General features: G+C 40.0%; 7 protein-coding genes across 10 annotated transcripts in view; 4 read left to right on the top strand and 3 right to left on the bottom strand.

Moving 5' to 3' along the window:
* Positions 1-12,113, bottom strand: part of frmd4a (FERM domain containing 4A) — a 105,654-nt gene extending 93,541 nt beyond the window's left edge. Inside the window, exon 1 of the mRNA XM_065957335.1 lies at positions 11,467-12,113. Coding sequence (XP_065813407.1) covers positions 11,467-11,511 — 45 coding nt within the window. The 5' untranslated portion in view covers positions 11,512-12,113. The remainder of the gene's footprint in view (positions 1-11,466) is intronic.
* Positions 12,114-15,922: 3,809 nt separating this feature from the next.
* On the top strand, positions 15,923-22,288 carry LOC109998157 (receptor-interacting serine/threonine-protein kinase 3). 2 transcript variants are annotated; one of them, XM_020652915.3, is made up of 12 exons: positions 15,923-16,028; positions 16,704-16,886; positions 17,007-17,337; positions 17,428-17,576; positions 17,685-17,734; positions 19,059-19,214; positions 19,376-19,458; positions 19,564-19,630; positions 19,727-19,785; positions 20,668-20,713; positions 20,832-21,074; positions 22,113-22,288. In XM_020652915.3, exons 2-12 carry the CDS (start codon positions 16,729-16,731, stop codon positions 22,118-22,120), a joined length of 1,350 nt encoding a protein of 449 aa, XP_020508571.2. In that variant the 5' UTR covers positions 15,923-16,028; positions 16,704-16,728; the 3' UTR covers positions 22,121-22,288. The 2 variants fall into 2 exon arrangements, with proteins under 2 accessions (XP_020508571.2, XP_020508572.2); XM_020652916.3 differs by lacking the exon at positions 15,923-16,028 and having other exon boundaries at positions 16,740-16,879.
* Positions 22,289-23,335: 1,047 nt separating this feature from the next.
* On the top strand, positions 23,336-32,288 carry impdh1a (IMP (inosine 5'-monophosphate) dehydrogenase 1a). Of its 2 annotated transcripts, XM_065957327.1 has the most exons (16): positions 23,337-24,291; positions 25,208-25,306; positions 25,857-25,905; positions 26,619-26,720; positions 26,922-26,996; positions 27,097-27,303; positions 27,397-27,484; positions 27,589-27,788; positions 28,733-28,823; positions 28,914-29,009; positions 29,201-29,344; positions 29,517-29,658; positions 29,789-29,932; positions 30,411-30,494; positions 30,655-30,671; positions 30,812-32,288. In XM_065957327.1, the coding sequence occupies exons 1-16, from the start codon at positions 24,056-24,058 to the stop codon at positions 30,913-30,915; spliced, it is 1,878 nt and encodes a 625-aa protein (XP_065813399.1). In that variant the 5' UTR covers positions 23,337-24,055; the 3' UTR covers positions 30,916-32,288. The 2 variants fall into 2 exon arrangements, with proteins under 2 accessions (XP_020508580.2, XP_065813399.1); XM_020652924.3 differs by lacking the exon at positions 30,655-30,671 and having other exon boundaries at positions 23,336-24,291.
* Positions 32,289-32,432: 144 nt separating this feature from the next.
* On the bottom strand, positions 32,433-39,024 carry prrt4a (proline rich transmembrane protein 4a). Its single transcript, XM_020652923.3, has 3 exons — positions 38,024-39,024; positions 36,850-37,732; positions 32,433-35,382 (listed from the first exon to the last, which is right to left on the bottom strand). The coding sequence occupies exons 2-3, from the start codon at positions 37,604-37,606 to the stop codon at positions 33,299-33,301; spliced, it is 2,841 nt and encodes a 946-aa protein (XP_020508579.2). The 5' UTR covers positions 37,607-37,732; positions 38,024-39,024; the 3' UTR covers positions 32,433-33,298.
* A 3,437-nt stretch (positions 39,025-42,461) lies between these two features.
* On the top strand, positions 42,462-46,399 carry si:dkey-5i3.5 (uncharacterized protein LOC565091 homolog). The gene is made up of 4 exons (XM_020652914.3): positions 42,462-42,650; positions 42,772-43,055; positions 44,668-44,914; positions 45,027-46,399. Exons 2-4 carry the CDS (start codon positions 42,819-42,821, stop codon positions 45,386-45,388), a joined length of 846 nt encoding a protein of 281 aa, XP_020508570.2. The 5' UTR covers positions 42,462-42,650; positions 42,772-42,818; the 3' UTR covers positions 45,389-46,399.
* A 2,787-nt stretch (positions 46,400-49,186) lies between these two features.
* Positions 49,187-59,720, top strand: rbm28 (RNA binding motif protein 28). 2 transcript variants are annotated; one of them, XM_020652897.3, is made up of 20 exons: positions 49,187-49,522; positions 49,731-49,883; positions 49,962-50,083; positions 50,579-50,654; positions 51,101-51,193; positions 51,334-51,405; positions 51,533-51,635; positions 51,749-51,996; positions 52,105-52,171; positions 52,291-52,400; positions 52,494-52,567; positions 52,685-52,820; positions 52,937-53,001; positions 53,136-53,294; positions 54,086-54,235; positions 54,446-54,520; positions 54,634-54,742; positions 54,936-55,074; positions 56,105-56,219; positions 59,209-59,720. In XM_020652897.3, the coding sequence occupies exons 1-20, from the start codon at positions 49,405-49,407 to the stop codon at positions 59,344-59,346; spliced, it is 2,322 nt and encodes a 773-aa protein (XP_020508553.2). In that variant the 5' UTR covers positions 49,187-49,404; the 3' UTR covers positions 59,347-59,720. The 2 variants fall into 2 exon arrangements, with proteins under 2 accessions (XP_020508553.2, XP_020508551.2); XM_020652895.3 differs by having other exon boundaries at positions 49,959-50,083.
* Positions 59,721-59,894: 174 nt separating this feature from the next.
* lepa (leptin a) lies at positions 59,895-61,647 on the bottom strand. Its single transcript, XM_020652894.3, has 2 exons — positions 60,840-61,647; positions 59,895-60,744 (listed from the first exon to the last, which is right to left on the bottom strand). Exons 1-2 carry the CDS (start codon positions 60,987-60,989, stop codon positions 60,409-60,411), a joined length of 486 nt encoding a protein of 161 aa, XP_020508550.2. The 5' UTR covers positions 60,990-61,647; the 3' UTR covers positions 59,895-60,408.
* Positions 61,648-70,034: the final 8,387 nt, after the last annotated feature.

Raw genomic sequence — 70,034 nt, 5'->3', positions numbered from 1 at the left:
TAGCCTTTGCATATTTGTGTGTTGGAAGGGAAAAAAGTGAATTGGATTTATTCATCATGAGGCATGGTGTAAGCATGCCTGATGCTATGAAGTCACTCTAGAGTGGTTTCCTAGCAACTGTTGTCAGGGGCAACCAGCATTCTCTGCAGGCAGCACAACGATCCATAGAGAGGGGGGGGGGGGGGGGGGGGGGGTTACAGCGTGATTACAAGTTTACTGTGGTTAAATTACCATTTGCTGTTTTCTTTGCAGCATAAACAACAACTTCTAATCTTTGCACCCCTAATCCAGATCAATCATCCTCCTCCAATAAGTGGTATTACTCCTTCAATCGTTTATATAGTGCCTTTGTTTTTTGTATTCAAAGGATGCAGGATATTTCCCATTATCCTATTTTCAATGTCTGGCACACTCATTTTGTAAGCGGGCACATGCATCCACAGAAATCTGACCTACTTCTATATTTCACACGAACACTGACTTCACACACACATGCATGCCCACAGCATGACTTTTGCATGGATTACTCCTGACACATCGCCTACAACATTCACATACTGCCCTCTACTGCTTAAATTGACAAAAAGCATGCAGCTTTTTCTTCTTATCCAAACACAATATGACCTTTTAGCACGAGGTGTAGTGACATCACAAATGCAATGCGACAAGATAAGAAATCAATTAGAATTTAAAAAAATGGGATTCAGGTGCTTTTCAATTATGTAAACAAGCATGTGTGAAAGATGCAGCATTTGGAGTTCAATATGCTTCTGTCTCCGTGTTGATAAAATCTGGGCTCTCATCACTTACTGGGATATTAATACAGGAACACACTTTTCTTATTTATCACATTCATCTCTTTGTTGTTTGTATCTCTGCTCCGACTATGATTAAATTCTTGTCCAAGAGTCTGTAGCACAAAAATAAATCCATTAGCACATCACTCAGGTAGAGATTCTTTGAGAGGGAAATTGCTCTGCTGTCTCAGGATGAGATTAAGAAGCAGGAGATCTGGTTCCACTGATAAACAAACAGCAGTGTAGTATGGCGAGGAATGGGACATATCTCACTGTAGTGACTAGTTACATAGGTGTACAGAAATATTCTTGACACATATTAGGAGTAAAACAAATGTCCAGATGGAAAAAACTGTTGGTGATATTATTGTTTATTATAGAATGAAGAAACTTACAGAATATCATGTTGAAGAGATGGGAGTGGTTTTGGTGAGTACTTGAAATATTTCTCTGTTGAAAAGGAAAGAACAAGTGAACAAGTTTCTCCAGCATCAGTTGCCTCGAGGCCCGCTGAAGCAGTCTTGGTTCATAGCTGCTCAAAGGTCAGCTGACAGTGGATGCATTGTACCGATTCTCCCTGAAATACTGACTGCACTGAGCGTGCATTAATGATGTGTTAATAATATGTGCTAATCTTTTAGTGATAATATAAAGATGATGACGATGATGCAATTGACAAAACTAACTTTCACATGGTTTTAATGAAACAATATCATGAAAAAGTGGTGCATGTGCCTCGAGAAGAAGTAGCTATATGAAGCAATTATTGCAGTATATGGGCTGCTGTGCCTGATGGGTAATATATAATGTATTAGATGCGGGGATTAGTGTGGCTATAGAAGGTTGTGTAATGCTTCAAATCAGCAGCTCTGATATCAGCATCAGTCAAGCATACATCAGCCTGTTAGCAACAATTAGCTGCATTACAACACAGCCTTTGTTTAGTAATTACAGCATGTACTGCTCTTACTCTGCGGGTGTGTGTGTGTCAGTGTGTGTGTGTGTGTGTGTGTGTGTGTGTGTGTGTGTGTGTGTGTGTGTGTGTGTGTGTGTGTGTGTGTGTGTGTGTGTGTGTGTGTGTGTGTGTACATAGACTCATGGGGGGATGCCATTTGCAGTTAGATGTTGTGAAGAAGCTACTGACCTTCCTCCTCCCCGACCTGCTCATTCATTCATGGGTCACGCATTTGATCTATTATGCAGAATACAAGCAGAATACAAATACCATTCAAATGACAAAATCAGACACACTACACTCCCTGCAACCGCACAGGATTAAAAAAGTCTTGAAAAAAAAAAAGCATAATTAAAAGCACAATATGCAAAAATGTCACAGTCTGCTTGTGGAAGCTGAGATGTGGTTTGGATGTTATTGTAATAAGATCTCTGGCTCCCTCTAGAGGCAGAAACTGTGAAAGACTGTTTTTCTGCAGGTGTCTCTCTTCCTCTCTTCCTCTCTTTCACACTGGGTGCTGTTCTTTCATCATCTTTCTCCTTTCATGGCTTCAGGGGGGGGGGGACTCGTCTAGAACATGTGTGTGGTGGTGTTTACTATCATCCATTTCTTAATCCTGTCACAGCTCTGATACTGTGTTGAGAAAAGAGAACCACTTCCATCCTTAAATATCACTTAAAAAAACACACGTTTCTTTTTACGTCTATGGAGTATCTTAGGTCTTTGACACTTTGGAATATTGGACATTTTTCACTATTGTCTGTCGACTCCTAAACAACTGACAGGAGTGTAACAATCACAAACTACCTCATGCTCAGTTTGCACATATGACACTCATTTTTTGGCACAGTTTAAATTTTCTATTTGCACTCTACTGCCTTCAAATTGCTTTATTTTTTGTATATTTTGTATAAGGCCTTTGCAGTTGTTGCAGTTGTTGCTAGGGCAACCAAGGTCACAGTTCTTTTGTGTGGAAGTGAGAAACCTGACAATGTAGAAGGATGAACACACCGCTGATACAGGCTGTAAGTGACTGACAAGATCTTTACAGACACTGTAAAAGAACGTCTGTCGAAATTGTGTGTCACTGTGATTTTGATTGTAAAGAAATATTTCTAACCAATGGAACAAGTTTCTTTTGTGTCACGACTATTTCTTTAAATGTTCTAATTTCTGAAAACCCAAGTTACTTCCTGTTAAAAGCAGGATGTTGGTTTATGCCCTCCCTCCTTCTAGTTTCACTGTCTGTGCTTTATTGCACTAGACAAAGAAAAACAGTAGAGCAAGTTTCTACAAGCCGTCAGGAAATCTGTGTAACACAAACAGACTGTGAACGATCCCCTCCTACTTTATTTTAATCATAACGACATCATAAGGATATAAATAGTTAATATATATTTTTGGAAATGTACTTGTTTTCACTGAGAAGTTTACTACGTTTACTCTCTGTAACTTCCAAGTATTAGATCCCACTGGCTGCTGTGAGAAAATATTCACACACACTTTCATCTCACATGTTTATGTAGGTTATTTTGCACGTGCGTGCCTTTGCCAAATTAAAGCTAACAAGCAATCTTTGGAGTCTCAGCTAATCCTAATTGACAGTGTAACCCTCCCCCCCAGTTCAAGAGGCAGTGAAGTGAAACAAAAAAAAACACTTCTCCCTAGTTCTTGATTTTTTAAAATAAATTTGTGTCATGAGTAAATCTTGAAATGTGCATTATGTGCAAAGTGACGAGTGCATGTTGACAAGTCATCTCTTCATTAAGACAAGGACCTGTTAACTCACTCCATCTGGAAGACAGTCCGTCCCACATGGGGGCCTGTGTGTCAACCAGAGTGTGAAACGTCAAACGCATGCACACAGAATTATACACACTGAATGCATAAACACAAAGAGGGAGAGAGAGAGAGAGAGAGAGAGAGCGAGAGAGAGAGAGAGGGGGAGAGAGAGAGAGAGAGAGAGAGAGAGAGAGAGAGAGAGAGAGAGAGAGAGAGAGAGCGAGAGCGAGAGAGAGAGAACTTGGAAGCAGATAGAGATTGGTCTCACTGCTCAGACATCTGCTTCGTCCCAGAGACAGATGGTGAGCCAATCAGACCTCCTGGTGCCACCCTGCCGCCCCGCCCCTTAACCTGCAACCCTGGCACACATGACAGGTGGCACTTTGCTGTTGCCCCCTGAAAATAATTTATGAATTCATTACATGTGGTGAATAAGCAGAAAAACATCAACAACATGTTTTCTCACGAGCTTAATAGAATATGTTTTATTATTTAGAGGCAAAATGAGATACACAACCAATAAGAAAAAGCCCCAGACTGAGCACACACACTGACCTCTTCTCCTGCTAGTAGCAGAGCACCTAAACCCCGAGGCTCAGATACGGATATGATTGATTAAACTGGAATACGCCCGGCCTATTGTGCCACATCGAGCAGAAAACGCCTCATTTATCTAGCCCAGAAAGGTTTATTTCCACGGCAGCTTGACCTTCCAAAAGGGGACAGCCGACAGATAAATGTCATATGTTGGCTTTTGCCGAGAGCAATATCCTGCAAGAAAGACTGAAATAACACTCTCTTAAAGACGGAGAAGGAATTTCATCTGCACGTTTTGTTTGCTCTCGAAGCAATTGATTGACTCTGCACCATATAGTAGGTCATGTGCGCGTATAGTAGACGGGTTGTGTGTGTAAACGTAGGAGTGTGCGTGTGTGTGTGTGGGCGAGGAGGAAAAGAAAAGATGCTGCTCTTTCTCGTGCCGGTGCTGGATCAATGAGATGGCCTTTCTCTTACATTGAATGCAAATGCAAAAAAAATTTGATTCTTGGACTGATGCAGCTCGTATTTGCATTTGCAAATACGAGCTGCAGCTCCAAGAATCACATTTTTTTTTATTTTTTAATAATGCACCTGCAGAGATTTAGAACCCTGATAAACATCAGGATGAAGGCAGAGACAGAGCACAGGGGAAGCACTGGCAGACTTTGATGAGCATACGCTATAAGGCGCTCATGTCCTGCTCGGTAACATCATTAAAATCTTTCTTTTACTATCAGCTGCGCAAGCTAAGCAAGTCCACTGTCACACTCCACTGAGAGCCTATCCCAAGTATTTACATGCAGGAGAGGATTTACTGTGCAAACATACACACACTCACCACACAATCACACAAACACACACAGCAGGCAAACATACATTGCAAACAGATTCACTTATTCACACCTGGGACCCTCCCCTGGCTACACACACACACACACACACACACACACACACACACACACACACACAGACAAACACACAGATGACCACAACTGAGTGAGCAGATACTCGAGTGAAGTCAATTAGAATGGAGGCTCCTTCACCTCTGCAGCTCATCAATAGTCCTTAAACAGGCTGCAGGGTAAACAGCTCAGGAGAATTAATGGTATGCTGTGGGTTCACACACACACACACACACACGCATAAACACACACACATACACAGACCCTTATACATTTATGCATGCGGTGAGAAGTGAGAACCGTTTCTCTCATTTGAGCCTCGACTTGGTTATCAGCCATTTCTCTCATGTACATGTTTTCAACCCTGGAACTCTTAGTATCTATTTAAATAGAAACACACCTAAATAAAAGATGTTTAACATTTATAATGTCACACATATTACACCCGAAATAACATGCGTCCAAATGCCCCTTTGATCTCAGACAGTGGGATCAATACTGTGATCACTTGACACATTTCAAAGCTGGACAGCAGTGAATCTAATCTCCGATCGATATCAAAACCTGAGCTGAAGCCATGACTCTGTGGACTCAGCAAATGGGTTTGCATTTAACCTTGGAACAATTAATTATTTTCTGTGATAATGTCCAGATAACGTGCATCCTTTATGGGCCATTATTTTTATAGGACACTTACAATAAACAAGAGGACGTCGTTTAACCGGTGGTTCATAACAAGGACGCAAGGAAGGCTTTGCAGTTGTTGTTTTCTAGTTTAAGAATTTAAGAAAAACCGCCTGAAATTAATACTGATATCTCTTTATATATGACCTCATTATATCTATACTGTTATAATTAAAGCCTGAAACCTCTGCTGGGGGAGGTAGAAGTCAGATGTGGTGATTAACAGCATGCTTCAGAAACAGCCTTTGTTTACATTTGACAGATTTGTGAAGACTGTTAAGTTTGTCTGCTTTCTTTTTTTAATACAACTTACCAGTGGGGGCTGCTCAATAGAGATAAGATAAGATATACTTCATTGTTCCCACAATTTCTCTTGGACTCTGTCGTGCCGTTACAAGAGAATAAAATAAAGTACATAAATAGAGATCATACAACAGAAATAGCATTTCATGAAACAATTCCACATACAGAAACACATTACAGCAGTGACATGTTGACATATTGTACGACCCCTTTGGCCCCTCCTACATTAACTGTCATTCAGAATATTAATAGACATCGGCACAAATTAATGATTATAGTGGTTCAGCCGATTCTGAATCTTCACCCAGAGGGAGGATAACGTCCAACCACTCCTACACGGAGAATGAAAAACCTTCACTTAACAAGATATTTCAAAATGAGTTCTAAATGTAGGCTAAACGTACATGTACAATTGTACAAGGGAAAGGTCATATTATGTAGTCATTAAGTAAAATGTATAATCTGAAATAAAAATGTTGATTTATATCGTTCTACATGTTTAAAGTTTCTGAGTGGTGACATGTTTTTTTCGGTCTTGGGCGCTCTGGGCCTCCATTGCAATCCAAAATGTGATCTTGGTTGCTGTGGTATCTCATGTGCTGTTCTTTCAGGATCACACCGTCTTTTTTATTCTAATTTTTTTTTTTTTTTTTTATAATTTTTTTTTTACTTTTACTCACCAAAACGTGCATACACACACACTCACACAATAAAAAAAAGACAAGAGGGGAACTGTGGTACAATACAGTTTTGCAAGCAGATTTAGACAAAAACAAACAAACAGACAAACAAAACAAAAGGAAAAGGGTCAGTAAATAAAAATGAATGAATTAGAAAGAGGGACAAAAAAAGTACATGAGCAAACAAGACAAAGAAAAACATGGGGACAGTATAGTAACAAAATGATGTAAAATCAAACTGGTGGGATATACTATACTCATTGAGATTCAAACAAAAGGAGAAACATCAAAGTGTATGAAACAACACGGTTTATTTCATAGTCATTAGACAAACAACAGGACGAGCACGACTTGAGTGATGAGGAATGTTTCCTCGCTGTTGTAAAGTTAAAGTGTTTCATTCCCTCCTGCAGCAACTAAACGCCTGCAGAGCGTTAGTTAGCTGACATCAGCACAACCAGCTCCTAACATCACTCAGGCAGGACTGTTCTGCAGTCTGACTGCAGCCTTAGAGAAATAATGAACTGGGGAAAAAAATATTGATATCATGTACAAAACTGAGGAGAGAATTCTGTAGATTAGAAGATAAAGTGTCAAATAGGGAGACACTCAATAAAGAAAAACAATCTGTGCATGTGCTTCTCATTCATACTTATCACCTATAAGATGCAAGAATCTTTGCAGAGTACACATTGGCTCAGCAGGATTTCAGTTTCAGTTCCTGCAGTCATACTTAAGTGTTTTTATCCGTTGTGTTGTGTTTGTTTCTGTAGAAAAAGACTTTACGTTGATTATGTGTGACATGCTGACTCATATGAACTCTGACAGTGAGCAAATTACTGTGTGCATAAACGGATACAACATAAGAAACACAGATACAGTATGTACAGATACACACCCTTGAACCAAATGTCTCTCCTGTGCCATTGTAACTGGGCAGTAATCAATTATCGCAGTATGATGTCATTCTGCTCTAACCCTCCCCCCCATACTGTTCAGCAGCCCTCCTCTGTTTGGACAGTGGCTGCTGTATCGCAGAAAGCATCTGGGCAGGAATTTAAAAAAAACGAAAAGCAATCCCCCTATTGGGATGAATAATCTCTAAACACTGACAATAACTTGTGTTTTATGGTCTGGACTACATTATCGATATTAAAAAGTTTTTCAGGATAAGTACACATCAGCTCATACATTTTAAAATTAGGTCACAACAGACACACAAACACACACAAACACACACACACACACACAAGGTACATGACATCATAGAGCAGTGATTTGATTACAGCTGAATGAATTCTCTGGCTTGATCACACTGAGTCATCTGGTCTCCATCCTCAATGGCAGAATAATTGAATGAAGAACAGTAATGAAGAGACATGGACGCCAACATGAAGGGCAGTGTAAGGTCTTTGTTTTGCTTTTTCTGTTGCCTCTCATTTCTGCATAGTTTGTATCCCTGGATGCTTGCCAGAGTATAAATCACACATCCATTATCAGGTTATCAGTATGACTTCACACCAGGCAAAGAGCGAGCAACACACTGGCACCTTTATAGACGTGGTGGTAATTTTTGTTGGCAGGTGTGCCATGATGTCATCGAGCACATGCAGGAGCTATTTCAAAAAGGGGGTTTAAAAAAGATGTCTTACATGCATGCTGCAGTTTCTCTGAGGAACAGTGAGGCTGTGAGCTCCGGTTTCTCTCTCTCCCTGCATGCAGAGCAGAACCCTGCAGCATTAGGAAGATAATCCACTTAGCTTCTGTGTGTGTCAAAGATACCAACTTGCCCTGCTTTCTCTCAGATGGGCACAATGTAACAGATAGTAAAATGCATATTGATCAAGTATACGGAAACAGAAAACCACTCGGATAGATCTGCATTTAGGAAACGCGGCATCCTTGTTTTTCTCTGCAAAACTATGATTCATCTTAATGAGCGCATAATAAATTTATGATAAATCTGGGATTAGCATTCTGTTATTTACCTTACCTTATTTTTTTTTTATCTTTAAAGAAGCTCTTCATAAAGCCGATATTTAATTTGACATTTTTTTGACATTTTGTTTTTGCCGTTCAGGCTGTAACGCTGGTTTTAAAGAGCCCTCAAGAGCGCAGCTAATCAGCTCACTGATGAACATGGTGGCAAACACTAAAAGCTGCTCCAGTTCTTATTTTTAAGTTAAGGGGGAAACTGCAATCAAGAGCACACATGTTAGAACCACAAAAGGAACGACTTGTATGTAATCACACAATCACAAGTGCAGGATCTAAAATAGACCAATAGAGAGTCTTGTGCAGTTCAGACGGATAAAAAGAAGAATGCTGGGAGATGTTGTCAAATCCCCGTGATAGATATCTAAATCAGTGAAGCAGCTTATTCCAAAGCAGGTCAAATGAAACCATTTAGTTTGCGAGCTGTTCCGATATCAGATGTCAGGATTTCTCTGTCTTAACTGCAGACTGACTTGTTATTGATCTCTTCACTAACACAGAAACCCATCAGACAGAGAGGGAGAGAGAGAGAGAGAGAGAGAGAGAGAGAGAGAGAGACATTCTGTCTGTCCATTTATTTACAATGGGCATAAAATCCCTCCTATGTATATATTATGAAAATATATAATTAATCTATAGCGATGTATTGCATGTTTAATATTTCCCACAAGAGCCATTCATCAATTTATTATAGTATTTTATTGATATATTCATTTCATTACTATAGGTCATAATTCTCTTACTGTAGTCTCCCCCTCTTGGCCTGCTCTATATGACAGACATGAGACCAATCTGTTTTATAGCTGAATTAATGTAAGTCTGGGCCAATCACATTAGTTCAAGACAATAAAGCCTGGAGAGGGACTAACATGTAACTTTACTGCATTATTGCCACAATAAAGAATGCATGGAACATAGGAAGAAAAACATAATTTTTTATAATGTAACTGAGTAATCCAGTGGTCCATCCTGGTATTTCTTTTTTTTGTTCTGTCAGAGTGAATCATGTTTATTAAAGCAGCTCCAGCAGAAGATAATCACTTATTCAACTGAAATATTAATACACACAGAAGGCAGAAGGCATAATCAATACACACACACACACACACACACACACACACACACACACACACACAAATTCCCATAAATAATTAAGATGGGTTCAAGCCCCTGAACATGGATTTTTGTGGACAAACCGCTGAGCTCGGAAATGAGTTGTCTGATGTCAATCTTTTCCATTATGTGTTTGAAGAGAAATACAACAAGAAGCTAGAAGTTAAGTCGAGGTATTTCTTAGTCATGGCGAGTTTTGCAGCCCCCCCCCCCCACCCCCCCAAAAAAAAAAAACCTCCACCAAAGAAAACACCACAGGAGCCAGTGTTGTCCATATTAAAGTATGTGTTCTGATAACCAACCATGGGAGAGTGGCTCATTACAAGAAAATTGGCTGTAATCATAAATGGAACTGAGGCAGTGAAAGGTTGTGACAGTAAGCTACTTACCCCGTGCAACCTGCATGGCGTGACAGGAAAAAGTCCTTGGCTGATAGCTATGACAGTAAGAGCAGTCGTAAGGGGAACACTCTCTTTGCTAATGCCCTTTGATAAGGAAGAGTTAGATGGTGTCAAGGGAAACCAACTGTCTGCCAACATGAGACATTACAAGGCCAAATATTTCCATAAAGATGACAGGATTCAGTTGGATAGTCTGCCCTTCTATTTGTCTTCCTGACCTCATCACTCACACTTTCTTTTTTTTCCACCTGTCCATCATCTCGCCCTCTCTCTCTCTCTCCTCTCACCCTCTCTGCTTGTTTAACTACATCCTTGCCCCTTGAGTGGGGTGCATGGCCTATTGCCATAGTAACAGACAGCCATGACAGGTGGAGATAGCAGGTAGTGCGGCGATGCATGACTCCCCGTGGGACTGCAGAATGCCAACACTATAGAATGAGAATGAGCAGAACATGCTGTCGTATAGAGAGTCAAACCTGCATTACAGAGTCTCAACTGAGGCTTGATCACAAGAGGGGGGTCCCAGCCTTCATCTGTATTCTACACGTGCAGCAAAGCCATGCTGCCATTGTTTCAGTGTGCGGCGTGGACAGAGCAATGGATTTTGAACGTTCTTGTGTTGCGTTTCTATGTCATTGCTCTCTATGGCTGAATCTGAACCACGTCCAAGCCAAGCCAATCTGTTTCATGTCAGCGAGGGACTTTTTTTCTACACTAACAAGAGCCTGTAAATCCTCTGCGAAGGGTCTGCAGATAAACTGTTTTTCTCTATAATGTGTTATTGAATTAAAGCAGTCTTAAGATTGGATCAATCTCATGCTGATCTCTCTTATACACAACCACAACCACACACACACACACACACACACATGCACAATCAGGAGCAGATCCTTTATGCAACTTTTTGCCAGACTTTCCAGATTTACACGTCTACCATGTAATAACGTTTTATTAAACGACATCTGTTCCCAAATTGCAAAGAGACCTCAAATCAGCGCAACAATAGTCAGAGTGTTTCCCCTCCCACACCTGACCACTGCAGTAGTCAAACACGTGGACGACTAACATGAAGGCTCAGGGTTTTTTTTAGAGTTATAGCTGCAAAAAGACATTTCTTTACGCAAAAAAACCACTCTCTAAGAAAGTTTATTGAAGGATGCCAGGTTTGGAGGTGATAGTAGAGGGGAGGAGCAAACAAGAGAGGATGATGATGATAATGAGATGTCAGCTCAAGTCCTGCCAAGAGGACGAAGTGATGAAAAAAGAAAGCCAAAAGAAAAGACACAAAGAGAGAGCAGCAATACTTTTACTCACCATGAGCAAACACACGGCCGATTCGGGCATGAGTTGGACAGCCATGATTGGATCCTCCTTTGGATTTTCGTAAAAAAAAAGGGAAGGTTGACAATTTCCTCCAGCGATCCCTTCCTTATCCTCTGACTTGTTCTTATTCAGGAGGCAAGCTCACCTCTGTCCAGATGAAGCCCCCCCCCTCCTTCCCTCACGCTCTGTGTCCTCAGCCCCCTCCTTCAGTCAGAGCTGCAGACAGCCCCTGGTCTCAGATTATAAAGCCACAGTCTCTGGAGAGCCTGTGACTCCCCCAGTCTCTCTCTGCTTGCTCTTCAGACTGAGCAAAAAAAAAAACACACAATCCTTTTTCTTCTTCTTCTTCTTCTTCTTCTTTGATCTGAGAGCTGAGCAGACCCCCCCTTTCTTCTTTCACTTTTAAAACACTCCCCAAAGACCAAACGCCAACCACCCCCCAAACCCACTATGACAGGGGGCGCCTCTTGCTAAATTGCTCCCCTCCTTCTGTTGCTGCCTCCTGCCTCCCTTCTTTTTTTTTTTTTTTTACGTCCACACTCCTCACAACACAAAGCACATCCAGGCTCGCACGTGGGTTGTCGTTTTCTTTTTCCCTGAGGTGTCCTGTCGCTGCTCCAGAGGATGCAACCTGCATCAGTGATGATGATCCCCCGGACTCAAGCACTCTTCTTCTTCTACGGTGGGAAAGACAGACTCTCAACCTCTCCACACTGCAGAGAGATCCTCGTTAAACTAACCCCCCAGTCTCATAGATCATAAGCATGAGACAAGGGCAGAAAAGTGAAGCAAAATAAAGAAGAGAATAAGAGATACCGATCAATGGTTTCAGAGTTTGCTGTTTGCCAGGAGGAGAGATGTAGTGGAGGCAGCAGCCACCGGTGAAAGAGATCCACACTGTGCTGAGCGTAAATGAGGGGTGGGTGGGGAAGAGGGAGGGGTAGCGAGTGATGGAAATGTAGTGAGCAAGTGCAGACCGCGCCTATCGATGCCGGATGAAGCAGCAAAAGGCAGCATGGGATGCGAGTAAAGACGCCTTAGCGTGCTGTGATGAACAGAATGTGCATGTGTGATTATGCACATATGATTTACATCCACAGTAGCCGTCATGTTCACAGACACATGTGCTCCAGACTTGGATTGTTTTTTTGTTTTTTTTTACAGCAGATATGCATTAATAATTAAACCACAACACAGTCTCAGCATGGCTTTGTAGTGAGTGTGCACAAGAGAGCACATTTGGACGGGGAGAAAAGCAAAAGGGAAATAGTCGAGATGCTGAACAGAAGGATGCTAAAGCTGTCAGAAAAGCAACGGCTCTTTTGTTAAGTGGCAGAAGCTTCATCTGGAGTATTAGGAAAACTTTCTTTTGTCCAATATCAAAAATATATACTTACATATTTTAAAATGATCTTAAGGAAGAGGATTAGGGCCACTGAAAAAAAAATCTTTTGGTTCTGATATTTTTTTTTAAATTCTGAATTTATTCTCAGAATTCTGAGATTTAAGTCAGAATTCTATTTCAGTGTCATGACTCGGCTCAGAAGATTACAACACAAGTCAGCAAAACCAGATTATCTGATGTTCCAAAGATTATTGTCAGGTGATGATATTCACCTGAAGATGACCTCTGTTTAATTGACGACGTTGTGATCAATTCAAACTTTTTGTGGCATTTGAGCGAGTGTGCGGCCCTGTCTTCTTCCTCAGTGTGCTGATTTTGCGTTCCCCTGCACATGTGTGATGATGTGCGTAATATCTACCTCCTTTGCCAAAGATTATCTTGCCAGATTCTCCCGTGGTGTAAGGTTTGATTCTAGAGTGATTCTAACCTCCCTGAGCTGCTCGGAAGAAGATCCAGGCTGCCTTCAATTTGAAATCGTAAATATTAATTGTGTTCAATATTTATAATCAGAAATAATGATGTTTGAGAAGAATACCGAGCACGGACTCTGTGATTCCTCCAGAGGAACAGAACAATAGCCAATAAGGAAGGAAGTAAGATGATTGAAGCAGGAAGCAAAAACAAAAAACATAACCATGGAGGCGACTGCAAACATGAAGCATAAAGAGATGGACGTCATAAATGCACGACCAATTTGTTGATTTCAAGGCAACCATAAGTGTTTTTACAATATGTGCTTTAAAAGATGCCACAATCCAACTAACACAGTTTGTACTGTAATAGATGTACCAGCTAACAGCTAGCCACATTTAGCTTGCCAATTATGTTTTTTTTTAACTCTTAAGTCGCTTCTGACCGCTCCAGATTACATGTTTTGACAGTCTAGACTTGTTGGTGGATGAATCGGTTAGTGTGAGGTGTGCTGAGTTGGTCGTCTCGTTGCTCTCCACACGCTATAAGATCTGAACTTATACTGTCGTCATGTGTGGCCTCTCTCACATTTTAAATTGGTTAAGATTTTTAAAAAATCTTTTAGTGTGTGCCAGGCCTTACCAAACAAAATGCAGCAGTGTGAGAGAAAGTCAGATGAGAGAGAGAGAAGAATTTATCAGGAGCTTAAGGTCTAGTCCACATGTAGGCGGGTATTTTTTGAAAACTTAGGTTTTTTCTGGTTTGGCCTTTTGTACGTGTGTTTTAGTTAACTTTTTTTTTTTTTTTTAATCCCACAGCTTTATTCTAGAGTCTTATTGTGACAATGTCATGTCAATGTAAATAGTACTTTTTTTTTTTATTGAAGGGTTTTTAAAATTAAAACAGAAACAGGCAATGGGAAAAAAAAATACAAGGAAAAACTCTAAATGTATTCAGAAGCTACGTGTTCCCAAGCCTGCCTGCAAATCCCCCCACGCATGTTCCCAGTTTCGTACATAAATATATCCACACAAACCTAAACACATTTACATACATGTCAATCAATAACAGTGTTTCAGTTCACTGAAAACGCACTTTTTGGAAAACGGGTAAAGAAACTGAAACTCAATTTAAGGTGTTTAGACGGGAGAAAAGAGATTTGGTCTTGTCACACACTATGCTCAGGTTTCTCCTCTGTTTGGTATCTTTTTTTTTTTTTTTTTTTACATGAGATCAGTGCAATGGCAGACTTAACCAATCGCGTGCTGGTGTTAACATTGCTAACTGGACTTTTTGAAATACATGAACAGTTGCTCTCCCACTGTGTTGTCGAGCAGAGGAGCCTGAATGACAACTTTGTGAATGGAATTGTCGCTGCAGAGGAATGGCGAGAGCAGTTTTTGCAGATCGAGGACATTACCATGCTCACGACAGCTGTAACAGAACGTTTTGTGTTTTCATGTGGACAAAGACGTTTTTCAGAACCTAGCATGAGTGGTCAGGTTTTTTTTATTTTTATTTTGAAATACCTGCCTACGTGTAGACTAGGCCTAAGTATCTTCACCACATGGGGCACAGGTGTGCTGAGTTATGCTAATTAGGTAATAGATATAGATATACACCTCCAAGATGACAACACTAAGACACCAACAGGGCATCATACAAGACAAATGTCACAGGGGGCTTTTTAAACTCTGTGATTTGTGAATATAATAAAAAATTGTTTCATTCTTCATATTGTAGCAGCCTGTAATGTTATGTTTGGGGATGTTTTATTTTTCAGTTGTTGTTTTTGTCATTTATTGTCATCCCCTGTTTGCCTTTTAAATACTTATTGTCCCTGTGTTCTAGATCCTGCTCCTTGTTTTGTTTTTAACCGTGTGTGATTGAACTCACCTTCTCCTCTGATTGCCTGTGTATTTAAACAGTCCTGTGTGTCCTTCCCTCATGTTGACGTTTCCTTGTGTGTTCCCTAGTTTCATCGTTTCAGAATTCACTCTCTGTCAAAATTCTAGTGTATTGCCACATAGCCTGTTTTCTGACTGCTGCCTTTTTGATTTCTCTTGCCTGGCATGTGTTTTGATGACCTGTTTACTGATCTGACTGTTAATTAAAATCTGCCTTTCATTACCTCCTGTTATGTGTGAGCTGTGTCTTTTTGGGTCCTTCATTCTGCTGGTTCTTTTACACAAGGCTGATTAAACAGTAAATAATAATAAACAATGATTTATAAGACTCAGCAAAGCTTTCTTCATAGAGATCAATTCAAAGGAATGACAAATGGTCTTATTCTTCTGCATGGGATTTTTTCTTTCTTACGCAACAAGCATTGAAAAACAACCTCTTACTTATTCTGACTTCCTCTCACCGCTCCGCTCTTGTCTTTTCAGGAAGTTGAAGAATGGCACACAGCATATTATTTATTGCCACTCTAAAAATAGAAAAACAACATGGAATGGAAATCTGTATGTGTACTGAAGGACACGACAGAAAAAAAGCTGTTGTTCTGAAAGGATTCATACTTTTGTGAGTAATCTGAAGCATGTGTTCTCTATTCAAAACCAACAAACAGGAAACACCTTTTTTTTTCACCAGTCTCTGCTTCGCCCAACCCAAGTTTAAACTCCTCCCTCTACAGCTTCAGCACACACCACACACACAGAGCGACTTGTAGCGTCTTGATTTCTTTAGAGCTGCAACCTTAACGTTACGAGAACAACACACGAGGGGATATATGGTGAGTAGAAACCAACTCTGATTAAAGACCCAGCACAACAACATGTCAGGGAAATGCTACTGCAAAAGTTGTATCAGTACCAAAAACTGGCTCTTACTTTAATGTCAGTATAACAGCAGGGACAAAGGGTTAACAGTAATCACAGTGTAATGTGTCATGAACAGTTTGGAAAACAAGGAAGGGGGACCCAAGTGCAGAATAACCAAAAATATTTAATTAAACAAAAAGGCCAAAGGGCGAACAAAACTTACTTCAAAAATCCAAAAAGGGAAAACAAGGAGCGACAAGGAAACACTAGAAACTCTGACAGTGACGTACATACTCTGAACTCTGAACAACTAACAAACATCTGACAATCCAGCAAACTACATCCAAGAACTAACACTTCTGACTTACAACATACGATGAACTGACACAAGAAGCTACAAAATAAAAACAGGAAACACTAAAGACCAAACTATGAAGCATTAGGACAGAAACACACGAGGGAAACAAGCAACACTTGGATAAAACAGGAGAAATTAAAACGCTGAAATACAAAACTAAATAAGACCAAATCATGACAGTAATGTATAAAACAAATACCTAATAAAACATTTAACTCCTTTTTGTTTACGCTTTAAGCACTAATGCTCTTTAACCCTTTTTTTTTTTTTGTTATCTTGGTGATTGCAGTTGTTCTGCCTGAGTTCAGCATAAGATGGCGCTGCTGAGCTATAACACTAAGCCTGTTGGAAATGAAAGCTTGGACAAGAAGTGGGTGTCAGTTGGCTCGGGGGGATTTGGCCACGTCTACAAGGCCAGGCACAAGGAGTGGGAGTTTGATGTTGCCATTAAGATACTCCGTGATGGTATTTGGTAAATTATTATTATTTTTACTGGTAATTTATCTGTTCTTATAGTCTTGAATTTTCTATACGTCTGGAAGGATAATTGAAGCAGCACTTTCTCTTCAAAACATCCCCTCCTTTATTGCAGCCCCTTCCTTCCTAAAGAACGAGCCCTGACCGAAGAGGCTAATCATATGAAAGACGCTTCCTGTGAGTTTGTGCTGAGGGTTTATGGAATGTATCAGGGATGTCCCCCGGTTGGAGGATCCTCCCAGCAGAGTGGAATAGTGATGGAGTTCATGGAAAGAGGATCCGTCATGTCCCTGTTGGAGGACCTGTGCAGCCCTCCTCCGTGGCCCCTGGTCTTCCGCTTGGCTCATCAGGTGGCTTTAGGGATGAACTTCCTCCATTCGAGGAACCTCATGCACCACGACCTAAAGCCGAGTAATGTCATGCTGAATGATGATCTTCATGCCAAGGTACGGTGCCACAGACTTTTACTGTCATACTACATACAAAAAGCTGTTTTAATGTTGGTTTAGTTATACTAATTGTCTCACTCTATATAGCTTGCAGACTTTGGTTTGTGCAGGGTTTCAGCAAGCGCTGCAAACCAAAAGAGAGAAGCCACAGGAAGGCCAGGAGGCTCGTTTAAATACATGCCTCCTGAAGCTTTTGATACATCATATCAACCAGTCCGAGCTTTCGACAGTTACAGGTTAACATAGAAAATTATTATTCACTTATTGGAATACTATCCCATTAAATAGAAAGAAACACTTGTATTTCATACCTTCACATGTTTGTTTCTCTTTAAATGAATCAGCTATGGTATCCTGCTCTGGTCCATTCTCACTGGAAAGGAGCCCTATCCAGGTACATATAGTTTATAGAATAACTTAGTTCAAACATCTTCTCCATTTGTTTTTCCAATTAATTCTGTTAATATATACCAATGTTGTAGAATCTATACAACAATAGAAATACAGAAACACACTTACATACACAATAACATGCTATATACAATAAAATGCACTACAGCACTAATATTGAATACCATTGACTATAGCCTATATGAATATGGACAAAATGTCTACATCTCCTTTTTGAACAAAAATGAAGCCAAATACTGCAGCGACAGACGCTGAGCCGTTGACTTGACTTGAATGTATTTGACGAGTGGAGCCATGGGATTGATGCCACTGCTTCTTCCTCTAACCAAAATACAAAATGTAACTTTTACAATTAATCATAAAAGATCCCTCAGGTCGGTGCAGTCCACAGAAGAACAGATTCATGTGTCAGTTTTGAAGCAGACACTCACTGCTATGGAAAGTTCAATGACTCTTGTGTCAGTGTTTGTTACGTCACCTCTTGTCCTTACTCCTGTACTCGGCTAATCTGGGAAAGAATGCTGCAGGAACCTTAACTGTCAACAGAGCTGTCAATCACAACATGACATATTCAAAATGTAAACCCTGAAACAGGATTTAATCATAAATCAGCATGAAAAGTAGCAACTATCGTGATCATTTTGTTTAAAAGACTTACTATGTATTTTTATTTTATGGTTTGACCCATGTCCTATCTGTTAACATGGAGGAGGTGAATCTTATGTCTGCTCAGTGGTAGTAGTAGTAATCATTTATTTCGGTCACAAGAAAAGACAAAAACATTTTGACCGAAAAGGTGTGAGGCTGAAGCTTTATCTTATTATACCTACCCTTGTTACAAATCTTATTATTTAAGACACGACTAGTTTGGTTACAAAAAACAAAACATATCAGTTCCAAGAATTTCTTTCAAAACAAATGAAACAAAACAGAAGTCACACTCACAAAAAATAATCAAACCGACCTTTTATATTTGTTAAACACCATTTTTTTAAACAAAAATTTAAATCTGGAAAGTGAAGTATCGCTCTAGAGTTTTTGGCTTCGCTTTTGGGCAGCGGCTGTGTCGTCCATCTTTTCAAACAGTCTATGTGAGATAGTCTTTCACAAACACAAACAGAAAAATAAGTAACAGCTATCTTGTTTATTCTTTCTTTTCTTTTACTTCATTTCTAATTTGACAAACATTTGGTTCAATGCCGGTAATTTCTCTATTTCATTAAATACAATAAAGCACATCATATACTTCATGTACTCAAACTGTCTTGTGTTTTTATGCTTTTCATTTTGTGTCGCACGTTCTGTAGCGGCTGATTACGAACTTGTGGCGCTGAAGATCCCTTTAGGTGATAGACCTCCCTTGGAGGAAATTGACCAGCAGAAGGCAGAGGGGCTTAAAGAGCTGGTTGTCCTCATGAGAAGGTGCTGGGACGAAGATCCTTCCAAGAGGCCTACTTTTAAAGGCAAGCATTTTGTTATGTCATATTGAGCTCATTTGTCCCCCTATTAGCGTGTTCTACTTTGAATAAAATCAGCAGAGAGGTCTTTTAAGGAACAGCTTGCTCTCTGTGAATTTAGCACACTGTGATTTCCTAACAATAATGAACCTTGGCTTCTGTTTCAGAGTGCGTCAAAGATACTGAGAACGAGTTCTTAAAGCACAAACAGGGAATTCATGAAGTAGTCCTTCGAGTCTTAAAAACACTGGTAAAACACATGCATTTTATTTCAGTGCATGTACATATGGTTAAGATTAATCATGATTCTCTTTTTGACTTAAATAAAAACAACGCTCTCATTTTTCTACTGTAGGACCCATCGACCAGAAATCCACATCAAAACATAAAAGAAACACTCAGTTTTCCTCTGTCTACACCAGGTATATTTATAGATCCTGTTTTTGTTTTCTGTAAGTTTAATTTCAAGCTATTTCTTGTTTTTTCCACTCTAAAACATGATGTTCCTCCTTTTTTAGAACCGTCAAAGTTGAATGACTCTATGGATGGCAGAGAATCTAAAAGTTCACCGATACAGGTTTGTCAAATGCTCTAAGTCCTTTGACTGACAGCTGACAGTTAATTTGTTTATTTAATCAGATAATCAGGAATCCTCTTCCTGATCAAGAGACTTAAAACAAACATTTAGCCTACTTTCAGACTCAACAGTATATGTAATATATTAGGGTGAATATGGGTAAAGTGGGACACTTTCTGAAATTCTGTGTCGATTTTAATTATGATTTATTTGTCAAATCCCCTCATATTATACTATTCTAAATAGCTTAAGAGATCTACTATACTATAGAGAGAAAAAAGGAGAGAAATATTAAACACACGGACGGATGGCTCTTATTCAAACAAATATTGACCCTAAACAAAGATTTCCCTGGGACTATTGGCAAAGTGGGACACCTACAATTGGTAAACTGGGACACTTAAAACACACTCAGTTTTTTCAGTTAAAAACACAATAATAATATCAATTACAACAATTTTCACTTTTAAAATAATTTGATTTTTAAATTTAAATAAGCAACTTTCATAAAAATCTCATAGATCATTAATTACACATGCTAAATTTAACACAGGCAGCAAACAGTCATCAGCCTCCTCCTATAGGCGAACATAAACATCTGGTATAGAGTCAACGGAAGCAATGTAAAAAAGTGAGAAAACATGTAGACCAAGACAGGATCCGACTGAACAACTAATTCAACGTATATTTCTATATAGGTACTTTATGCATATATAATATTTGGAATGGGAATTGTACTTTATTATTGTTTTATAACACACTCTGGGTAAACAAGGAGTGGATCACTGAGATTCTTAACTAGTGTAAAATACATGAATGAAAACACTGGTATACAAAAACACAGTAAAGAATGACATTTTTCATTTTGTTTTTTGTAAACAGGATTCTGTCAGTGTTTCAACCAAAATAATGAATGTTGCAGAAAAAGGTAAGAATTATCATCTTGTAGTGATACTTTGTCATAGAAAGTATATTTTTAACACTTTGTATGATACCCACATTTGTGCTTTTGATACATGCTTGTGTTTTTATATATTCCCAAACAGCAAAGTTCATTGATGACAACAGGGCAAAGTTGATTCAAGTCGTTTCCGAGGTAATGGCGATAACAGAAGAGCTCGGAGAAATGGTCCACCGTGAAACCTACTCTGTGATTGAAGCCAAACCAACAAGTGCTGAGAAAATGAGAGCGCTCTATCAGAAGACTCTTCGGTCAGGAGGACAAAAGGTCAAAGCAGCCTTCTTTGACGCCCTGAAAAAAAATCATCCCTCCCTAGTGGAGCAGCTTGGTAAGATGTTGTTAGTGTTGAAATATGACAAGTCATTGTTAGGGACCAAGCAGTAAGGCACAAGACACAGGAGTCGCTTTAAGGAAAATAAGCAGGTTTTTTTATTTTATCCAAAGAAAGGAGAACAAATTTTAAAAAACAATTAGAGGAAAATTAAGGTGTGAACTCAAAAACCAGACCTTATGTTATAGGTCTCAAGCTGGAGACACATAAACAAATTCCTACACAGGTTCCTGTGTAAACAGGAGAAAGATGAGGACTTTTTGTGCGTCACACTTACACAATGTGATAAAAGGGAACTTACACGAAGGGTTGAAAATGAAGGTTAAGTTAAAGGCTTTATATGTGATGTTTTGATCCAGCAGATATCGCCCTTGAGCACCAGCATGAAACCAAAACAACTGGCGCTGCATTGTTGTGTTAGCATGCTAATGCTAGCGATCTTTATTATGCTGGTGTCTTCACACTGCATGTAAATTTACCTGAAATGAGCGTGATCTAGAAACACAGTTAAGCAGTGAGTACAGTATGTTATTCTTCTTTTCTCTAGTCCCTCAATTAAACAACTTTTATACACGAGGGGAGGAGTCAGCCGGCCGTCCAGGCGATGTAAACAAAGTGAAGATAGGACTCTGAAAACTCTGAAAACATCACAGACAGTGGGACTCTGGTGTTACACCCATTGTAGACAGTCATGACTCACAGAGTTATTTTCAGAGGATATACTCATAAAACCTGAATCCCTCCTCCCCCACCCCATGACATCAGAGCCCATGGTCTGCTCCAACGAGCTGGTTCCAGCATAAATAGTTTTGTCTGCCCTTAGTCACGCCTTTTGTTCAAATCTGGAAGTTCCCTCCCCTAACATCCAGGTAACTCAAGATAAAGAAACAACGATTAGTACAACAGGAATGAGTATTTTATCTTACTGTGTATAAATTGTACAAACAGGGTGAGAGTGTGTCAGAGTGATATTATTCCTGTGTGGCTGTGGCCATCGCAGTCATTCAAATTTTAATCTCAATTTGTTCCCTGCAGGTGGCTGATTCTGAAGCAACTGTGGCCTTCGGACATGGACGTGTTCAAATCTTTACCTGCCTCACGTCATCTTTGATAAGTGTATATATATTTGACAATTTTATTTAAAAAGCCAAGTCAAAAATATTTTTAATTAAAGAAATATTTTAAGAAATAAAGACAGTTCTGTCTCCTGATTTCTATCTTCTTCTTTTTTTTTAACTCAAATAGTAAAAGTGAGTGTTGTTTAGGGATTGTGTCAATTATTACAATTACAATTTTGCAAGGGAGAGCGAGAGAGAGAGAGAGAGAGAGAGAGAGAGAGAGAGAGAGAGGACGGGGGTAAGAGGCTTTTCTGGTTCAATCCCTCAGTAACTGTCACAAGCAGTCAGTCAGTCACCTGCAGATGATAGTGTCGAGGGCATCGCAGGCGACAAATTACTCTTCTGTCTTCGTTGGACGTTCAGGTTTGATGTTGTTCACTCGTACTGAATATTGGTGCGATCAACAATCCGACAAAAACTGTAAAACTCACAGAAGAAAGAACTGACTTGAGTAAAGTAAAGATTTTCCTTGCATGTGTTACCTCGTTGTTTCTGATTGAAGGAGCTGAACTCTAATATTAGATTTCACCAACAGTATCCTCAACGTGGTATCTGTGAATGTGTGTATATTAGAGGCCATGTTTGTAACACTACTAGAAAGTAATATGCAAACCCTGACCCCAACTTGACCCCTCACCCTAACCTCCGAATACAAACCACTCTTTACTTTTTTTAAATGAATAACTTACAATATCTATAGCAGTTAAACATTCTGCTCTTCTTCACTTCTCAAACTCTCCTCTTCAACAGCTCCACCTGCCTGTCTCTCTCTCTCTCTCTCTCTCTCTCTCTCTCTCTCTCTCTCTCTCTCTCCTGTCTGTGTCTCGAAGGAGCAAAGCTTTCCACCCAGCAGTATTCTGGGATTTGACCTCAGTCTCATTCACGGCTCTTAGAAAAAAAAACAACAACAGCCACACACCTCTTCCCCATGGTAATCCTCTGAGGGGGGAAAGTGTGTTCAAGTGTCATCTTGACCTGTCCGTCTCTTCCTTAGTCCTCCTTGCCTCACTCCGCCCCAACACACCCATCTCACCCCACCCCGTCCTGCATTTAATGCCTCCAATCCTCTTTGTGGGAGAGTGACGTCTGCTACTGTCAGAAACAGAGTTAAGCTGAGCAGGCATCGAGAGGGGGGAGACGAAGGGGTGGGGGGGGGGAAGAGAGGAGCTCCACAGATAAACCAAGCAGCAGCAGCAGCAGCAGCAACAGCAGCAGCAGCTCTGAGTTCTGGGGCCTCCAGGGTGGTTGAAAATCTCTGCCACCTAAGGAAGACCTGGCTCTCCCCTCCCAAGGGGGGTCTACATGTCTGCAGCTTGGGATCACACAGATGTAGGCAGCCCTCTCAACAGGTTGATGTAAAAAAAAACCTCTTTGCCAGGGGCCTCAAGGGGCCTTGAAATCTAAGGATGAAAGCCGACAAACTGGAATACAAACTCTCCCCTGGGCCGATGTCTTTGTTTTAAAAGGACTGTTATTGCTGCTTATTTTTTTCATTTTTCCCGGAACAAATTTTGCCAAATTTGCTTGCAATCTTCCTTTAAAACTGCTGCACCGGCTACAAAACAGATGGCAAGACAGCTTCGTCCCCTGTCAGGTGTGTCTGAGAGGTGTTTGTGTGAGCGAGCGCTCAGAGCATTGGATGTTTATGAGAGCTTATAATTGAACAGCAAAGTCTCAGTGTGTCTGTTGGGAGCAGTTGTTGGAATTGGGTTGTGTGTGTGTGTGTGTGTGTGTGTGTGTATGAAACAAATCAGAAGGGACTGAAGTTTGTGAGTGTGTGTGTGTGTGTGTGTGTGTGTGTGTGTGTGTGTGGTGTGGTGGTGTGGCCCACTGGAGTTCGTAGCCCTGGATTTCCTGGAGATGGAGGGTCATGGATATGACCGCTTTGGAGACGGGGAGAGGGACACTTACCAAATTGACTACCGGAGGATCGTGGGGGACATGGAGCCGGCAAGGCCCCGCGTCCCCAACAGAGAAGGCGAGCAGCCTCATCCGTACGGGGCATACGTCCACCCGACGCCACACGGACACGGCCATGAGACTGCCGCCCAGCGGTACAGCGCTACGCGGATCCAAGCGGGATACGAACCAGAGAGGTCAGTCTAAATCTTGGTAACAGTGACGTCATGGCTTTTTTTTCTGATTCACACAGGTGGTCGGGTAAACGTCGCATCTTTAGCAGCAAATGAGATGTTTCCCACTTTCTCCTTGAACCTTTCCAGGTTCATTTCTCAGCTACCTGGGCAGCCAACCAAATCCTCTTACCTCCTGGTACTGCCGTCCTAGTTGTAGTTCACACAGGTTCCTGTCTCATTTCCTGTTTGTAATTGGATCTGACTACAGCATGACTGAAAGAAAGTGGGGTCAAGGAAATGACAAAGACGTCCAAAGCAACAGTCATCTGTTTTTTTCACAGGGGATTAAAACATCTAGAGACCAAACTACTGTGCAATGTTAGGTTTCCAGAACTACACACGATGTATACCTTTACAGAAAAAACTGATTGATAATTATGTTTTAAAAGTCAAAAAAATGTCCATTGAAATATTCAGAATTGGGAACTATTATTATCAAGTATCATCCACTTTTCTGAGCTGTGAAGTTAGTTAACATGGTAACATACAAGTCTAATTCAACACACATTCAACACTGCACCAAACATCCTACTTTCAAATCACTTATCAAAACTCATCTCTTCAAACAAGCTTTCAATGTATGATTGTGATGTATTTTCTGTTTTCTGTTGTTTTTACCTTTATTGTTGTTATCTTTATGATTTGTGCGTAATGTTGCAATGTCTGTTAGTTTGTCCTTTCTGTTATTTCTGGGGTTTTTTAAACAATTTGTACAATGTCTTTGACTTTTTGAAAAGCGCTTATGAATAAAATGTATTATTATTATTATTAATAATAATAAATCTATACTTTTTAGACACTTAAAAAAATAAATTTTCTTCCTCTTTTTTGTTTTAGTGTCATATCTGCATGTGTGTGTTTTTCTGTCTTTTTTTAGTATGGCAGACTACTTGATCAGTGGAGGCACAGGTTACGTTCCTGAGGATGGATTAACAGCACAGCAGCTCTTTTCTATCGGCGACGGGCTCACATACAAGTAAGAACAGCTGATAGAAAGACACACAAATACACTGGTACTGACACATGGCATGAGATGTATAAATCGTGTCACACTGAACACATGTATGTATGTATGCATGTGCACGAACACAACCGTGCATTAGCGTTATGCAATGTCTTCCATTAAATGTTTAGCAATATCAGTGATGACACATGTGCCGGGGTTTTATACAGAGGATTATAACGACTAATACTACTTTCAAGGATGACTCTGAGTGGTGTCACAGACATTTAGGACATTGTGTGTGTGTGCACATATCAGTGGGTGTCAGTGTAGTTTTCCTTAATGGAGGCTATATGCGGATTTATCAGTGTGCAGAGAATAGCTGCAGAACCTTTCAGTGTGTTAAGAGGCTGACAGTGTCATCAAAGTTCACTGCTTTAAAGTCATAGATATGCAGTTTGTTACACAATTTAAGCTTTACGGTGATTACTTGTATTAACGATTATTGATTTTTTCTTTTTTATAAATGTAATACTGTTCCACTTCCAAGGCAATTTTTGATGTGTTTTTTCTCTCCTCTCAGTGACTTCCTGATCCTCCCTGGTTTCATAGATTTTATGTCTGATGAGGTGGTGAGTACCAAAAATAGCCACAAACTGTATACTAACATTAATCCTGTCCTAATACTCCTAACAATAATCCACAAGCACAGTCAGGTTTTTGCAGTGGACCAAGTAAAGAATCGCTGACTTTCTTTCTGTTAAGAGTCCTCATCATGGCGCAGCATTGTTTGTTCAGCTTGCTTTGTTTTTGTCTTTGCAAGCTCTGCTGGGACATTAAATTAATTTGGTGCTTAGATCCCATGATTATTGCTGGATAGCAGGAGTTCAAAAACAGACACACACCTGCGTCATAACACACTCAGCAGGTGAATTCAACCAAGTCAGCCTCTAATGTGCCTACACTGACTTTAGCTCAGACCAGCAGAATACATAACACTCTGAAATTTAGAAAAACAAATATGTTGCCTATGTGCAAGAAAAAGTTTACCGGTAATTGAATTAATATTGAAGAAAAAGTTTTAAAAAATGTGCAAAATACTGATTCATCTTTGACTATGAAACTACAGAAAACATGCTGATTTAACATTAAGCAAGTTATTTGTTTGAAAGTAGTATCAGGTAGACATATGTATCAGTTTTAATACACAAATCTTTAAGTCATAATCAGTGTCTGGGCACAAAGGACATGTAAGGATATACTTCAGATTTACTGTCTGTATGTTTCAATTGCTACTTTTTTTTAAAAACAAGTTAAAAAATATTTCTGTTTCTTTTTGCTTTAGGATCTGACCTCTGCACTGACAAAGAAGATAACCCTGAAGACGCCTCTGATTTCATCTCCCATGGATACAGTCACAGAGTCTTCCATGGCCATCGCTATGGCAGTGAGTACAAGCTCTGCAGCATTACAACACACGCACGCACGCACGCACGCACGCACGCACGCACGCACACACACGCACACACACACACACGCACACACACATTAACTCAATGTTTAGCTAATCTTAGCTTTATTATCCTTTGGCCTTGTTAACTTTTCAGTGTTGTTGATTTCTTTTTGCTCTATGATTGGCCGGTTTCAGCTGATGGGCGGGATTGGGATAATTCATCATAACTGTACCGCTGAGTTTCAGGCCAATGAGGTGCGCAAAGTAAAGGTAAGATGGACAAATTAAGCAAAGACATGATGTCAGAACTATACTGGATGTGACTGCTCAAAATAATCACTTAAAATATATATTTTTTTTTTGTCTGCAGAAATTTGAGCAGGGCTTCATCACAGACCCAGTGGTCATGAGTCCCCGACACACAGTGGGCGATGTGTTCGAGGCAAAGATACACCATGGATTTTCTGGGATCCCTGTTACAGAGACGGGCAAGATGGGTAGCAAGCTGGTCGGCATAGTGACCTCCAGAGACATTGACTTCCTGTCCGAGAAGGACCATGACAGACCCCTGGAGGAGGTGAGCGTTTAATTGACCTGTTAATGAGTATTAGAGCATATATACAATAACAACATAATACTTTATTTTACAAACCTTTACTTTTTATCTCAGGCCATGACAAAAAGGGAGGATTTAGTTGTTGCGCCTGCTGGGGTCACACTAAAAGAAGCTAATGATATACTGCAACGCAGCAAAAAAGGTACGTACAGTATACGTCACACATCATGTAGAGCAAAAAGTAACACACACTTGGACTTCTTTGTGTCTCCTCTCCCTTACTCATTGTACCCTGTGATCTCCTAGGTAAGCTCCCCATAGTGAATGACAGCGATGAGCTGGTTGCCATCATCGCTCGGACCGACTTGAAGAAGAACAGAGATTATCCTCTGGCATCGAAGGACTCCCGCAAACAGCTGCTGTGCGGAGCTGCCATCGGTACAAGGGACGACGACAAATACAGACTGGACCTGCTCATGCAAGCCGGTGTGGACGTGGTCGTGCTGGTAGGTCTGGACGGACGCACGTCCACTCTTGGTTTGATTGGATTTCCAATGTGAGGCACAAAATGATGAGCCTCTTAATAGATGTAGGATGCATAGTGGCTTTGGATCTTTTGATGAAAGTACCATGAATAAGAAATGTTTAATTAACTGATTTATATTTTAAGCCTTTGGAAACCAAGTCCACAAAAGTCTCATAATCATGTATTTTATGAATTGTTGTAAATTAAAACAGTAAGCAGATAAATATGTGAAAATTGGAACAACTGTAATTTCAGTTTTTGAAGCTTTCTGATTCTTAGTTTGAATTGGGCATGGTTAATCTGTGATTAGTAGTATTGACGGACACATTGATTATTGACGCGAGTATGTGTTTGTCCGTGAACGTGGTTATGTATTTCTACCTTGAAGAGTTTAGTGAAAGCTGAAGGAGCTCTCTCTTTCCTGACAGGGAGTTTGGAGGGAGATGAGTTCTGAAATGTTTAACTAATGCTATTGAGCTAGCATGTAGCATTGTATTCATAACTTTGTGAACATACAGTAGCATCTCAGCTAACTTATATGCTAACTTATAACTATGATATGAATGGCTAAACATTTAGTAACTCACCATTCAGTGTCCAGTAGAAATGAATGTCTTTGGATTGCAGGGCTTCTTCTCCCTCATCTGTATGTGTGACTTAGACCCACACAGTCTTCTTAAATTGGTCTACTCAGCAAATTGAGTATTTTTGAGCTACTTTGTCAAAAGAGTTGTGCTTTTTTTTTCCCACTGAGATTTGTATTGATGTTTGATGAAACTCTGAGCTTTAAAAATAGATTTTACTATTTCAAGTCACATTTTCCGAGGCTTTAAAATGTAAATCAGCTGTGGATTTCATTCAGTCATTGGTCTCTCATTGAAACTCTTGATAAATTATTTACAGTGTTTGTGTTTATTTTTACAGGATTCCTCCCAAGGAAACTCAGTGTATCAAATCAACATGATAAACTACATCAAACAGAAACATCCTGAACTGCAGGTGGTCGGAGGAAATGGTAAGCGACGGGTCCTGTCTCTGAGCAGTCTATTCACCCTTTACCCGTCTCCCACATTGACCTCTTTTCTGTGCGTCTGTCTCTCTCTAGTGGTGACTGCTGCTCAAGCTAAAAACCTCATAGATGCCGGTGTGGATGCACTGAGGGTGGGCATGGGGTGTGGCTCTATCTGTATCACCCAGGAAGGTATGACTGAATAGCAGAGTAAAACTGCTGCTAGTTACACTGGAACTAAGTCAGAAAAAGAGTCTTTCTTGAAATATATGTTTCTTGATTTATATATAACGTATAGGTTACTTTAAATGTGCTAAACATAAAGCAGAAAACAAAAGGAAACATTGGCTGCTAATACAACATTAAAGTCCCTTGTTGTCCAGTGATGGCGTGCGGACGGCCCCAGGGTACTTCAGTGTACAAGGTTGCAGAGTATGCCCGGCGTTTTGGTGTGCCAGTGATTGCTGATGGAGGTATTCAGACTGTTGGACACGTGGTGAAAGCTCTGGCCCTGGGAGCATCTACAGGTACCAAAATTGCAAGTCTCCTGCTTCTTCAAATATTAAATCATTCATCACTTTAATTTGGATTGCACCGTGCCATTCCAAAAAAGTGAAGAAGCATTGGGCATGATTCAGAGGAATGCAGGGCCCGATGATGGACAGTTCTACTTTTTCATTCCCCTTTGTCTGCCCTTAGTGATGATGGGGTCGTTGCTTGCGGCAACCACTGAAGCTCCTGGAGAATATTTCTTCTCAGATGGAGTGCGATTGAAAAAATACAGAGGGATGGGCTCGCTGGATGCCATGGAGAAAAATAATAGCCAGAAACGTTACTTCAGGTGGGGAAGTGAGGCTACAAAGAGGCTTTGCTGTACAGTACACTTTTTGTCAGAAACATATAAACTCATGTTTATATTGTCGTGGTGACTTCTTGTCTAACTCTGTGTTTTTTGTGTGTGATGTGTCCAGTGAGGGAGATAAGGTGAAGGTGGCTCAAGGTGTCTCAGGATCAGTACAAGATAAAGGCTCTATCCATAAATTTGTTCCTTATCTCATTGCTGGTATCCAACATGGCTGTCAGGATATAGGAGCCAAGAGTTTGTCCATTTTAAGGTAAGTGAGTAACCATGTGTGTGTTTGTGTGTTTTCTGTTCCGGCACCACCCAAATCCAACTGTCAGAACTTTACATGCGAGCAGCAGAAAAGGAAAGCAGTCTGCATCACTCAGGACCCTTCACACCCCCTTCACCACTCGTTTCAGCTGCTCCCCGTCAGGCAGTCGTTTTACCACTGGCGAAAAAGGAAACTTACAGAAACTCTTTTATTCCCACTGCAATACGCATTTTAAACAAGGCTAAATAAGCAATGTTTTGTAAATACTGCGCATATATGTTTTTACCTGTTCAGGGTACTTTTAGCTATTTATGACCTAATGTGAGTGTTAGTGTGAATGTTTGTATGTTTTCATGTTGAGCCTCAACAAAAGGTAATTTTCTGTCACAATGTGATAGACAATAAAGTTTTTTGAATCTTGAATCTTCTTTTGAATTGTGTGCAGAATTAGTTAGTGTGGATTTTTTTTGTTTACCAGGTCAATGATGTACTCTGGAGAGCTGAAGTTTGAGAAGAGAACCATGTCTGCTCAGATGGAGGGAGGAGTCCACGGCCTCCACTCGTAAGTCAGACCCTGACCTTTGGATACTTTATAAATGCAAAGACATTAACCATTCTGTGTCTGAGCTTCTCTTATATTAAGTCTCTTTTTGCTGTCGAATGGAGAGTAGCATCAAAATTTTCTCTCTCTTGCTCTTTTCTTACCCATGCTATCCCATTAGATATTCTTTTGTGCCATGTAAGTACATCCATGTGGTTATCACATCTCCATCTTCTTCTTCCATTCAGTCATCTCCACCAAAGCTTGCCTTTGTTACCTTCAAATGATCTTACAACGCAGCAAATGTCTATACTGTTGTTCTCCTGTTTTGTCCGTAGTTACGAGAAACGGCTTTACTGAGTCTGGAGGAAGAGGAAACACTCGAGCGGGACCTAACGTCCCGACCCCGGCAGCTCTGAGCAGATGCAGCGGACGCATGTGATCAAACTACAAGAACGACGCTCTCATTGTACTAAATCCACACTCAATAATCTACTTTTTTGTGCCCCCCCCCCCCCCCCCCATCACCCTTTTTTCATGGTTTTTCTTACCACTAACCACTTCAAAAAGAGCTAAACAACACACTTTACCTTGAGTCTTATCTTGATAGAGGAGCCTCTTGGATTAATAGACGTGACTGCACATGAACTCTTTATCTTTCTGTCTCCCACTGTGTGATCTGCTGATCTCTTCCAAAAACCAAACACATTTCATTTCCTCCTTATTGGTCATGCTTAATCGCAAAAACAAAGCTTGCAGTGGTGCAGTCCAGAAAATCCATCATTCAGACATTTGAAAACATTTTATTTCTTTGAAAGAGAAAAGAAGGAAACATTTTTAAATTGCAGTCTGCTGAAAGCGGAGCAGACTCCAGAAATGTAATATACTCTAGATCTATATATATAGACATACCATTTTCTTGCCGGTAACCTTGTGTATAAAGCTAACTGACCCAGAAGGAAATTTTTAAGTATAATACATATAGTGAACTTGTGTTGTTATTATCCTCTCACTGCAACAAGTAAATTGTGTAAAGAACATTCAGTGTCATTTCTCAGACAAGACAACATTTGTTTGTTACCCAAATGGGTTACCTCACCCTGAGCCGATGAGCTATTTGAATGTGCTTCACTGCTGCAGAAGGGACATAAGCTTAGCATCGGCCTTAACTCACGAATACACATTTTTTTAACAAGAAGAGTTTAAAGGAGTTTAAAGGAACCCTTTTTCCACGTTCACCATCTTTGGCATAGAAAATAATAATTTAAAACATTTTTAAGTCTGAAGACATGAGACTTCTAACACTTAACATCTTCAGTTATCTGATTTATTTTCTACATCCTTCCCCTGTTTAAAACACATTGGCTGGAAATGTGATCTTCCATAATTTCATTTTGCAAAATGAAGTTTTAAATGGAATGTACATATACATAGTTTTGTATATTTTCTGGGCTCTATATTAAAAATTGTATTTGTGATTCGTTGAAATAGGGCTAAGAACTCAGTTGAAAGGCCCAAGTTCAATATATATTTCTTTCTGATTTTTAGTCACAATTTTGTCAGTCTTTCATGTGATTTCCTTTTTTTCAATGTCTTTGATTTTACAGTATGTAGCTCTTTGATAAGTTATGGATCTTATGTTGATTTAGCAAAAACCTGGCATGTTCTTGTATGCTAACTTGTTGGTTATCAGGCTTACTTTAAAGTTTTCTATAGGGTTTAAATAATTCACAACATACTACTTTATGACCCATTCCATAAATTGTATTCACTGTAAATAGTGTTGCATGAATAAAGTTATTTTTAATAGGGGTATTTTGATATTGTTCATTACTCATCTTGACATTGTTCTCTAAATACCACTAGAGGGCAGTATACTCAACATTTAACAATACTTCCATTGTTCATCATTTCAAATATACTTTTCCACTAAATGTCTAACCTCAGAAATGACACATTTTTGCAGCCAAGTGGTAAAAAGGTATGTCAAATATTCTGTAACATGATTTTCACATTGTTCACACCACACTGACAATAACAATCTCTACCAATAACAATGTCTGTTCACATGATGCATTATACATTTGACGATTTAAGCCTATGATTTATCAGCTCCCTCTGTTGAATTAGGTTTTAACATTACTCCATACATTTGCAACCGGTCAAATGGGATTTTTGAGCTCGTGGAACTTTACCAACATTTTTAAAATGTTTATTTTTTGGTCTTTTTATGCCTTTACTCGAGAGAGATAGGAAATCAAGTCAGAAATTGGAGCGAGACAGTGGAGAATGACATGCAGGACAGGAGGAACAGGTTGGATTCAAACCCATGCCGCCCACTTGGAGGATTATAGCCTTATGTGCACTCTAACCACTAGGCTACCGGCGCCCCTACCATACTAAGATTTTAAATTAAAACAGTACAACAGTGAACAAGTAAACCCTTTCTTTAAATACAATAATTTCAAATACAAAAAAAGCTTAACAAGTCTGTTATGCAATTATCAAATCTCTTAATTTAAGTTCTTGACCCCATTTGAACGCTTTAGTATTATTACACGAGCTAGGTGATGTTTCTGAAAGAAGCGGGATGAAGTCAGACTTCAGATCAAGTTTAGAATACTGTATATACAATAACAACAGTATAATCCTCGTAGAAAATAAGTTGTTCTATTGTGTAAATCATTTTCATTCCCCCTGTCGTTATTTTAAACTGTAAAACTTCATAATGTACAATTTTGTTTCTCTAACTCACCTATTAGAGTCAGCTACATTTATTTCTGCATGATGCACATCCCAATCACAACTGAACATGTGTATAACTTTTACAATTCAATTGTGTCACTGCACACACTCAGGGCATCGATCTGTTTGCACACATTGACAAACTCTGCCTGTACAGCCAGATCCCATTCCAGCTGTTTGCTCTCACTCATCTTTTTAGTCCCAGCTAGCCGGCCAGACCCTTGACTATCCTGGGAGGCGAGGCTCAGGGTTCGGTAGCGCCTGTGGTAAGAAAGGTGAGGGATTGCTCTGGGGAGGCTGCTCTGAGCAAAGTTTTGACCTCTGTTGGCCCAGGAGTGTGAACGCAACTTCCCTGTCTCTTTTGGTTTGTTGCACAGACCCTGAGTTGAGCCTGAGATGCTCTCCCATTGCTCCGGTGACGTTGGCGACTTGCTGTGAGAGCCGTGTGGTTGGGACGGTCTCGGAAGGGACAGGTTCTCTTGATCAACATCTCCACAGGAAGATGTGCGATACAGGGCATTGTCCGCAGAGCTAGGCCCTTGCTTTGACATGGCTTGGCTAGGAGAGCTCAAGGAGAGGCTTGATGAAGCTTGGAATAGTCTTGGCATACCAAAGATACTGTGGGAGAACAGGGACTCACTGAACAAAGCCTGGTCAATGCTCCGGGACAAGTTTATGGGAGATGGTGGCCGCAAATCCACAGTGGAGTCAGTCTCCAGTCTGAGGCTATCCATTGAGGATATCTGAGACTCAGCTGCAGGTGTAGGTTTGTTCAGTGGGCTTGGGGGTGTAGGTAGAGGTAATGCAGTGTTATGGATTTGGCTGGCCTTGGGGACACAGTCCAATCCATTCCCAGGTGAATCCACCATTGAGAAAAGGGGAAAAGCCTCTGTGTGTCCTTTGGTGATGACATCACAGACCACCACTTTCTCCTGTTTACCCTGGGACCAGCACTCATCAGAGGAAAGGACGGGGGAATTTGCACCTCCCTCTGAGGGCAGGGTGAATCTTCGTGAAGGGGAGCTGCAGGAGAGGCGTGACCAAGATCCTGGCCGAGGATTGGTTATGCTCTTGAGAGAGGAGTTATTTTGACAGAACAGAGGGTGTGTACCAATGAGAGACAAGCTCAGACACACCCCGATCTCACAGATTCTGCAGCCCACCTGGAAGCCCCACCACGGCCAAGGCTTAAATCCATACCCATCCACCCCTCCGAAACCAAGGCCGTGCAAGATCCCGTAAAGTTGGAGGCCTCCACACCCCAACAAACACAAAGAAGCCCCTAGTCCAGCTCCTGCTGCCCTACCCCAGTCTTCCTCTTTGGCAAAGGGGCAGCTTGCAGGCTGTACCACCTCAGGAGATCCTCCACTCTCTCCATTATCATTCAGCCTGTAGATGTGTTTAGTATCCACTTGTATCAAGCAAAAAAAGATGAGGTAGTAGCATGAGAGAAAGAGGGAGAGACATACAAACACGCCCTGAGGGAAAAGAAGGATCTCATTTGGTAGGCTGCGGAGGAGGTGGAGCATGCCAACACAGCCAAGAGAAACCCCAATGTGCAACAGGGTAATACACAATAACAGGCAAGGTTTGGGTACAATGGAGAACGAGGTGGAAAAAGCCAGTGGGAGTGAGAGGTGCTTGCGTGAGCAAAAGGAAAGGAGGAAGAATGCCAGGGTGAAGGCTGATATCAAACAGGGGAAGAGCAGCTCAGACAGCAGAAGAGAGACCAAAGGAGGAAGACGATCTTGGTGATTGTAAGCATCGTAGAGCAAACAGAAAGCTTGGATCCCCGCAAAAGACAAGAGGAACAAGTGGAGCAAGGTGAAGTAGGGACCACCTGGGGGACACCGCAAGGGCAGGCCTAGCAGGCAGACCACAGAGATCAGTCCGAATACTGTGAACACAGCCCCGAGGCCATAAATGTGTGCTTCCCACGCAAACCCCCACGTGGCGAGGGCAGAGTTCCAGTCCGAGTACAGAGGAACGAAAAGGGTAGAGGTGAGAGCAAGAGAGTGGCGCAGAAACTCGTTGGGAATAACATCTTCAGGGTATGTTGGAGTCAGGGCCTGACTGGATGTTTTGCAGGGTGTAGCAGTTGTGTCCATGTTGCCATCGAGCAACAGTGTTCCAACGGTCGTCGAGACATCGTCCTTTTGCTCATCTGAAAAGTAAGTACAATAAATAAAATATTAGTAATCTATATGTTGTGTCAAAGAAGACCAAAGGTATACAAGATTTGAAGACACAATTAATGTATGGCTTTGAGCTGGAAAATGGAGACACACTAAAATGATGTGTAAAATATTTTGAACATTACCTGCTGGGCATCAGGGAATTAGCTTTTATCCTTATAAACATGTTAGCATTTAGCTGTTAGCATTTAGCCTGAAACCCAGCCTCACTTTGCTGTATGTATGGCTGTGTACTCTAAATACTAGCTATTTTTTATGAAGATGATATTTGTTTATGTATAACATAAAGACAATTTAAGTTCTTATTGTCTGAAAAGAGAAGAGAGAGGAGTGTGCAATGTGTGATGGTAATCCATAATAAAACAGAGCAGGCATGTTAATGGGAATGTCTAACTGGGTCAGAGAGAGAGAGAGAGAGAGAGCGAGCGTGCGCATGAGTACATAGAGTGTGTGTGTGCGTGTATGTGCTCATGAAAAAGAGAGTGACGATTAGCCAGTATTGACCTCGTTGCTGTTCTCATTTTGTGTGGCTATTATTAAGCACGATGGAGAGGTGTTATTGTTATGTTACTCAATTAAGGTTGCTTCCTTCCAATTAAGATAAGCAGAGGTGTTTTGCGTTCATATCTGACTCGGATTGTGTAACCAATGAATAATGAAGGCATCTCATTCTCGAGTGGAATACGTTCAGAGTCAGCTGTATGGAGTCAACAGAATCGGGGAAGCTAGTTATGAATAGACTATGTCCTACTTCTGCTCGTGCTCTGGTATTGAAGTGAATGTGTCATCGCAGAAAAAACAGACAGACCTTTTAAAGAGGGGATTTCACTGTGTTCTGAATAAACAGCTTGAATTGCTGGTTCCTCATTTGACACAGGTAAAACAGTTTGGTGAAGTTACCCAACAAACATGCTGGTTTTAAATGCAAAGGTAACTCGACAAAGGGAAACTTGACACAGTTCTGCCAAAACATTCCGACCCCCACTGCTTGTTGAAACAACACATCATTTACTTTGGCAAGCACGCATCTTGTTTTGAGTCTGTGTGTGTAAAAAGCAAATACTGAATTTGTAATAACCTTTGGATGTACATTTGTATTAAAATTTAATCGAACAAACTTAAAAAATCTAAACAGCAGACGGTGTTGTGGGATATTAAGGGAAATCTTTTCGAAGGAAGGGAAAGGCTTTTGGGAGTGAAGCCAAGAGTAGACTTCATGTAAAAACGAGTGTCTCTGCCATCAGAATACATATTACATACACAGCAGTCACACAACGGCATCGAGTCTTGTGAATTATTTTTGGTATTTAAATAGGAAACTATAAATCCTATCATTCACAATCTCCAGTAAGAAACAACTGTTAACTGTGAATTATATTAAATGCATCGAAGGAAGGATTATTAGCTGTATGAAGGAAGGAAGGAAGGATTATTACCTTCAGTTGCCTCTGTTCTGACAGCTCCTTTTTGTAAAGTTTGTTCTGTGACATTAATCAACCCGGCTCCGGCCTCTTTTAATGATACAGTTCCCTCCTTTGTCTGTCCAGCTGTGACATCAGAAGGATGTGTGATCCATCCCTGTATACCAGTGGCTACTTGTGGAGTAGAGGGTTCAGGACTGGGCCCAGGTCCAACAGCTGGAGCTGAAGTGAAGTCATAGTCTGATGGAAAAGAGCCAAACAGGAGGAAATGTAGCTGTCTGATTGACTCTTCTTTCTGTGAAGATGCAAAAGAACGTATTCCAGATTCAGTACTGGTCTCAGCTGGCAGAAACTTTAATGATGATCTTATTGGTTTTGTTCTTTCCCTCAAGGCGGCTTCTTCTGTAGCGCTCTCTGTTGGTGTAGATCTGACACGTTCCTTCTCATCAGGGTACAAATAAGATGGCTCTGTGCTGTCCTGTACGTCAGTGTATTCACCAATCACTCCTTGTCTATCAAACTCCTCAGACGACGACGACCAACTCAAAGGTCGACCCAGGACGTCTACATTCTCATTTCCAATCGCGAGATCCCCTGGCGTCGAATCATGTCCATGAGGTCTCTGTGGGGACCGTGCGAGACCAAGACCTGCTGTGTCGGTGTCAAGCCGCTCTGCTTCTGAGGCGATCCCTTGAGGAAATGCGATGACATGAAGAGTCAGGTGAGGTGAGGGCAAGGAGAGAAGAAGATAAAGATGCCACAGTGAGAGCATGGTGAGGGATGTGCCGACTCCACCACAAAGTCACATGACGTAGGTTTTGAGGGGTATTGTCCAATCACATGTTTGATGGATCTCTACCCTCAGGTACTTTTTTGGATATCATGCTTCACACACAACCTGGAGAAGAAAGACGGGCAAATCAGATTCAAGACACAATCAGTGCAGCAACTCAACCTATATGCATATCGCTAGGATGTCATCACTAGATCGCTTGAATCCCTGCTTGTCAATTGCAAATACTTTGTATGCAAAGTGTTCAGTTGAGGTTGTTAAACACACTCACTACATGAATCCCTACAATGAATTTTAACATCAGAATGAAAACATACATTCACAACAACAACAACAGAGAAGAGACGTCGAGTATACAACTGCTTTCTTTGAGCACGTCTTGTTTCAGCTTCTTACCTCATCAGTAGCCCACTCTGCTGCAGCCTCTTTAAACATACATGGTGCTCTCTGTGTCGCTGCATGCCTGCAGTCTGTCTCTCTCTCTCTCTCTTTCTCTATTTCAGCGTAGCACTCTGTGTCCTTTCATACTCGCTGTGCAGTGCCCCTCTTCTCTCCATCAGACAGTTGTCGGCACATGGGACAGACCCCACCTCCTCGACACCAAAACCCCTGCTGTCCTGTGCTCTGCCGCTGCATTTGGTCTGACAGGGAGGTTTTGACTGTTTGCACAATCCCAATCTCTTGCATCTGTAAGGCTTCGTTCACACCGCACTCAGTATCATCTCTTGTTTAATGCATATAGTAACTGTACTGCTGCTTCTGCCATACCCACATACATTCACTCTGCTGTATTATACACAGTGTATGATGTTAGGTAAAAAATGTAAAAAAAATTCAAAGCAGAGATAAGAACAAAAAGAAAATGAGAGAAAAAAAGGAAACAAGGCATGAATATGTTGTAAGGGCAAAAGTCTGCTTATCAAACAACAGACAGGCTGTCAACCAGCCAGTGCAATAGATCAATACATGCTAGCTTAATTTACGACTGATGCCGTGCCCTTCCCAACCACTGCATTAACAACTCTGTTTGAAACCATCCCCATCAGTAGATGAAGATGAAAATCCTTTATGAATAATAGAAGGATTTGTGGTTACTTGTGTGCATTTATAGGATTCCTCTGAACCAACCGGCTGCTCTTTTCTTTTAAAAACAAAGACTTGCTATCCAAATAGGCTCAAATGACAAACTCGTGACCTTGTTTATATGTCAGTTATTGCGGTGTGAGTGTTTAATGTAAATTGACTCACTTTTATGGTGCTATTTAACTTGCTTTATCGCTCTCTTTTTTTTTTTTTTACGTTATCCGCCTTGTCCACGTGTGCTGTTTCAACCCAATGGGGGGAAATCCAGTAGCCTCATGGCCTAATTCAATTCCCAAGGATAGTTCTAAAATAGACACTGATCCACATACCTTTTGGATGCATTTAGAGTCAGGGAGAAGCACAGTTACACTCATATGCTTGTCTGTCTTTGGCTGAAGTTCTGATGTGACGTTTTCCACTGACCATTGCTGAATTAGCAGGAAACAGGATTTATCAAGTCAGATTTGTTGTTGTTAAATGCACTAATTATTTTTCTATTAAAAAAAGAAATGATAAAGATGTGTCCAACTGTATCCCAAACAAATCTGCCAAGTCAATATTTACTGAAAAAACGTTAAGGCCAGCTCTGCACAAATGTTCCTGGCTGCAAAAACAAAATCCTCCGCCAGCAAAGAAGAGACCAGTTAACCATCTCTTCATTTCAGATTGTCTTTACACATGCCTCTGCCTTGCAGGTTAAGAAACGTCATGTGCTCATAAGACTGCGATTGTTTCAGCAAAGATTGAAAGACAGTAGTGAAGATAAGAACTTCCCTGGCTGGGGGTGTGGTTAACCCGCTGCCCTGATGAGGACACAGGAAACCACCAACCCATCCGTAACTAAAGGGACTTGGATAGAGACAATGACAGGCCAAACATATGATCTCAGAGAGGGACGTGGCCAAATTATTACCGCCTCACACTTGCCATTATGATTCATTGAGCGAATGGTTGCTGTTTGGACAAGTCATCCCCTAGCAAGACAAAGTCAGCAGGGACAGTGGTGGTCCAGCTGGGGATGAGGAGTCAGGGCAAGACACAGAAACAAAGCTGCACAAGCAAGAGAAGGGGGAGAAGAAGGCTAGACCATAGTTACATAGACCTAAACTCTTTATATACAGTGCTACAAGAAGGGGAATGCATAGCAAGCATTTTACAACATTGATGTTTTGGTTATTAGAGTTTTTGTTAAACACATTAAAACCATTTTTTACCTAATTTTCAATACATTATTCCCAAATTCGGTGTGACTTTAAGGGGTTAAAGGGGTAACACAAACATTAAAAAACACACCCAAGGTCAAAAATACAAATGTATGACTTTGTATATAATGTGGAAAGAATGGAAACTCTTATGAATTGTGGGGAAATAAAGTTTACACAATAGTGAAGACATGACCGTCGTAGTGACCGTGCTAACTGGGCTTGCTTATAGAGTTACTGGGATATAAAGATTTGCTATGTCAGTGAACATGTAGGTGCATGTGTCAGGACCATTGTGCCATGCTTAAACTTTGTCATTAAGGTCATTTCTTTTCAAATCATCTTGATAGATGGTCTGTTTTAACTGAAGAACCACAGGCATATTGCTGCAATAATTATCTATTTATAAATATATCTGAAATATTGTGTTTACATGTAGCCTACTTACACTGACACTACGCAGTTTAACAAGAATCTATTTATATTATTTATTCTATCTTTTTAGTGTTTAAAATTTAAGCTCCTGTAAATGGTTTTTAGTTGGTTATGAAACACACAGGGAGAGATATTTATGCTTCAACAAGAGCTGACAAAAGCAAATGTGACCGTCAGCAAAATGATTGATTATTTCTATTTTTAATGCCTGTAACCTCTGCCACCAGGGCAGTGTGAGTGAGTGTTACTTCTGACTGTTTAAAGGAAACAGTGAGACATATTTCGTCAGGGCAAAATGATTTGATCTGTAGTGTTTCTTATCTATGAGAGAAAAAAAAGAGTTTGTAAATCCATTCACACAGTTGATACATTTGCACACATCTGTGGCCACATTTTCCTAGCTGAGCGCAACAATGTTTTGCAAACTGTGCGCACTTTAATGTGCATGGAAGCGGAACCTTTTCAGATCTGTCACAGCCTACAAATATGTGGGCAAGGATTATAAAACATGCGCATGGTTCTCTAAACTGTAAAAAATGGAATTAAAAACGACTGTTTAATTTCTTCTGACCTCGAGGTGCTCCTTACTTCGATAAAACGTCCTGGCAACGATCCACTCCACTACATTACAGCAGACATTACGCATGACAAGGATGAGACTGTTGCTTTTTCCTTAAGTTTTTCTTCAGGGATGTGCAGTACTGGATGACACATAGGCCTACAAAACAAAATCTGCCTGTCTTGTGTCTTTGTAAAAATTGGCTAACTTTGACTTAAGTCATCTAATTTAAGGTGACTTTTACTTTCAGCAAAGTAATTGTAAAGTGTTACTTTTAAGTAACTTTTACTCAAGGATGTTTTTAAGATAAGATATAATCCTTTATTTATCCCACAACAGTGTTAGAGCAGCAAAGAGCAAAGATTGCAAACAAAAAGTGAACACAGTACACAATTTAAATAAAAAAAGAAAAATTAAAAATGTACAAAAAATAGATAGATACCACAATATAGATTTTTAAAAATAGATTTTTTAAAATAGATCAGCTGAGAGCTGCAGTTTTGACAAAACTGTAGTCAGAATATTCAGTGTAACAAAGTGGTTTGGTAAACATAATATAACATTATCATTTCAAGTATTTTTCCAACACTGATTAGGAAGACTTTTATGAGTGACAAAAAATGACTAAAGTATACATAAATGAATAAATAAATAAATAAATGTTGGGAGAAATGCATACAATAATGTATAAATAAATAAATAATTAAACAAATGCATCAATAAATATATAGATAAATATATTCATATATTTATTTATGTATTTCTGTGCCCATGTTGTACAAGGAAAAGTAAATATGTAAATTAAGTGGGCCTTCCTAACATTACTGAAGTAGGATTGGTCAATTTTGAAAAACAGACAGAAGCAAATTTACATAAATACTTTTCCTCTTACGACCTGGACGCAGAAATAAATAGATGTGTAAATGTAAAAATACGGAAATAAATTAATAACTCAATTAATGTGGAAATGTATGCCTTGATACATATATAACTGTAGAAATACGCTAATAAATGAATAAATACATGTACAAATATATGAATAGCCTTTTTCATTAATAAAGTGTATTTATTATTTATTCAGTGAAGTATTGTTTTCAGCATTTATATATTTATTGATGCATTTATTTAATTATTTATTTATTTATACATTATTGTATGCACTTCTCCCAACATTTATTAATTAATTAATTAATTAATTAATTTATACTTTAGTCATTTTTTGTCCCTCAGACTTTGGCTGCATTAGTAAATAGGAATTCAGTTTATTCGCTGCACAGTGAAGAGAAGTTTTTTTTAGCAACTCCCTTGCACAAACATCCGTTGCAAAATATTCCACATCTGTGTTTACAAGATTAGATAGACAGGTGAGGTACAAAGTCTGTTCCCAGTGTGATGAAACAGTCACCTTGCTTCACCTTATTATCTCTGCCTTGGTTGGTGTTAGGTTCAGGGTTCAGGTTAGGATTGTTTGCGTGCAGGTCACATGGATTTCCGAAGGAGGGCAGCAGCTCGCCTGAGATACCCCTGACAGTCAACTGAGGACGACCCACTCCTCCTCAGAAGAAGAAGGAGGAGACGCGGAAGCTGGAAAACAAACCAGACTGGTCGATGTGTTTACACCTAATATTTACAGTCTATGGTTTCTCAACACTGGAACAACACCCACTTGTCAGATGACTTGTCCTTCGTTTACTAACCTTTCTTCTACTTGGCTCTGAATGAGTTTAGAGCATCACTGGGACAGGTAGGTCAAGGCATAGGCGACGACTGTGAGTGTTTTGTCAATGTGTTTTCGTAATGTTGCCAGATAGTTTTAGTGTTTACTTCGGTATATTTTCTAACTCTTGAATGACTGTTTTCTGCAGACACTCCCATCGTCCCCTTCAGTCGACTGGAAAGACCAAACGCCACCATGTTGGGGAGGCTCGGCCTGAGCAGAGGCATTACAGCCCTGACACTCAGTAAGAATGCCACTTTGTACATGAAGGAGTTGACACCTCCAGTCTCAGGGTGTAAGATCCAAGCCTCTGAACAACAGAAACCTCTCATGGTGATGTTACCGTGGTTGGGATCTCGACCCCAAGCTGTGGCCAAGTACTGTGAAATCTACTTCAACACCGGCTTCGATGTGCTGGTAGTGGAGAGTGAGGTAAGGTCAACATGAATCACTGATAACATCAAAAAAACATTTAAGCTCATGTTAGTTTGTATCACAAACATGTTTTGACTTTAAGGGGTTAAATCAGAGAGAGAGAGAGAGAGAGAGAGAGAGAGAGAGAGAGAGAGAGAGAGAGAGAGAGAGAGAGAGAGAGAGAGAGAGAGAGAGAGAGAGAGAGAGAGAGAGAGAGTTATTGTGTGAGGCAGATATTTACGGTGGCTGGGAAGTGCAAAGCAAAATTACAAATGCTAGACAAATTTACATTTTGAAAAACATTTTTAGAAAACAAAATTACAAAACCAAAAACACTTATACCAAGGAAAAAAAAACACATTTACATTTTTTTAAAACAACATTTACAAACGACAGAATCTTGACAAAATGGGAACGTACCAAATGTCGGAAGTGACCCAGAAGTGAGGGGGTCATTTTGTTTCTTTTGTTTTGTCGCGGTGCGTTCCCTTTCCATCAAGATTTTGTAATTTGTAGATTTGTTTGGTTGGACTGGTTTTGCCTCTTTTGTAGATTTGTCTCAGCGATTGTAAAAGTGTTTCACATCTTGTAAATTTGTTTTGTCCTCGTTAAGCGTTTTTGGTTTTGTAATTTTGTTTCATAAAATGTAAAAATGTTTTTGCACATTTTGTTAAAGTGTTTGACACTTTGTAATTTTGCTTTGCACTTCCCAGCCACCGTAGATATTCCCTAAAATAGTGCAACATCAAGAGTGGCATATAGTTATTAATGTATAAATCTCTTCTGATTCTTATTGTTTTTATATTTTAAGTCCTTATTTCTGTATCTATTCTTATATTGTTTTATTTGCTCTGATAACCTGCAGCTGTAACACCACAATTTCCCAGTTTGGGATCAATAAAGTAATTCTATTCTATTCTATTAGCAAAAATAAATAATAAACCTCAGAGAACCATTGAAATAAGAGTTGGTTCAGAGTTCAAAGATTCAAGATTCACTTTATTGTCTCACATTGTCTTGGGCTCTTCACCCACGCTGCAGCCATAAAAACAAGTTGCTTATTTACAAGCCGATCAATAAATCTAGGAAATTATCTTTTTGCTATAACATTTATTAATTTAACTCCCCCCAACCTTCCAGTACCAAGGGTCAGGTTAGCAGAGAGTTGAAAAGACTCCATCCCAGGATGCTTTGGATTTCCCCTCGGGATCACTAAAGTATCCGTCTGTCTAAAGTCTTACAGGACACCTGAGGCAACTGATAATAGAAGGGTTGTTGTTGGATTTTTTCACTTTATGATCAGTCCACTAAGTAGATGAAGATTTCTTGGATCAGTTTACAAATTGCATTTTTGTATCTCCACTATTGTTTTCATCCCAATTTGAATTTAGGCTGCGACAGATGTGTGATGATGTAGTGATACAGGGGCAAAGTGCAAGGCTCAATGTGTCCCAGTTCTGTGCAGACAGCATGTGAAGCATTCACTTTGTACGGGCAGCTACAGTTCATGCTGTAGTTTAAGATCTTGATGTTTATTTCCTTATTTCATTCTCTGAAAAAAATCAACATCTTTGTCTAAAGGTTTATCATGTGATCAACAGTGTCTGCTTGTTGTTTTTTTTTCCACCAGGTGAAAGATTTCCTTTGGCCTCGCTTGGGTCTGGACCACGGAAAGAGGTTGCTGGATTTGCTCCACAGTGAACACTTTGTCTCCCGCCCTCTGCTCGTCCATGCCTTCTCTATAGGTGGATACACGTTTACTCAGCTGCTGGTAAATATGTCCCAGGACTCAGAGAAATATCAGGCACTCTCAAAGAGGATCAAGGGGCAAGTTTATGACAGCTTGGTGGTGGGCTCTGTCGAGAGAATGGCTACAGGTCGGTTTAATTTGAACATAATCTATATCTTATATTCCTCATATCAGATTCACATTTACATTTTGAATGATACAGGTATGATTGTGAGTGTGTTTTTATCTCCTCTGCACAGGTCTGGGCAAAACGTTGTTCCCTAGTTTGGAGATGCTGGTAAAACGAGTAAGCTTGTTTTACTTCAGCTTGTTCAAACACCAAACCATAGACTACTATAATGCCGGGATTGAAGCGTTTTGGGCTACGCCCATCACAGCACCTGCACTCTTCTTCTACTGCGAGAATGATGCATTGAGCGACCCACAGGTCATGGAGGAGTTGATAGACCACCTGCGGAAGCGCGGCATGGACATTACAGCAAAGAAATGGGCAGATTCAACACACGCCGGCCACCTGAAGAGGCACAAAAACGAGTATCTGACCACCCTCAACATGTTTCTGAACTCACTCCACTTTGCCCCACTGAAGGCCAAATTGTAAGGGCGATTTCTTTGAAGCCAAATCGCATAGAAACTAAAGATTATTTTTGTTGTGTGTTTTTATCTCAAAGCAAGCATGTGTTGTATTACTGTAGAAGCAAATATTAACTCTGGGATAATGTTTATTTGAATATTACACTAATTCACTTACTGAGCGTACTACCAGTCAGTGCCTGTCAAAAAATACTTTTAATACTATACTACTAGTATATAAAAATACTCTTGTACTCTTTGACAAAGAAAACACAGGTCTTCTTAGCATTCTTAAAAGAAGTGCTCTGAGGTTCTCCACTCCACAGCCTCATGGTGTGTAATGATTTTATTTAAAACTTTAGGTTATTACAGTTTACAAGGTCGATACTCTTGGAAGTTTCAACATGTGTCTTTTCAAAAGAAAGGGACACTTGTCTCCGTGTTCCTTTGTCAGATGACGATGTAATGTTTGTTTCATGATGTGCCTTCCTTCTAGTCTCATTCTTGAAATATGCAACCTTCATAAAGCTGCAAATCAAAATGTGAAAGTTTACATTCCTTTAACAACCATTGCATATTCTAATTGTTAACTTTATTTTAAAGAATATTTTGAGTATACAGCCTGGAAAGGACCATTGAGAACTCATGATTATTAAGTATAATGTAAATCCTATACTACCTTTTTCTGATGTGTTTGTTGTTCAGTGTATTTAACATGCCTATAGAGATTGTATGTGCGACCTGATGCCTTGAATTTCACACAAGCTGTACTTTTCCATTGAAGTAGTCTAGCAGGAAGAAAATAAATGTAAGCAAACAGAAAACTAGTCAGACCAGTTTTGACTCGACCCTTTTGAATGACTCTTCAAACAACGTAGCAGATTAACTCCCATCTGTTTAACTACCACGCTTTAAAAAAACAAACTTAAACAATATATACATTTTTTTTGTATTATGCCTGTTACATACAATGTTTTGTTAAGAAATCATCCAGCAGTGTATGTTGTTTGGAAATAAAATTGTAAGGAATCTTCCTCTATTCTGATATGATTTTATTTCTCCTTTTTGATTATTATTATTTTTTTTATTTTGTATTATTATTGTTATTTTATTTATTTTCTCCTTATTCCTATAACGATCGATACTATATTACCTACTGCATACACAAGTTAATAAAAAGCTCTATTAGAAGGCTCTGGTTGTAATGTACATTACATGCAGCACCTGCCTGGGGAAGACACTGGATAAATGCTATGGTTCAGTTCCTAACACATACAGACCTGTTGCTCTCCCCCCTCTTGGCTCTGCTGACCACCATGCCGTCCTGCTTGCTCCAGCATATACTCCTGTAATAAAGAGGGTTAAGAAAGTTGTTAAGAACATCAAGCAGTGGACCAACGAAAGCATTCTTACACTACAAGGATGCTTTGAATCCACTGACTGGGATAACCTCTTGACCCCCTCCAACAACAGTAATGAGCATGTGGACACTGTTTCATCGTACATCTCCTTCTGTGTGGACAACATCATCCCCTCCAAAACAGTCACAATCTACCCCAACAATAAACCTTGGATCACCAAAGAGCTCAAGGAGGTCCTCAACAAGAAGAAAAGGGTCTTCTTCGCCGGCTCCGAAATGGAGAAAAAGGAGGTAAACAGAGAAGTCAAGCACGCCATAAAAACTGCCAAGCTCAAGTACGAGAACAAAGTGGAGGAAAAATTCACACAGGGGAAGCTCCACTCAGCTTGGCAGGGCCTCAGAAACATGGCTGCTGTGAACACTGTTGCCACCAACATCAAAACCATCGAGGTTGCAGGCAGCAGCTCTACTTCTCTCACCAACGATCTCAACTCATTCTACACCAGATTCGAGAAGGACAACACCACACAGCTGGAAGGAACAGTGTCCATGCTCAAGCCCAGTGACTCTGCACTCGCCTTCAGCAGAGAGGATGTGGTGAGAGCAGCTCACCTGGTCCAGACAACATCAGTGGCCGCATCCTGAAACACTGTGCCGAGCAGCTAGAGGGCGTGTTTCAGACCCTGTTCCAGAGCTCTGTGGACAGCAGCACAGTCCCCCAGCTGTGGAAACACTCCACAGTTATCCCCATCCCCAACAATTTGCTTATCGTGCAGGCAGAGGTGTCGATGATGCAAAAACATTCATAATAGACACTGTTCAAAAACACCTGGAGCACCCCAACACCTCAGCCAGACTCCTGTTTGCAGACTTCTCCTCTGCATTCAACACCCTGCAGCCTCACATCCTGGCTGACAAACTTTCAACTTGCTTCCATCTGAACGACCAGCTCATCCTGTGGATATTGGACTTTCTGACCAACAGATGACAGAGCGTTCTGGTCAACAACACCCTCTCCAACCTCCAACACACCTCAACTGGCTCCCCTCAGGGCTGCGTGCTCTCACCTCTGCTCTTCATCCTCTACACCGGTGACTGCAGAACCCCACAGCCAAACTGTCACCTGGTGAAGTACGCAGACGACACAGTTCTCCTGTCTCTGCTGTCAGGCCCCTCTCAGCACCATGGACCAGCTCTTCAGGAGTGTGTGGAGTGGTGTGACAGCTCCTGCCCCGAACTGAACGTGAGCAAGACCAAAGACATGGTGGTGACCTTCTCCAACAAGCAGAGGGAACTGGCTGCATCAGCAATCACCACAATCCATGGGAGTCCTGTCGAACTAGTAGAGGAGTATAAGTACCTGGGTACCATCTTCGACATCCTGCTGAAATTCTCCTCCAACACCGAGGAGATTCTCAGGAAATGTCAGCAGCGAAAATACCTCCTAAGGAAGCTCAATTCCTTTGGAGTCAGTAAGAACATTCTTCTGACCTTCTACTACTCCTTCATTGAGAGCATTATTACTTTTTCTATAACCTGCTGGTTCCACTCCACCACCCTCCAGAACAGAAAGCGCCTGCAGAGCACGGTCACAGTCTGCTCTAAGATCATTGGACTACCTGTAAGGACTTTGACATCCATCTATGAGCAACAGACAATCAGGCTAGCAGGTCGGATCATGCAGGACCCCTCACACGCTCTCTTCCCAGCGTTTGAGTGGCTCCCCTCAGGACGCCGGCTTCGCTGTCCCTGCTGCAGGACACAGAGGAGAAGAGCAACCTTCGTTCCCAGGGCGGTCCAGCTCCTCAACTCCTAAGGAGACACCAACACCTCTCACCCAATGCAGACTCTCAGCTGTGAACTTCCTTTATATTGCCATGCACCTCAACTGCCTCTGCTTTATCTGCTCTCATGCACTACATCACTTTATTCTATCCATTTTATATCAGTATTCATACAGTTCTGGTTAATTTATTCCTGTTGTTTCTTATCCATCATTGCACTACGGTCACTTTATTTATCTAATTTTTACCTTACAGTTATATTGTTTATATTAGTTCTGTTGTTCCATTATTCACCATGCACCTTAATAACTTATCATTTAGTATTTAGCCTACTTGCACATAGCTCTGTATATATATATATTTATTTCTCGTTTACTGCACATAGTTCTGGTTACATCTGTTAGTCCGATCACTGTCCACTTATATCTACTCTTTTTATATTTTGTATTTTTAAGTTAAGTTTAAGCTTTAAGTTGTATTTAAATTGACACTTTATATTTAGGTTAAAATGTTTTGTTTACTTGCACTGTTGTTAATTTACTGCTCTGTGTGCCTTTGAATTGCCTCCCCGGGGACAAATAAAGTTTTTCTTTAATTGAATTGATGTAATAAACCTCCGAGCCAGGCGGCGGCATGTACGGCTTTCACCGAGTAAACCGGAAGTGCTGCGTGACGCCACTTCCCGTTCCGTTTCGAAGATGGCAGCCCACTGATGTAAACATGCGTGCTGCTTATCCACAAGCCAAGAGGAGTTAGAAAAATTAAAACTTGTGGCATGTTTTCTACTTACGGTGTCGTGTGGTAGTTTTTAATTTGTCGTTCAGTTCCAGTGAATGATTAATAAACCATCACGGTTCCTCTTTAGTTTGAGTTTATTTAGTTTGAGGTGATTTTACAGCCATGCCTGCTCAGACCATCTTCGTGAAGTCTTTACCAGCTTCAGCTTCAAATGAACGCCTGGAGGAAATCTTCTCAGAAATAGGTCCAGTAAAGCAATGCTTCGTGGTCAGAGAGAAAGGTAATATATCCACACTTTATATTAAAAAATAATAATAATTACAAACTAAGAAAAGAAAACGAGAAACATTCATGCTGGTTTATATTTATTATTTATTGATTTTGAGTCTGTTAACGTTGACAACACAAAACTTTCCACTCGCAGTACAACAACAACAACAACAAAAAAACAAAAGAAATTAAAAACTGTATTTCCATTTGATGTGCAGGGACGGAGAAATGTCGCGGGTTTGGTTTTGTCACATATTCTATGGAGGAGGATGCTCAGCGAGCCATGAAGGAAATCAAAGACTACGAGGGACAGAGGCTTTCTCTTTCAGTCGCCAAAAGGAAAATAACCGACAGAGAAAAGAGAAAAGCAGGTGTGTAATCATACCTGTAAGGTCAGTATCCGGGACATCCAGCTCTTACATGCTTGATGACTTTACTTCTCTCAGCAGCCAAAGAACAACCAGCTCCTCCTCCTCCTCCTCCTCCAGCTAAAGACAACGAGCAGAAATTAAAAGGCTTCAGGAAAACCAGTCTGAAGTCCAGACTCATCATAAGGAACCTGAGTTTTAAGGTACAGCGTGTGGCTTTGTTTTGAAATGCAACGACTGAAAAGAAAACACAAGTCACATCTCTAAATCTGAATTACATCTCTGCTGTACTTAACTTAACAGACTTTTTTTTTCTTAGTCTTGTACATAGTACTTGTACTTAGTCTTTTCTTATTATGTTTATTGTTGATATTTAATGTTGTACCTGTACATAAGAGAGCACAGTTCACTGAAGTTAAATTACGTGTGTGTGAGAGAGAGAGAGAGAGAGAGAGAGAGAGAGAGAGAGAGAGAGAGAGAGAGAGAGAGAGAGAGAGAGAGAGAGAGAGAGAGAGAGACGTCCGTACCTCTGCTCTCCTCTCTGGTGGAGAAACAGAAACAGCACCGCGGGGATAAAAATAGCGAAAGAGCGGTCATCATCCAGCCCAGCAAGCAGCAGAGGTGTGTGTGTGTGTGTGTGTGTGCATACCTGGACAATAAATCTGATTCTGACATTTCTGTTTTTTTTTTTAATTCAGTGCTCAGAAGACGACCTGAAGCAAGTTTTTTCCAAGTTTGGAACCGTTCTTGAGTCAAAAATTCCCCTCAAACCTGGTAAAAAAGTTTAATTCTTACATAAAAACATTAAGCATTTTTGTATGGTTCATGAGTAAGTTAAAGGCAGAGTCAGTAGTGTTGTTCATTGCAGCTTGTAAACACAACATTCAAACTGGGGAACCTCCTCCTGGGCTCACTCGCTGCAGGACTTTGTCTTGTATGTTTTTACTGTTTGTACCTACACTGCAATCGAGCTGCCGAAGGCGAGCACAAGCTAACCATCTGTGTTTTGCTGGATCTCACCTGCCATTGGCCGGGGGAAAGCACGCCAGCTCCCCCTGCCCAGAAACGTCCCGTGTCCACCAAAAACAAAAACATCCAAATCCAGATTCTCTGCAGACACAGTCACCACCACACATGTACGGTGGCCCATAAGTGACGAGCGGCATTCCTTTTGTACTTCTACTATGGTGTTGATGTTTTTTGTTCTCTGTCTTGAACAGATGGGAAGATGCGAGGTTTTGCGTTTGTCCTTTTTAAAAATGTGTGCGAGGCCTCAAGAGCGCTTAATGCTCTGAACCTCAAGGAGATCAAAGGTAAGTTAAACACTCTGAATATCTCAATCTGAGAAGTTAACTTTATTTAATAATCCGTGCATGTTAAGGAAAGCTAATTTCTTAAACCAGTCAGATTATGAATTGTATAATATTACTCTAATTTATTCTTTGGTTCACAGGCCGACAGGTGGCAGTGGACTGGGCGGTTCCCAAGGACAAGTTTGTTGCCACTCAGCAATCCTCCACCACAGGTACGTCTCCTCGTCTATCCTCTTAAATAGTGAACAGCTGCTTGTTGTAGTAGTATCCACCGTGCATTAATAGTCACCAGAAAACACACCTTTTAAAAAAAACAAAAACATTTTTATGACCGAATAGAAAACAAGAATACTGAAGAGACGACAGCAAAACAGTCCGACGCAGAGACTGACCCCGAAGAAGACGAGGAAGAGACGATACAAGAAGCACCTGGCAAGAAAAAGTGTGCACCTTTAAATATGTTTTCAATATGTTCATATGCCACTTGCTGCTAAAGATACATTTACGGGTCATTTAGAATGTATTTTTGTATTATCTGGTGTTATCTCTCCTCAGAGCCCCTGCAAAAGCAGCTGTTCAGAAGGAGGAAGAATCCCAATCAGAAGATGAAGATGATGATGAGAGCCAGGACAGTGAGGAGGAGGAGGATGAGGAGGAGGAGGAGGATGATGTGTCCCAGGAGGAAGAAGAAAATAGTGATGAGGATAAAGATGATGATGAAGATGACGATAAGAGTAATCTTGATTCAAGTGATGATGAAGAAGACAGCGAGGATGAAGATGATGATGAGGATGACCTAAAAGGTAAGTCAGGTCAACATCTCTGCATGTAATGTCAAAATTCAAACGATCGGTTGTAAACGTGTTTTTAAGTTACTCTTCTGTTTAAAAAAAAAAAAAAACGTCATATAGCCAAAAAGAAAACCGCGAGAAAACTTCTCCCGTCCGACGTGCAAGAGGGCAGGACCATTTTCATCAGGTTTGAAACTCTTCTTAATATTCTGAATATCCTTTCATATGTCCCTACGCCCCTCTATCTTTAAATGTTTTAATTTATTGTCTTTGCATGTTTGTTCACATTCCTCCTGCTGGAATCAGGAATCTGTCTTTTGACACAGAGGAGGAGGGTCTTGAGGAAGTTCTCCTTCGCTACGGAGAGCTCAACTACATAAAGATCGTTGTCCACCCAGACACAGAGCATTCAAAAGGTCTGTAGGCATCATTACGTTTTACTACTTCCCTTGATGTTTGATCAGCAGAGTCAGTCAATCATTTGTTTTTTAAATTATTTTTCATTCCAGGTTGTGCGTTTGCTCAGTTTAAGACGAAAGAGGCAGCAGACAAATGCATAGCTGCAGCAGAGGAGGAGGCAGAGGTAAGACCTGATGTGTGCTTCCAGATTGACATTGTCTCAAACCTTTTTTTTTTTTTTTTTTTTTGCACATTACGTTTTTGTCACATTAACTTATTAACACCCGCTCGTTTCTTGCAGAACGGTGGCATCCGCTTGGATGGCAGGAAGCTGTTTGTAGTGGCAGCAGTGAGCAGAGAAGATGCCGCCAAGCTGAAAGTGAACAAAGTGAAAGTTGAATCAGGCACCAGAAACCTGTACCTGGCCAGAGAGGGATGTGAGTAAACACCCCTCTGTTCCATACAGTGTTGTAGTACTCGAGTACTATTTCGCTTTATTGTTTCTCAATCTTGTTGATACTGAATGCTTATTTCTTCTGATTTCAACATCCAGTGATCCGTGCTGGCACCAAGGCTGCAGAGGGCGTTCCAGAAGCAGACATGATTAAAAGAACCAGAGTGAGTATCGTGTTCTACAAACGACTTCAGACATCTGGATTTAGAGAAGAGACTTTTTTGACTATAACGAATGATCTATTTGACTGACTATCCCTCCTAAGCTGTTTGTTTTTTTTCCTCTGTCTCTCTCTTAGTTTGAAGAAATAAAGAGGACAAAGCTTCAGAGCATCAGTGTGTTTGTGTCAAAGAATCGTCTGTGTATCCATAACCTGCCCAAGTCAGTGGACAATAAAAAACTCCGAGCGCTCTGCCTCCAAGGAGTGAAAAGCAGCAAAGGAGTCCGCATCCCAGAGGTGAGAAACATCATGACATGTGATGCATGTTATTCCACACGGCACTGTGATTAACCCTCAGGCATCAGTTTCATTTACTACCCTCTCAAGTCACAAAGGACAAAAGTGTCCATGCCAAAAAACTGCTTTAAAAATAGAACAGATTGATATTTTTTTCTACTTTTTTCTACATACATCTCTTAAACAACTTCAACCCTGCTCAAAACTACCAAACACAAATTATTTTTAGGAATTTAACCCTTTAAATGCCAGAATCATGTAATCAAACTGGCATTTAAAGGGTTAAATTCCTAAAAATGATTGGATGTTTGGTAGTTTTGAGCAGGGCTGAAGTTGTTTAAGAGATGTATGTAGAAAAAGATATCAATCTGTTCTATTTTTATAGCAGTTTTTTCTAAGTGAGCATTTTTGTCCTTGGTGACCTAAGAGGGTAGTAAACATGTTTCACAGTGTTCTATTGATCTACTAAAAAAATTTAAATTTGCATTCCAAAATGTGTCGAGAGAGTCTTTCTCATATGGCAAAAAATGGTGCCATATGCACTAACAGAGACAAAATGATGTCCAGATGAAGAGGTAAAATCTGACCAAATGGACAGAAATGTCCATAGTGATGCACGAGGGTTAAAGTACTCATCATTCATGGACAGCAGTTTTGTGAGTGGTAATGTTAGGCTGTCAAAGCAAACATTGTGTCTTCATGCCCAGTGGGGGGTGCTGTTGCCTTTCTTATCCAAGTTTTTTTTTTTTTTTTTTTTTTTTTGTGTGTAACCCTTCTGTTTCCACTTCTAGTGTCGGGTGATGTATGACAGGAAGCCAGAGAAGGGTCAGGCGATGGGACAGTCGTTGGGTTACGGCTTTGTTCAGTTCGACGAGCACGAGCACGCTCTCAGCACGCTGCGTTACCTCAACAACAACCCCGACATCTTTGGCCCAAACAAGGTACACAATCACGTGGAAGTCAAAGAGTGCTGAAATCAGAACGGGTTGATCTTGGAATGTTTGTTCCACTGTCTTCATTAACACTTTTAAATCTGAGACTTAACATCACTGGATGGAAAAATCACTTCTTTTCATATTTCATGTTTGAAGATCTTTAAAATGTTGTTTTGGTGATGCATGTCTAAAACTACATTTCATGTCACCCTGCAGAGACCTATTGTTGAGTTCTCCCTGGAAGACTCGAGGAAACTCAAAATAAAAGAGTTGCAAAAACAAAAGAACAAGGTGAGTTTATGTCAACCTGTTTGTTGGTGTAATGTTTCAAATGAAGACGCTGTTTTTATAAATTCAATGAAACATGTGCTTACTCTTTTTTTTTTTTTTTTTTTTTTTTAAAGGAGTTCCTTCAAAAGCAGAAATCTCAAGGAGGTGCCAAACCTCAGCCCAACACATCTGAAGGTGGAAATAAAGCTCACTCCTCATCACAGCAGACTAAAAGGCAGAACGGTATGAACATTATTTTTGTATCTGTTTTCTAATTGTTTTTCCAGCTGAAAGATCATATTAAGACATTTTTATCGTGTGGGGCAAAAAGGTGAAAACACAATTTTCTTTTTAATCATCCTGTTACTATTTACATTATTTCACTTTTTTTAAATATTTTTTTTATATTGTCTCTCCCCTGTCTGTGTTTTATCAGCTCTTCCTCAGCAACCGAGAAAAGACAGAAACTATTACGGCTTCCAGACCAAACCTGAGGTCGAGCACGTCAGTTTAGAAAACGGGAAGAAACGAAAGAAGGTCCTGACTTTTCCTTCCCACCATGGACCCAAGATCAGGTACAGTTTTTTTTATTTCATCCTGTTAACATAGTGCTTTGTAACACTTAGTTCTAAAGCCGATGCATCTGAAGCTTTAATGTCCCTGTAATCCTGAGTCTGAGATTATACTGACAATTCAAATCTTTTGGTCTGAACTGTTTCTACCCTTTAAATACCAACATATCTCTCGTGCTGCCTCGACCAGGATGATTTAAAAAAACAAAACAAAAAAAAAACAGTTCCAGGTTAAAGTCTTTATATGTGATTTTTCACACATGTAATATAAATCAAGTATATCCTCTGAAAATAACTCTGAGTCATGACTGTCTACAATGAGTGTAACACCCGAGTCCCACTGTCTGTGATGTTTTCAGAGTTTTCAGAGTCCTATCTTCACTTTGTTTACATCACCCGGACGGCCGGCTGACTCCTCCCCTCGTGTATAAAAGTTGTTTAATTGAGGGACTAGAGAAAAGAAGAATAACATCCTGTACTCACTGCTTAACTGTGTTTCTAGATCACGCTCATTTCAGGTAAATTTACATGCAGTGTGAAGATACCAGCATAATAAAGATCGCTAGCATTAGCATGCTAACACAACAATGCACAGCAAGTTGTTTTGGTTTCATGCTGGTGCTCAAGGGCGACATCTGCTGGATCAAAAAATCGCATATAAAACCTTTAATGAAAGTATAAAAAAGAACAAATCAAACAGAGCCATACTTTGCAGGGGCAAAGAGCAAACTCTAGATCTGTCTCACTCCAAAAGCCCTTTTTTTTCCACAAAAAAGCCACAACTAAGCTCAGCCATCATCACGTCTTGGTACATTCATATTCATTCCCCGACAGCGTATTACTGGTGTATGAGTCTGTGAGTTCATGGCACGGCACAGTGCTCGCTTACCACATCTGTTACTACCTCGGAAGATGATACAGAGGGGCCTAAAAGTCTCATCCTGTCATTTAAACCAGTGCAAAACCATGTCTTTACAAATCCAATGTGACAGGAGCTTAATCAGCATATTTTGCCTCGTCTTGTCTTCTGCAGAATGCGTGACAAAGGAAAACAAAAGGCTCCGCCACCCAACAAAACAAGGCCTGGAATCAGCAGGAAAGAGACTCAAAAACGGCAGATGGAAAAGCCCACACAGTCCAGAAACCAGGTAAATACATGTTGTGTTGTATTTGTACCCTCACCTGTGGTAATACTCTTAAGAGTCTAACCCATGTCCTGGAATATCAAGCGGTGTTTTGGAAAATAATCCCAACACTCTCCTACAGGGGAACCATAAAAAAATGGATCATAACATGATATTAAATGTAAATTAAATCACGGACTGTCATACCAGCTCATACCCACCGCAAATAGAGTGGGAACCCTGCTGCAGACAGTAATAATGAATAAATCCGTCTGAATGAATTCCAATACTGACACTAATGCTCATTTCAGTATTCAATTATTATATATTATATTTATTCATTTACAATTAATAACATCAATAAAGCTCCCACATCTGTGAACTTAGAAAACTCTTATTTCAAAAAAAGGAAACTTTCCAAACCCAGAACGAACCAAGTGCTGCTGATAGAACATCCATTAGACCTGCTGAGGTTTGATGTGTTTAAAATGTTAAAATAAAACAAACAGGGACCCCTCTATCACAAAGAGGTTAGATAAACGACTGAAACACTTACTGTACATTTCTAAGTAGCTCAGATAATATGAAATTGAACCCTTTGGCACCACCAAGTGAATTTATTGTAAAACTGTTGTACCAACATGAAACCATTAGGAATCGGTACAAAAAGTAATAAAGTCAGACTTTCAGACCTGTGATGTCATCGCAGTGCACGCGTACAGTTCATTGAAATTAGACGGCTGCTCTTACTGGAAATCTAAAGAACTGACAAGAATAAAAAAGACTGTCTGACATGACGTGGTGTTTCTTCAGCCTGACTCCCTCTCAAAAGCTCCTGGTTAGAGCGATGATTCAAAATAAAAGGATTTGATTTATATATATTTATACAAAAGGACAACGAGGTAAGCTTCTCTGAGTATCGACAACACAAGGTTTTTGTTGTGCCGTTTTATTGATGAATCTTCCCCCTTCTCATTCTGATTCAATTCAATTCAATTTTTATTTGTATAGCGTCAACTCATAAAAAGTGTTATCTCAAGACACTTTACAAAGAGCAGGTAAAATACCTTACTCATTGTTATGTTACAAAAGAGCAGGTAAAAGACCTTACTCAATGTTATGTTACAAAAAGCAGGTAAAAGACCTTACTTATTGTTATATTACAAAGATCCGGTGTATCCATCATGAGCACTTTAGCAAAGCAGCAAAAGTTACAGTGGTAAGAAAAAACTGCCTTATTAAAAAGCAGAAATCTTCGGCTGGATCCCCGGCTCATGATGAAACAGCCTTCATAGGCCTAGACTGCGCCGGGTTTGGAAAGGGAGAGGGGGAGAGATGGGATAAGATGCAGGAAGAGGGATAGGGAGTAAGGGGTTGGGGGGAGGCAGACCGTCCATCAACAATCCGGTGGGGAGGGCGGGGGGCGGGGGGGGGGGGGGGGGGGGGGGGTTTCTGGCAGGCCGTCAACCAACGATCTTGAGGAGCCTGATCAGGACATAGTTTACAGAAATGTTAAACTCTTTTACACATCGCTTGTTTATGGCTGTTTTATTTATTTATTTATTTATTTATTTTTAAAGTAAGGACAATCGTTTTTATGTAATCAGCAATATGAAAAGCACTTACCGATGCAGGATGCTGCCACTGATTTAAACACAAAAGTGATGGGTTAATAAAAAAAAGTTTGACTGTCCTGATTAGAATAGAAAAAGTGAAGTGTGGAGAGGCAGTCTTAAACTGAAAGTCCGAGGCTCTCTGATAACATATAAAAATCCTTCATTCATCAGGGACTGTCAACGCGTTTCGACTCTCCTGAGTCTTTGTCAGGACATAATTGATAAAGATGAGACAGGTGCTTAAATAGAGTGTGATGTCACGGTCACATGACACATTTCAAACATCTGATTAAGATGTAAACAAACACCGACTCGTATATTATGACACAAAAATATTTCAGAACTTGTTTAAGTACGGTAGGATGAGAGAGTTCAATGCAAAGCACTCACACACACACAACGTTACAAAAATGACTAAAGTGATGTGATCTAACCGTCTTCAGTCTGATGCCATGCGGTGCTTTTGACAAAATCAAGGAACCTGAGATTACAAGTGTACTGTCTAAACCTAAAGTGTAGTGTTAGGTGGGGGTTATTTCTATGATAGATGGACAATGATGAAATTGTGAAACAGACTGTGGATCATCTTAGATTTATTCAGCCATGGTCAGACAACACAGAAACACAACACACATGGCTGATAAAGTGCAGACCATCGCTGACCCATGCTGACCCATGCTGACCATGACCTCGCAATCATTGGCAAAGTGGCAGAATGGCTCCATCTTCACAGTGTTGCTTATATTCTGCTAGAAGGTACATCCTACAAATTCTTGGCTGCTTCCTTACATCTCTATAAGGCAAGAAAGAAGACATCAGCTTGACTCGTTAATGTCAGTCACATACATTCTTAGCAAACCTTCGCTTACAACAGACAGTTGGCTCCATACCAAATATAACTCTGCTGCTATGAGATATTTTACATAGCTATGGTTTCCCCTTGAACCTGAGAGAAGAGTTACTCTTAGATGGTCGACAGATTTAAAGATATAGCCACAAAATTACCAAGATGAATCAATTCATGAAAATACGTACTAACATGTAGCAGTGCAGAAGGATTACTGCTTACAAGTATAAACTGTGTAAGGTCATGTGTGTGTTTTTAGTCTTGATTATGACAAGTTTCAGGATAACCTACTGAAAAACAGTTTCACATACACTCACACATTAAAGTATTCTTATTACACAATACTCTGACAGTAAATGTATGTTTAAATTCAGGAGAAAAACAATGCACCATGAGGACCGTAATCTAAAGAGATAACCTTCATAATCACAAATGTTGCAAGAAATACTGACCCGTGTAAATAAGGCTGATTAAGTCTCAGTTTTTGAAACATTTCATGACTGCACGTCTTCTTTTTTGTCGCTGTTTTTTTTTTTTTTTTTTTCAAAAGGCTAAACAAGCGAAGAAGCAATTCAAGAGGAGGGACGGGGACCGCTTTGACAGCCTGGTGCAGCAGTACAAGAAGAAACTGATGGGGAACAGTGACAATAACACCAACATGAAGAGAAACAAGTGGTTTAATAGTTAATACTGTATGTGTGTTTTTGTGTATGTACGTGTGTGTGTGTGTGTGTGTGTGAGAGAGACAGTGAGAGAAAGAGAAAACGAAAGTAAGGCCACCTCCTCTGTGTCCATCCTTTAGGTTTCAACTGAAGCACAGCAGACGTCTCGTACTAGTTGTGTGTTTTGTAATGGACGGGATGTTTTGCTCATTAGTTAGATTTAACTTCCTGTCGTCCTCCTCTGTAATCAATTCTACCACAAGTTTCAGATTGATCCAAGTGTAATTATATTTTGTGTGTACATGACTTCTTTTGAAAATATACTAAAAACCCTTGTTTTTTGTTTTAAATTGTCAGTGTCACACTTTTGTATTAAATCCATTTGTGTTGGATTCCCAAACATGTCATTACAGTTGTGCATTCACTCCTTGTTTTTAAACGGGAGTTAATGATAAGCTCTGGATAAACAACTCCCACTCATGGACCCTAAACAGAGATGAACACCCACATTTATATTTTCATCTGCAAGAGTTTTTTACACAACTTTTTATACAACACAAAATTTCAATTGTATCAAATGTTTATTCAGTTTGAATCAAATAGTGAAAAAAAAACTTTACAAAAATATAAAAACAAACATTATCAAACATACGTGGGAGATTTTGGAAGAGCAGATGATATTGACCTGCAATGAAAGTCACCTTCACCCTTCCTCTCCTTGGAAGTTGTTGTTATATTTGGCTAGTTTTCCGGAATTTCCACGGATGACATTAAAGCTCAATGGGAAGTTTTTCTTTGGTGGATTCAGCTCACTTTTAAACATTTTGCAACATGGAGGACTTTTGATTTATCGCAGTGTAAAACTTTGTTCATTTTACAGACAATTTGAGAACAACACTTAATGCTGTGAAAATTCAATGTTAATTTAGAAAATACATATTTCTCCAAAAAAGCCATATAAATATAAATATATGTATATAAATAAATAAGCATACATTCCAAATGGTAAGTCAGACATCACAGATGCAAACTTTACATATTGGCCAGAAAAATCAAGTCGATGAAGTATTGCTCGTAAGGCCGGACTCTCAGCAAGTCTCGAGATGATCCAGATTTTTCAGCAGCAGTTTGAGGAACTCCTTCACCCTCATGAGAGCCTCCATGCTCACGGTGTGGATGAATTCTTTCCGACTCTGCAGCTCTTGCAGCGGGCCCGACATCGATGGCTTCGGCCGCAGCTCGCTGCAGTGTCCCTGCCTCCACTGGTTGATGTAACCCGCCAGCGAAGAGATCTCCATCTTGACCTGGGCGACCCCGTTGAAGGAGTCCGAGATCACGCTGTTATACCCCTCCAAGGTGTTCACTATGGAAGAAGGTCCATCCAGTTCATCGGCGGGCGGACTGAGCGTCAGGCCGGCAGGGACCTTGCAAGAAGAGAGAGAGAGGGCATGATTGGATTAAAAAAAAAAAAGCAACTTTGAAGGGTTTGAGAGTCTGTGCAAAAGCACCAAATCTTTACCTGGAAGTCTTTGTTCAGCCGAATCACCAGCTGCTCCGTCATCCACTTCACTTTGGATTTCATCTTCACCACTTCGACCGACAGAGGAGCAGCCGTGCCTTCACTTAGAAGTTGCAGTAGAGAAAACACAATTGCCAGATTGTACTGCATGTTTCGTAGTCCTTTCGGTAGATGTAAAGAATTCTGGTCTGGTATTTCTGGAAGAAGAAAATTAAGACATTACAAGTTGTTTCCTTCTTATAAAAGATGGCACAGTCATCCATCTCCCACAGCTGTTTCATTATTATGTCACCTCACTTAAGAGGGCAGGCATGAGTTCATTTCTAGCATGTCATCATTTTTGTACACAAACTTTTTGCTTCTTTCCAGTAATTTATTCAGTGTGTTTGTTTCTGGCAGCAAATATTTGTGATGAAGAGACACCTGGGAAATGATAACTGTCCTCCAGGGTACAAAGATCACAGACTTTGGATAACGATCCAAACATTTGCTACGTGACTAAAAGTAACCATTAAAAAAAAACCTCAGCTGCGTAACACAATCGATACTCAACAGGAAATTCTGTCACAGATGTCTTTTAAACATCAATTAAAAATTTAAAAAATACAAAAAAGGCTCTTAGTGAGCAGATGCTCCAATAAAAAAAAAAGTCCGAGAAAGTGAAAATAAAAATGTAAAAGTTCAATAAAGACACTTTTAATGAGATGGGGGAGAAAAAGTTGACCCTTACCTTTGCTGCCTGCCTCTGAGTGTGTGCCACTGTTAGGCTCCATCAGGGTATCTTATAGTGGAGGACTGTTGACTCATCTCTTACTCACCTCTGTCCGACCCCCCGTTTCCCCCCTCTCATCCACCCCCTCACTTTACCTCTCCCCCCCCATCTCACACTCTTCAGTCCCCTGGTGGTGCTGCTGCTGCAGGATGGGACGGAAGATGAATATAAAGTGCAATTTTTTTTCTTCTTCTTAATGCCATGCAACATATATGAGTCACAAGACGAGAAGTTGTATAGCCAAAAATAAGGAAGTGTTTGCGGATGCAGCTATTCGAATTTTCAGTTGGAAACAGAAAGTGTCAGGGGAGCCGCTAAATGATTTCACTGGAAGGATAAGTGTTCGCTCAGAAGGTATTGTACACACATGTTTGTGGGTTAATATTTTCTATTAAAGTCTATTTTTCAGGATTAAAATATGTCATATCCTCTGTCAACTTTAATACGGATAACCCAGAATTTACAGATAATGATAACATCATCTGTACCACTTATCCCATTTGGGTTGCAGCCAATCCAAGCTGTCATTGGGCAAGAGGCGAGGTAACCCCTTGACAGGTCGCCAGTCACTCAAGACTAGCATGAAGAGATACAGATAGTACGTCTTTGGACTGTGGGAGGAAGCTGGAGTACTCAAGAGAGAAACCCTGCTTGCACAGGGAGAACGTGCAAACTGAAAAAAAAAACTGTTCATTTTGTGGCAGCCAAGAAAACAGCAGCTTGCCATATATGTCACATCCTGTCCTCACTTATCTTTCTAAACATTGCCTAATGCCCACAGCTGTATTTATTCAGGAAGTGCAGTTTCTACACACACCTGTACAGTAGCAGAAAAATAAACATTGAAGAAATTATATCAGAACAGGTGATCTCCAAATAACTTAATGTTGCTTATTTAGAAACAAAAAAGATTAGTTATATCTTATAAACAAAGAAGTCATTGCTTTTTTATTTTTATTTTTTGTTTGTTTTTGTTTTGTTTTGTTTGTTTTTCCTTTGTTTTACTGTGTTTTGTTTTGTCCTGGCTTTATGGAGAGGTGAAGTGTACCTCTTGTGTTTTTGTTTGTCTATTGGGTGTTACTATAATGAAAAAAATAACAAGGGGAAATACATTCAAATTGAAACTATTCACTTTACATGTTGAGTTTGCTTAATTGCTGAGTTTGCATGTTTTACATGAGGAAATAATGTTTCTAGTTTTAGCCGAAGGATCAAACAGAGAATGGTAGTAGTATATAATCAGACAATACTTTTTTTTATGGGAAGGTTTCTAAACATTTGGGTCAGCAACTTTATGTTAATTTCAAAGCTATCAACCCCAATGTAAGCATGCATTTATGCAGCACAAAATCACCTTTTCCAGCATTGTTGTTAACTTTAAAAGAAGGACTTTAAATTGTAGTTTTTGTCTTATTTTGATCTGACGCTGCTGTTTACACCTAGAATTGTAGAAAGTGCTCTGTGACTGAGTTCAGGCTATTGTACTGTAATCCAGTGGAAATGAACAGATGAAAATGAATGCCAGATGTTTTTGATGTCAGCCTCTTGTTTTCTTTTATTGACGTCATAGCCATTTTTCAAGCATTCATTTCACTATGTTTCACTACCTTGTGTTTTTCCCCCCTGAGTGGCAATGTCTGTTTTTTTTCTCCACTGAGGATGGGAGTGGCTTGGCTGTTAAAAGTTTCACTTTCTCTGAAGCCACAAGAAGTAAACCAGGCCAGAAAATATACGCATTACGGGGCGATCTGAACAAAACAGGACTATGATGGTAATTTCACCTTTCTAGCAAGGAAAATTACAGTAAATTACACAATCTCTTAGCTACTGCACACACATACTCCAACATGTCCAAGACTCACATGCAGAGAAACAGAGGTGTTATAGAATGACTCTTTTAGGGAAAATGAACAGATCTGTGATAGGAGCTGAACATTTTTGGGAAAAGGGACACACTGAAGGACATATTTCTGGGAAGGGAATTAAATCAGTGACAGTGTCCCTGTTGTATTTCTAACTGGAGAAGTGTTCATAAAAGAAATATGTGCAGGAATAAAAGGCATGATAAAACATAGTTGGATGGATAGATTCCAAGAATTATTTTAGAATCCTTTAGAGCTTTATTCTCTGGTGGCTTAAGAGACATTTCCAGCAACAGAGCAGGTTTGCACACAAAACATACTTCTATGACATCTGGGATGAATTAAAGCTGCATGTGTTTTAAACTATTTTAAAAATCTGGAATTTTCCTGCAAGTGTGACGACAGAAGACAGGAAATTTTTTTGGCCCAATGTTGATAGTTCTGACTGTTATTCATTCACTTTCCTCACATTGGACAACACATTCATGATTCACATTTGTATTTCAGATGTACAGTATCTCAAATAGGTCAAATCTATTGTGAGTCTCTGTTATCCTTTTCATGTTCCTTAAGCAAGAAAACTTCTCAAAAACAGAATCCAACGTATTTCTCTTTTTAATGAGTTTGTAGTTTATGATGCCAACACTTCTCAGCTTGTTCAAATTTAAAGCCAAACAGAAATAATACACAGTCAAAAAGCTCCAGCAAACACCTTTGTGGGTCTACAATCCCATATCTCTTGATTCCCTTGTCCCTTAATTCATATTTGATCAATCATTCTGAATTCCAAGCAAGACAAGAAGTCACTTCCTTGCACTTGCCTGAAGGACACGGCAAGGCCTCATTAATAATACATGAGGACTTTGTGTCACGTGACTTATGGGAGCATATGAGTCATAAGTGTGTGTCCCTCTTTTTACTTGCACACACAGTTATATTGCGTGCACAATATCAGGTTAAGTGAATGAGTCTAACTACCTATAACCAGTTGCTGACGTATTTAAAACATGGACAGAATAGCCAAGGTCAAGCATCAACGACCTGAAGCTTCGACTGTGCCATGTTCATGAGTCTCAGATTACTTCTCCAGATGCAGCATGGAAACCAGGAATTCCACTCAGCAAGATCTTGCCGGCATGAGTCACAGGAATGATGGGAATTCAGATTTAGTGATCCTGCATGTGCTGCCTTCCAGCCCCCATGTGTTGTTTTTTTTTTTTCCCCCAGTCTACCGAGTGACGTTAATACTATAAAACTGGTCTGAAAAGACCTGATTCAGCTTTCCTTTGGCGAGGGGGGTTGAGGGGTGTTTAATGAGTCGGAACTCTGCAAAAGTCTAGTCAGAGCAAGCAATATCCTTAACAATGAATATGTTAAGCAACACGTTTCCCTTGGGTCATTTCTATTCTCCATAAAACAAATATAACCAGTGAAACCCATTAGAAAGGATGAGATGATTGTAACTGTGAAAACATCTGAGTGAGTTTGGGAAGATTCTATCTGCTGCTGGCATGTTATGCAAGGTCCCTGAATGTTTCCAGGTTCATTCAGTTCATGCCTTTTCCCACCAGCATATTACCAGGAGGCTTTTCTTGATTTCTGCCAGCGTTGAATAATACATTTTAAAAGACACTTACAGTAATCTCTGTCTCTGGCTTGCCACATCTCTGCAGGATTAAGTTTTTAGCCAAGTTCAGTGACGATAAGTCCCCTGCAGAGATCTTCACATGTTTTTAGGAAGAGAGTCGTGCATTGACCAGTAGATCGGTAGATGTAACCTAACCTATGACCTTGCTTCAAGGAAGTTAATCTAGAGTTGGATTTTATGAATGTCTGAATAATCAATAAAGCAAACCTTCTCCAGAAACTGGTAGATTGCTTATTTTTTGGTAGGAGTACCAAGAAAAGTACTACAAGTATCTTGAAAGCCCCGTTTCCACCAAGTGGTCCGGTTCAGTTTGATTCGGTACGGTACCCATTTATTGGCATTTCCACCGTCTAAAGTTGGGAATGGTTCCAAAACAAGGGATCCGTACAGTCCTACTCTTTTAGTACCCTTCTGTTGGGGTGCCAAGGGTAGTGATCTGACCCTAAATGGTCCCTTTTGTGTTCTTCTTGAACGTTTCACTTAATTTCTATCTGGCTTCACTGTGTTGGGCTGCTATGATGTCACACTATTACATAGCTGTCTCCATCTGGCTTACACATTGCTTACCAAATAAGGGTATATGGTTGGCTGTGGAAACGCAAGCAAGATCAGGCTTTACCGTACCGAACCGTACCGAACTGTACCAAACTGTACCAAACTGTACTGAACCAATGTTCATATGGATAGCTGCGATCTCAGCATCTATGAAGGTATTGTCCCATTCCGTTGTGATCATGAGAAAGAAAAAAAAAGGTGTCTGTCAAATGAAATGTCTTCTGTAGGGTGGCTGAGTCCAGAGATCTGAATCATTCTTGGTGCCTGCATTTAAAAGAATGATGTCTTTACTACCTTGCTAAGCATTTGGGGTTGTATCTCCCCTCGGATCGGTAATGGACGGCTTGCCTGAACAACACCCCCCCCTTTGTAAAATAGCAATAAGTAAGGTCTTTTACCTGCTTTTTGTAAAGTGTCTCGAGATAACACTTGTTATGAGTTGACGCTATACAAATAAAAATTGATTGATTGATTGATTTCTTTAACAAGAAGATAAATATTTGTGGCAATCTAGGAGAAGTGATCGTTCTTGTCTTGTTGGCCTCCCTTAGTGATTTTTGTTTGGACTGACAGCACTTGAGTACGCTTGAAGCAGCTAAAAACCTTTCAGCAGCAGTAGAGCAAAAGTTATTGACGATGAACACAGTTCGAAATGTATTTATCCCAGAGGTCAATTCGGTTCCACAGTCCACCCAGACCACGCATATATTCACATACAAGAATATCTTTAATCATTTTTTGTTATAGACTTCTGAATTGCTCCTTCAGGAAAAGGCAAATAGTTTTTGTTTGATTGCATGCATTAGGAGAAACACTCCTTATTTGCTTCATTGTTTCTGAAAGTGATGGGAACTGACTAAAACCAGCCATTAGATCTCAGTTTAAACACAGTTTCCATCTCTGATCTGTTTTAATGTGATTGTTACAGGTTTAAAAAGCCTAACCTCTGTAGCTTAATTTGTCACAGTTGTTTCCACCTAATGATGACTTAAATGGTCATTACTTAAAGTAAAACCGTTCTTTCATTTGGGGAACTGAGTACATTTATCCGGGCGTTGTCATGTATTTCCCTGGAAACCTCTAATGACGACGTGACAGAGATGAAGGAAGCAACAACTTACCTTCAGCTTGACGTGAAACAGAGCCAGATGTTTTGGAAACTTGTCTTTATCTACATTCTTAGTGTAGTGGCTATTTGTCCAAAACAACAAAAAAATCCTAAATAAACTAATATCAAAAATAATCAAATGACCACTGATACACCGTGGGGATGTAATGTACGCAGGCAAAAGAAATCCAATGTCCATGCAGGAGCTGCGGTATTTCGCTGGTTTATTTGATGAAAACAAACAAAAGAACAAAGAAAATCGTGGCTCCCGCTGCCTCTCTTGACCTGATAAAAAACAATAGGCCCACCCAGGTGCATGCTGGTCCTCTACCTGCCGCTTGCTTAAATAATCTCCGGTGCCCACAGTATTACCCAAATACCTAACAAAATACTAATACAAAACTAAATTTACTAAACAAATAACTAGCAAAAAATAAAACGTTACCCAAAATCTATTCTAAATAAAGAAAACGTGTAGAATAATTAAATAAACAACAACACCCAAATATTAGTAAACTAAATACAAAAACTAATTCTATGCCCAATTAAATAGCTCCAACACTTAGTAAAAAAAATGTCTCTGTGTCACATACTCTTGTCAATCAAAGCACCCACATCTGATCTCTCACACGTCCTGGAAGCTACCTGAAATCTGGACTGTTCTCTGATCGATGTCTTCTATTATCTTCTTTCAGTGTAAAAATGGACACATTAGAAGTGGTGGTTTGAAATAATCTCATTTTAGATGACATTAAGTCAAATCCCCACAATGCACTGGGGCAAAATCCATTTACAGTATATAAATCAATCAGTAGGAAGACCCAGTTTGTTTGCTGTGTGAGTTAGGAGAAACTGAAAACGAGATTCACTTTTTGTTTTACTGCCTGATGTACACTGACATCAGGGATGTTCTTTTTAAAAGAATGTCTTCAATTTGTCTTGATTTCTTTTGGCTAGACCATTATGAAAAACTTGAGTTGTGTTTTAAAAAAGGAACCTTTGTTATAACAGATTTTGTTTGTAAAGCCTGGGAAAAAAAGAGCGAACACGTTGTTTAAGACTGAACTGTGACAGGAGCCGGCAACTTTGTAATGTTATGATTTGTAAATGTGAACCACTGCAACTGAATTCTTTGGTGCCTTATAAGCCCATGAGGGTCGGGCACTTTGTGTTCATGACGCAAAAATAAATTAATCAATCAATCATACCGAGAGTTTTGGCAAAGCAAGGCAGCAACCTCCTGTGTTGAAAAATTAAACCGATGCGGAAGTGCAAAATTCTGCAGTTCGTCTTGTGTCTGCTTGAGGCCGGCTGCAGAAACACCAGAAGTCACAGGAACATGTTTACATCCTGGTTCTAAAATGAAAGTGATCTGAATAGTTCATGTCTCGGTCGACACTGTACCGACTATACGGGGGTGAATTCTTTAATAAGACTTGATTTGATTTAATGAAGGATGAGAGTTATTCAGAATAAGGCGCGTAGCTCATCTGATTGACAGATGGGTGCAATGAAACGGTTTGTCAAGAGGTGTAGAAACGTCTCCATCCTTTCATTAGATTGACTTAAAGTTAGGGTGAGACAGCATGACCAGCATGGCGACAGTCATTGATGGGACTCCAGAGCCCCCTGCAGTAACAGATTGGAGACATCACTCAGGAGTCATCTATTAATATCGACAGTCTATGGGCAAAGCTTCAAATTGTCTTTGTATAAGTATAAGTCTTAAATAACTCATTAACACTTTGTGACCCAAACATAAATTTAAGGTTGAGGTAAAGGTTTAAAAAGACATTCTGACCAACAACATGATTTTCGACATTTCACTGCAACATTTCAGAAAATGCATCAACAATTCAAGAAGACTTGTTGAAATTTTACAGCAATGCATCATTTCAGGAAACGCTGCAACATTTCAGAATTCACTCTAAAAATTTTACAACACAACATTTAAAAAACTCAACATTCCACCAAACAAACACATTTCACAAAACAAAATCTAAATCAAAAAGAGCTCAGCGCCATTTCATAAAACTTTTAAATAAAATGTAAATAAATGTTGTGCGGCAGTAGCTCACCGGTTCAAGTCCCACTGCAAGACCAAAATGTGAAAGTTGGTGTGGTACGTGGAGAGGTGACAGGCCACTTCCTGAGTATTACAGGGGCAAGGCATTCTACCCTCAACAGCTCTGGTGTGCTCCCTGTGCAGCAGTGTGTATCAACCCCAGTGTAAAACTAGAATTTCCCTCAGAGATTTCTATAGTATGTAAAATAAAACACAAATTAAAAAAAAAAAACATTTGGCAAAACATAACATTTTGAAAAATAAATAAGTGGACACAACATTTCAGATTCGGTCTTACATCTCCTTTGTAACTAGAGAGAACCAATGTCCCTCATTACTGTCTTTATACTGTAGCAGGGCTTGTGTTCTCTAGGACATTATTCTCAACAGTGTCACCTAGTGGGGGGATGACCACAAAAGCACAATGAGGAAGTAGTGCACCATAAAAATTTCCATCAGTCTAACTACCTCTGGACTTACTGTTAAGTGAATCCAGGTTTTGGTCAGTTGTCTGACTGCACTTAAAGTTCAGTTTATATTAGTCAACCATGGAAACTCCAGCAAAGATTCACACTGAAATTAAGCACAAAAAAATGATGGTACGACAGCAACAACAGATTATTTGGCATGGCAAGAGTTAAACAAATAGCTTCTATTTGATGTAAAGATTTTTTTTTCAGTTCCAGAAAGGATATGTATATATTTTTTCCCCTCCAATGCTACATATGCATTCTGCAAAACACATCAAGAATTCATATGTCCACAGGGTGTCACATGAGTAACAAGTTTCTTCTAGTTAGATGATAAAACCACAACAGGTTGAAGACAGGAGACCCAATTAATTTATAATACTCAAGAAAGCACATTAAAAATACATCGGTGTGAAAATAGATTTTTCAGAGTTAATACCATTTTTGAAGATGCAGATGCTCAACTTCGACTTAAAGGACAAAAAAACAGCACACTTACTCAATGCCACAAAAGGTTTAATGTTCACAACTTATCTACCATATAGTCGTCAGGTGATAGTTGATCATTTGATCATAGCTCTTTTTTTAAATGCCCTGCATGATGTGCATGTAACTAAATCATCCCTTAACATCTAATTTCTTATCTATCTATCTATCTGGTGATCTGGTCCTGGATAGGAGACCTCTGTTGTGTAATTTATTTTTCTTGCGATGT

The sequence above is a fragment of the Labrus bergylta genome, chromosome 7, assembly GCF_963930695.1.
Source record: "Labrus bergylta chromosome 7, fLabBer1.1, whole genome shotgun sequence".
In the NCBI taxonomy this organism is placed as follows: Eukaryota; Metazoa; Chordata; class Actinopteri; order Labriformes; family Labridae; genus Labrus; species Labrus bergylta.
The sequence above is the reverse complement of the archived record's forward strand: the minus strand, read 5'-3'. Positions and strand labels throughout refer to the sequence as shown.

Bases quoted from the DNA above. Each gene is read 5' to 3' on its own strand.
- lepa (XM_020652894.3), bottom strand. From the start codon at position 60,989: ATGCAGTACAATCTGGCAATTGTGTTTTCTCTACTGCAACTTCTAAGT. The intron at 60,745-60,839 runs GTAAAGATTTGG...TCTTCTTGCAAG, and splicing joins GGCTGAACAAAGACTTCCAG to GTCCCTGCCGGCCTGACGCT.
- rbm28 (XM_020652895.3), top strand. From the start codon at position 49,405: ATGCCTGCTCAGACCATCTTCGTGAAGTCTTTACCAGCTTCAGCTTCA. The intron at 49,523-49,730 runs GTAATATATCCA...TTTGATGTGCAG, and splicing joins CTTCGTGGTCAGAGAGAAAG to GGACGGAGAAATGTCGCGGG. The intron at 49,884-49,958 runs GTGTGTAATCAT...TACTTCTCTCAG, and splicing joins CAGAGAAAAGAGAAAAGCAG to CAGCCAAAGAACAACCAGCT.
- impdh1a (XM_065957327.1), top strand. From the start codon at position 24,056: ATGGAGGGTCATGGATATGACCGCTTTGGAGACGGGGAGAGGGACACT. The intron at 24,292-25,207 runs GTCAGTCTAAAT...GTCTTTTTTTAG, and splicing joins GCGGGATACGAACCAGAGAG to TATGGCAGACTACTTGATCA. The intron at 29,345-29,516 runs GTACCAAAATTG...GTCTGCCCTTAG, and splicing joins GGCCCTGGGAGCATCTACAG to TGATGATGGGGTCGTTGCTT.
- si:dkey-5i3.5 (XM_020652914.3), top strand. From the start codon at position 42,819: ATGTTGGGGAGGCTCGGCCTGAGCAGAGGCATTACAGCCCTGACACTC. The intron at 43,056-44,667 runs GTAAGGTCAACA...TTTTTCCACCAG, and splicing joins TGCTGGTAGTGGAGAGTGAG to GTGAAAGATTTCCTTTGGCC. The intron at 44,915-45,026 runs GTCGGTTTAATT...TCCTCTGCACAG, and splicing joins TGTCGAGAGAATGGCTACAG to GTCTGGGCAAAACGTTGTTC.
- LOC109998157 (XM_020652915.3), top strand. From the start codon at position 16,729: ATGGCGCTGCTGAGCTATAACACTAAGCCTGTTGGAAATGAAAGCTTG. The intron at 19,215-19,375 runs GCAAGCATTTTG...CTTCTGTTTCAG, and splicing joins CAAGAGGCCTACTTTTAAAG to AGTGCGTCAAAGATACTGAG. The intron at 19,631-19,726 runs GTATATTTATAG...CTCCTTTTTTAG, and splicing joins TTTTCCTCTGTCTACACCAG to AACCGTCAAAGTTGAATGAC.
- prrt4a (XM_020652923.3), bottom strand. From the start codon at position 37,606: ATGCTCTCACTGTGGCATCTTTATCTTCTTCTCTCCTTGCCCTCACCT. The intron at 35,383-36,849 runs GTAATAATCCTT...CTTACTTTTCAG, and splicing joins CAGAACAGAGGCAACTGAAG to ATGAGCAAAAGGACGATGTC.